A 72,089-nucleotide genomic window follows, 5' to 3' on the forward strand; every position below is an offset into this window, starting at 1 on the left:
TCTCTATAAAAAATGCATAAACAGCTCATATGTAAAACCCTGCTTCGTGTAAATAAACCATTTACATAATAATATACTTTTTTAGTAGTATGTGCCATTGGGTAATCCTTAATAGAAAACCACCATTTTAAAAAATAAGGGCCGCCCCCTGGGATCGTAGAATTCACGGTGCACACAAACAAACCAAACATGTTAGGTCACATCAGCCAATTAAAAGACAGAGTTCTGTCTTTTGCTCCCACACTTCTTCCTGTTACAGTTAGAGTTGTAGTATTTCCTGATCTCTGAAGCAGTACAGGGACCATCACAAAATGGTGGTTCAAGGCAAAAGATGTAAAAGGGCAAGATTTACTTAAATATACAGTATATGCCATCTGTTGCTAAGGTATTTATTTTGGGGGTAAAGTTTTCCAAAGATGGTCATATATGATATTTTTAATTTTTTTTTCAATTTGACCAAATTCCCTTAATTTTCCCATGATGCCTATAAAGTTGGAAAATTGTGTAGTAATACCAGGCTCTCAGTGTCGTGAAAGAACGCTTCGGTAACCTCCAATACAGGTAATTATAATAGATACAACCGGCACATGGGTCAAAATCAAGCATGGAATCAAGCATTTGCAAATAAACGCAGCAAGGGCTTGTCCCTGCTTGATTTGGACCCGTGTGCCGGTTGTATCTATTATACTTGCCTATAAGGTTGACACAGGTCTGCAGATGGCATTCAGTCAGCATCCGAAATGTACTATAAACCCTTCTAGTTTGGTCCTAGCTCAGTTTCTATGGAAAAAATGGCTTCAAGTAGAGGCCAATTTATCAAAGGCCAAATTTTGAATTCATGTGAATTTTTTAAATTCCAATATACTCACAATTCGAATGGGAGGTTATTTAAGAAAAATTTGAATGTCTAATGTTCGATGGTTCCGACCCAAAGTTCTAATCTTATTCGATTCGTACAAATCGAGTTTTTCTCCCCCCCCAAAAAAAGTTGAATGTCAGGAAGGCTATTAACATCTCCAAATGGCTCAACGGACCTCTGCCACTGACTTGTGAATGAAATTGGTGGCGAATATTCAATTTAGTAAGGTTTCCATGATCGAAGTGTGATAAATCTCACATTAGAATTTACATTCGAATAGGGGAATCTGCCCGTGTGGCCAGACCATTGTTCTGTTTTTAGGCTGCAGGGAGGGGTTGATATCACTCCAACCTGCAGTACAGCATTAAAGAGTGGTTGAAGTTCATCCGAGCACAAGTCACATGACTGGGGGCAGCTGGGAAACGGACAATATGTCTAGCCCCGTGTTAGATTTCAAAATTAAATATAAAACAATCTGTTTCTTCTTTTGAGAAACAGATTTCAGTGCAGAAGCCTGCTGGAGCAGGACTATTAACTGATGCATTTTGGGGAAAAAAATTCCCATGACAGTCCCTATAAGTATTAATGTGAATACTCAATTTAGCGAATATTCAATTTAGTACGGTTTCCATGGTCGAAGTGTGATAAATCTCACATTAGAATTTACATTCGAATACGGGGATTAAATTCAAATGTGTAAATTTTGAAACACGAAAATTCAAATTACTATTCGACCCTTGATAAAATCGGCCCCGTAATGTGAAACTTTAAACTACTGAATAACTGTGCCACTATGATACTATTAGTGCCGCTGAGGCATTAAGCAATTGTATAAAAGCTTCGCTAAGCAAAGTACCAGACTGAGGGGTGAATCTCCTCAAAGACACTTTACACCATGTACTCTATTTCAGCACTTGGGAAAAAAAAGATCAATAGAACGTGTCAGCGGAGCTCAGAATTTCTTTAGTGGTGGCTTTATCTGGATCAAAAGCCTTTCAATAAAATAAATTGGCTAAAAAATAATTAACAGGCTGCTTGTTTGCCTCTTTATTATTAGCCTTGTAATAGATTGTTGAGAAGATGAGAGGAGCGCATCATTTTGAAGGGAGCAGACTAATTACCGTCACCATGGAGATTAACAGCAGAGTGAAGATGCCCATTTTGTTTTATCATCACAAAAGATTTCATTATCCTCACTTCCCATGCCATGTGATGGCATATGTGTCATTGTGCCAATATCTTATGCAGGCAGTGAGAAATATCTCATATTTTCCTCTAGGCGTATTCTTTTATTGGCAAAACCAGTGGCGTAACTATAAAGCAGTGATCCCCAACCAGTAGCTTGTGAGCAACGTGTTGCTCCCTAACCCCTTGGATGTTGTTCGCAATGGCCTCAGAGCAGGTGCTTTTTTTTTTTTGAATTCCAGGCTTGGAGGCAAGTTTTGGTTGAATAAAAACCAGGTGTCCTACCAAATAGAGGCTCCTGTAGGCTACCAGTCCACATAGGGACTACCAATAGTCAATCACTTAATATCAATAGTCAAACCATTATTTGGCACTACCCAGGAAAATTTTTCATGCTTGTGTTGTTACCCAACTCTTATTACTAGGGATGCACCAAATCCAGGATTCGGTTTGGGATTCGGCCTTTTTCAGGAGGATTTGGATTCACCCGAATCCTTCTGCCCAGCTGAACAGAATCCAAACCCTAATTTGCATATGCAAATTCAGGGTGGGGAGGGAAATTGAGTGACTTTTGTGTCACAAAACAAGGAAGTAAAATGTTTTCCCCCCTTTTCGTCTCCCTTTGCATATGCAAATTAGGATCCGTATTCGGTTCGGTATTCGGCCGAATCTTTCACAAATGATTCAGGGGTTCAGACAAATCCTAAATAGTGGATTTGGTGCATCCCTACTTATTACATCTGAATGTTGCTCACTGGTGGACAAAGTTTGGGGACCCCTGCTATAGAGGAAGACGGACGTGCCGGCCGGCACTCTTGACAGGGGCTAAACTAAACCAAATTCCTGATGTCGTACACAATGGTCCATACACAGGTAGAGGGACAATAAATATAACTTGAAGGACCTTCAGATATCCAGTTGGAAACCCCTATTCCAAAGCTTCCATCATTATAAAATTAGACCAGATATGAAAGCATTAGAAAGCCATAACACCTACACAACTGAAAATCCTGGGATAGCCAACAATCAATTCTGAGCAAGGACCATGAAAACATGGATGTACAGTATAGTTATTTTCAGTTAAAACAGGCGATTGCTGCTACAAATTCATTTGTAGTTACTTGCCCTGTATTATTTAAATGTTATACGATCACAACATGAATTAAAAACTATTAGCATATAGAGGTATGGGACTTGTTATCCAGAATGCTGGGGACCTGGGGTATTCTGGAAAACATGTTTTCCATAATTTGGATAGTCATACCTTAAGTCTACTAGAAATTCATGTAAACATTAAATAATGTAATAAGGTTTTATATAATATATTATATATATATATATATATAAATAAAGAATTAATTAATTATACTTAGTTATATCTTATACACACACACACAGAGATATGGGACCTGTTGTCCAGAATGCTTAGGATCCGGGGTTTTCTGAATAAAGGATCTTTCTGTAATTTGGATCTTCATACCTAAAGTCTACTAGAAAATCATGCAAAAATTAAATAAACCCAATAGGCTGGTTTTTCTTCCACTAAGGATTAATTGTATCTTAGTTGGGATCAAGTACAAGCTACTGTTTTATTATTAAAAAGAAAAATAATTTTTTTTAAAAATTTGGATTATTCGGATAAAATGGAGTCTATGAGTTTCTTAATTAGGCACTTTCTGCATAATGGCTTTCCGGATAACAGATCCTATACATATTTATATATATTAGTTAGAAGCAGATTTCTCTGTTCATGTAAAAAAACACAAGGCTGCACAACGTCAGGTGCTTCTATACAGGTCAAGGCACTCGGAAATATCTTCAGAGCTTTCCCTTTGTGCAAATATACATTAGTATTTATTGCTTACCTTTCCTAGGACTTTCTCCATATGCAACAACGCAAGAACAACTCTGCTGGTGAACCGTTCTTCATGGTCTACAATAATTCTCAATAGGGTGCAAGTCAAACAACTGTCTTCAGACACAGCACCCAAACAGAAGCATTATAGTAGCATGAGCACATCAGACTAAAAATAATATGAAAAAAAAATAAAACCGCAGAGCTACCAGAAAGGAACAATGTCTCGTCTGGGGTGTCATCACATATCAAAATACAGAAGGGAAGAAAGTGAAGCAATTACTAAAAAGAACATACCCCGCTGCTCCAGGTAATCCATTTTCTAGTTCCACCTGTATCTGCTGTCTGTGACTCACGTGAGAAGCAGTCACTAAGAAACAACCTAAAAAAATTACTCTCTTAGGCGCTTGCTTAATAAAAGGAGAAGCAAAGTGCATCATTGAGTTACTTCAACAGGAAACACGTCTTATTACGAGGTCTTGTATTGTATTTATAACAATATTTGTAGAATTCAATCATTTTAGCACAGGTGTTCGTACTTTACAGATATTTAAGTGCAACTCTTCTGGTGTCTGGCTGTTAAAGAGACTGTCATACTGGCGGAGATGGGATCTGAATGTTTTCAGTAAATTATTTACTAAATACAATGAGGAGGCTTGAGGTTTTTGTGCATGACTTAGCAAGCATGTCAACCGTTGCACGGAGACACAATTAGCAAATGTATTCGCACACTGTATAACTGTTGTAACAAAAAGTTGGAGAATGCTGCTAAGATCCCTCTACTGTGGCTCGAAACATCACACTCGTCCATCTGTCTATGAAAGGGGCTGCTACAATACTGGGCTCGACCATTTCAGAATGCACACAATTCAGTTAAGAGCGCTGTTCCACTAACTCTGAATGGGCTGCTTTTTTCTATTTTTTTTTACCCCGATAATCGACTGCCCAGGTGAGTTTCACTACGTCAAATGTCAAACAACATTTACACAAGTCTATGTGAGCACTAAATCGGTAAGGTCCTTTTGTGAGGCGGGGTCCGTCATTATATTACAACTGCCTGAACTGCTAAACAGATCTTGGCATCGGAAGACTATAATTCAGTATAATTTAGACCAGCTCTCAGGGCTAGTTTTATTTTGCACAGTTTTTGAACAGTTTGTTCTGTTGTAGACATTAACCTACACTATAATAAAGGTATAGATTGGTGGAAGGAGAGGGTCATTCCTCCCCATACAAAGCACTGGTAAGGTCTATCTAGAACAGTGATCCCCAACCAGTAGCTCATGAGCAACATGTTGCTCTCCAGCCCCTTGGATGTTGCTCCCAGTGGCCTCAAAGCAGGTACTAATTATTGAGTTCCTAGCTTGGAGGCAAGTTTTGGTTGTATAAAAACCAGATGTACTGCCAAACAGAGTCTCAATGTAGGGTGACAATCCACATAGGGGCTACTAAATGGCCAATCACACCACTTATTTGGCACCCCAAGAACATTTTTCATGCTAGTGTTGCTCCCCAACTCCTTTTACTTCTGAATGTTGCTCACGGGTTCAAAAGGTTGGGGATCCCTGATCTAGAAGATGCCGTAGAGTTTGGTCTCCAGGGCTCAAACTGGATATTATTGAATTAGAGTCAATAGAAGGGCAACTAAGCTGGCAAAGGGTATAGGAAATATGTAAGGAAGAAAGGTTGGCCAAGTTGGGGTTGTTTATGCTAGAGCAAAAGCACATAAGGAAAGATATGATAAACTTTGTATAAATATATAAATGAACCATACAATAAACTCTCCGATGCTTTATTCACCAGTGGGTTCTTCTAGCAGGCACAATGTCATCCATGGAGATGAAAGAAGGTTCCATCATCATATTCAAAAAAGGTTATTATTTACAGCGAGAGGTGTGAAATTGTGAAACCTTCTTACTGAATTGGTTGTACTGGCAGATACATTAGATCGTTTTTAAGGGGTTGGATGGCTTTTTAGCAAGTGAGGGAATACAAGGATATGGAAGATAGCTCATAGTACAAGTTGATCCAGGGACTAGTTTGATGTCCATCCTCAGGTAGGACGGAATTTTTCCCCCGCTTAAGCAAATTGGAGAGGCTTCAAATGGTTTTTTTTTGTCTTCCTCCGGATCAGCTGGCAGTTAGGCAGGTTAAATGGACTTAAAAAGGTTGAACTTGATGGCCGTGTGTCTTTTTTTTAAGCTAATTTACTATGTATGTTATATTAGAGAGCTTTAAGAAAAAGCTCGATGTCCTTTCAACAAGTGAGAAAATACAGGGTTAAAGAAATTAGCTTTTAGAGCAAAATTGACCCTGGACTGTACCAACTTCCATCTGGGGGTCAGGAAGGACACCCTCCTCCTCAGGCAAATTGGAGAGGCTTCAGATGGGATCTTTAACCTTCCTCTGAAACAGTGATTCCCAACCAGTGGCTCACGAGCAACATGTTGCTCAACAAACCCTTGGAGGTTTTTCGCAGAGGCCTCAAGGTAGGTACTTCTTTTTGAATTCCTGGTTTGGAGGCAAGCTTTGGTTTCATAAAACATAGTGTTATGCAAAACAGAGCTTGCTGTAGGCTGCCAGTCCACATAGGTGCTACCAAATAGCCAATTACAACGCCCCAAAATTTTATGCATGCTTATGATGCTCTCCAACTTATTTTTACATTTGAATGTGGCTCATTGGTAAACAATGTCGGGGGCCCCTGCTCTGGATCAACTAGCAGTTTGGCAGGTTTTATTGAAAACCAAAGGTTGACCATGATGTTGACCAAGAGTCTATTTTTCAACCAAAATTACAGTGTTACTACAATGTACACTACCCCTACATGGGCCTAGGTGTTCTTACATCAAGGCTGCAGCTACAAATGCCAGCCTATCTTGTACAATTTGCCAGTGCACGACATGTCTAACATCCTTCTCAACTCATTGGTATTTCAACGCAGTTCTGATGATGGGACTCCCATCGCAGAGCTACCTGCCATCTTCAGACAGCAGAATAAATGGGACACAAAGTTTTTATCCAGCTGGTTGCATCGAACTGAAACGGCTGTCCAATTTTGATGCAACTTCATAGATTTGGATGCTATTCATAATGCAACTTGCCCAATGTAAAATTTCAAAACCTGCAGTAGGATTATCTGTGGAGCATGAGTCAAAGAAACAGCCATAGCGTTGTAAGACACATATGTCAGACACATATGCTGCAAAATGAGTAGGGATGCACCAAATCCAGGATTTGGTTCGGGATTCGGCCTTTTTCAGCAGGATTCAGCCGAATCCTTCTTGCCCGGCCGAACCGAATTTGCATATGCAAATTAGGGGTGGGGAGGGAAATCGCGTGACTTTATGTCAAAACAAGGAAGTAAAAAAAAATTCCACTTCCCACCCCTAATTTACATATGCAAATTAGGATCCGTTATGGTATTCGCCGAATCTTTCGCAAAGGATTCCGTGCATTCCTAAAAATTAGGTCAGTTTGGGCTAGTAACAATCAAAGAGGCTCTGCCCATACCTGATTAGTATCGCAGAGCCAAATGGGTCACATGATTTGTGCTACATGAACATCAGTGAAACGGACGCCCATTTGGAAGGGTAGGTGCGTGTACCTTCAAAATGTACCCTAGATAGCCGCCTATTCTAGCCCTCACCCATTTACTGCCTACAAATGATATAATTTATTCATACAGTGCCTGCAAGGTACAACAATTCATAACAGAAGGTCTTACAATAATTAACAAACAAGGGCTAACAAATAAAGATACCATGAGGGGGCTGCACACAAGAGCTTACAATCTAAATTAATGTGCAAGGGCAAGTGTATGCAAGGTAATAACGCCAGCATCGGTTTTTACCCTCTCATCATTTTTATCTTTATTTAAACAGCATTTTTGTAGGCTGGAATTATTACTGTAATTATCCGACAGTGATAAAAAACATTTAACTATATATATATAGTGAATAAAGTACCCCCTCTTGTAAATTATAAGGATATTATAAGTTATCGAGGAGTTTCATGACCATATAAAAACACAAGGCCATGGAACTCCTAAATAACTTCTAATATCCTCATATTTTGCAACTAGGGGTACTTTATTTATTATAATACACACGTTTTAGTGAGTCATGTGACAGAAATGACATCAGAACTCACCGTTTATAAGGATATAATTTATAAGATATTCATGGCTTTTGTATATATATATATATATATATATATATATATATATATATATATATATATATATATATATATATATATATATATATATATATATATATTCCTGTCCTTAAAAGGGGTAACAGCAGCTGGTGAGGATAGTTTCTCCTGCTGTCCCAAGGCCAGGTCCCATGGAGTCTGCTAGTTTCTTGCGGTTATTTAATACAGAATCAATGGCTATAGCAATTAAAGATTATTTGGTGAGGGGAATCATTTCTTAATTGTAATCTGCACAGAACATGCTGGTAAAGTGGAGCAGCCTACGTACAACAGCTGCTCCCAGGCAAACACGTCATCCATTTGTGCCTAATAATACAGTGCAACGTGATTGTGAGCAGGGTTGATATACACAAGATAATCTTAGCGACAACTTGAACTGTACCTGCATCTCTGTAGTCGCTCAGCTGCGGCTGTAGAAAGTGCTGCAGGTCTGTCAGAAGATGAAAGGAATCGCTGTCGCACAGCAAACACACAATCCAACCGCTCTCATTTCCCCCTCAGGCAACGACTACTCTCTCGCTATAGGTAAGCGGAATGCCTTGGGCACTGTATCCAATCACAGGCCGGGGGCGGGGTTATCAGCCTGAGAGAACCTGAAACTCTGACGTAACACGGGAAACCTGAGCCAAACATCCTAAGGAAGCAGCAGCCATGTGCTCTCTGGGCTTTGTTTTATCATTTCCTTTTTGCAAGAAAAAAGAAATGGAGGAATTTCACACAGAAAACATATTTGATTGTTTTTTTTTGCTGAGAAGTTTGTTTTTGTAAGAAAGTTCCTAAACCTGACTGTTTTGCCAACATGACTGTCCTATCTCATACCTCCCAACATTTTGGAAGTAAAAAGAGGGACAAAATTTTTTTTTCCGCATGTAGCGCAGCAATTTTTTGACCACACCCCTTTCTGTGGCCACACCCCCTAATTACCATGTTTGTTTTACAAAATTTGGCAGGTTATGAAAATTTGAAAATATTTCTCCTTATCTAAACTGTGTTTTTGTGTCTCAAAATTGTTACAAAGTTTTCTGGCTGTTCAGTGCAGAGAAAAGAGGGACTTTCTAGTACAAATGAGGGACAGCGGGTTGAGCTGTCAAAAGAGGGACTGTCCCTCTGAAAAAGGGACAGTTGGGAGCTATGCTATCTCAGCCTCCACACAATAATGGAGTGCTCTAACCTTGCGTGATTAGTCCCTTAGGACCAGGTGCTCGAACAGTGTTAAATCCACCCTGCCACGGGTCACAAATTCAATGTAATAGTCCAATACACTGCAGCACACTGTAGAATAAATGATTGTTTAAATAAGTGGCTCATAGTTTTTGAGCAGACAACTAAATGGCAACGTTTCGGGCCTTGCAGGACCCTTTATCAAGCCTGTGAAACAAACTGCTGTTCTGTGTTAAATAGTGTAAAGCTGGCCATTTTCGCTTGAAAATTGGACAAATCCTATGTCCCAATATTACTCCAATCCTTTTTGTTTTGAAATTGAATAGTTCTTGTCATCGATTTGTCATACTTTTCTTTGAGTACATTTTGATTTGTGTTTTTGATTTGTTCACATTGACACTTTTTTTTTTTGGACACTATCAGGAATCCAAAAGGCACTATGTGAATGGACAAATCGATGACAAGAACTATTCAATTTCAAAACAAAAAAGGATTGGAGTAATATTGGGACATAGGATTTGTCCAATTTTCAAGCAAAATGGTTTGAAGTGGAATCGGGACATTTATAACATGAATATAACTTATTAATGGACACAGCTGTTTGTTCAACACTCCCTAATTTTCCCCACCCACAAATTTTCCCCATCCACATCTTACACTATTTAACACAGAATAGCAGTTTGTTTCACAGGCTTGATAAAGGGTCCTGCGAGGCCCAAAACGTTGCCATTTAGTTGTCTGCTCAAAAGCTATGAGCCAATAAATTCACTTATTTAAAAAATCATTTACTCTACAGTGTGCTGCAGTGTATTGGACTATTACATCTCAGCCTGTCAGTTAAAAGGCACCTTGTTGGGGATAACAGTAGTTTTTTTAAAACAAAAAAATGGCCTCCCGGTGCAAGCAGCCATGTTGTGTTACAAACATGCACATAACGCATATGTGACGACATGCGCAGGCGCATAATGAGCAATTCGGAGCAGCTTTTGATTAGTCTCAGACGACTTTGGAATACGAAGCGCCGCGTGTGCCATACCGCGGGCGATTTTTCATTTTAGCCGGCGCAAGACAGGCATTCTGGGAGATTGGTTGCTGCAAAGACAAGGCGATTAGTCAGCAGGCGATTAAATCTCCCCGAATCGCCCAGTGTGACCCTACCCTAACAGGCAGCTGTTATAATTGATACCATAGTTGCTAATACTCCAGAGATACTGCTGAGAAATGTATCAACTAAATGTTGCAAAAATGTAACAGTTTAGAGTCTGCCCCTGAATTGCTGAGCCGTCAGACTGAAACACCAGAGACAGGGACTTTATACTTTACACTTAAATTTTGGAAACAGTAAAAAAAAAAAAAAAGGAAAGTAATTGAAAAAAGTCTTTATTTGAACAATCTAAAAACAACTAAACTAAAAAAGTGTTTTGAAGGTGAACAGCCCCTTTAATATAGTTTATAGATATGATTCAAACAGCAGCATCTGAACTCTACTAGAGAGAGATTTTAGAGCCTCTAGAGAAAGCAAACCAATCCTGTGCCCCATATTAATGTGGGCTCACCTATAATCAGTAGCCTGGTTTGGTTCCCATAATGTGTAGACTGACACATAGAAGTACAACTTTATAAAAGGTCTGTTGTTAACAGTAAGGAAAGTTTTTATTATTTCAGTATTTAGGATCCCTTGGTACAGTGTGTGTTTGTGTAATAGGAATATATAGTCTGCACTATATTTAGCATTTTATATTTTTGTATCAAAGTTCTCTAAGTACTGGCAAGTATCCTTGGCAACTGTGATTAATATAAACTCGAAATATGGTAGAGGATTTAAAGTTTAGGAAACAGGTGGCTGAAACGCTGGAGACATTCTGATCTATTCTAATCATTTTTGTATTCATTTTTAATCGGAGGGGTTGCAGCAAAAATTTTCAGCAAGAACGAGAGCAATGTGCAAAAAGCACCCACTGATGCCAGTTAGAAGATTCTATCCAATAATGGTATGTACATATGTTTGTTTCCAAAGTGAATGGAATGAGGGATAGATGGTGACTACAAAGTTTCTTCATGACAAATGCTGCGTGGGCCCTACACAGGCCCAGATTTGTGGAAAGGCCATAAAAGTCTGGGCCTAGGGCAGCAGAATTTTTGGAGCAGCATGGCATCCAGCTGCATCACAAAAGATTCAGAAGAACTGTACTGGTAATTTTTTCTTTTTCCTTCAAAAGAACTGTGGACATGCAGCATATTTACTAGCTCATTAAATCTCCAGTGGGAAGGGGGGAGGTGGGGCGTTAAGTTGTCCCGGGCTAGTGACATGTATAAATCCGGGCCTGGCCCTACTGTATGTACCCCATTTACCACCAGGTGTTCTGTGGCCGAATAGTCCTATGGCTCAAGGGTCAGGCCCGGATTTGTGGAAAGGCCACCAAGGCCCGGGCCTAGAGCGTCAGGATTATAGGGGGGCGGCATGCTGCCCAACCACACCCATAATGGTTCAAAAACACTGGGGATGCGCTGGAGATACAATAATTTTTTTAAATTTCCCGTGTGTCAATCCCCATTGCTCCAGTCCAGATGATGAAAATTTGCAGGAATAAAGGGGAGGAGACAGGGGCGGCGAACGGCAGTGGGCCTAGGGGCACCCACTATGTAAATCCGGCCCTGTCAAGGGTGCAAATGCACTTGTGTACATAGCTTCAAAGAAAGCACTCCTAAATATATCATTTTATATATAGTTATTAGTTTTCATTTGTACTTAATTTACAAGTTACATACAAGGGGTCCTACAATAATGTAACAATGAAGGGTTTCTAAATACAATTTGGAGAGGAGGACCTTGTTCACAAGAGCTTATAACCATCTCATGATAATAACTTTATCCAGTTCTAGATTGATAATGGCCTTCGAAAATTTGTATATTGGCTGTGCACCTTCACAGAATTTGCTTTGTGGACTCTTTTTGAAAAGGCTTAGCAGAATGTCTGTGCAAGCTCAGTTTAGAATACAGAAGATAACATGTAATTAGGAATGATTAACTATAGAGCAAGGCCTGAAAGTTTCTTGCTGGAATTCAACTTGTGCAATATTTTCTTAACAGTTTTCCAGCTAAAAGCCCAGGAGAATGACTCAATTACTTCCGTGATATTTGGGCTTTAGAAGTTCCATGTAGAAAGCTAAATATCAGCAATTAGATGGCCCTTCATTTGTCTTATTATCTGATCTAACAACAAATGTAGAGAGAATGAATACACTGATCATGTTGTCATTCAGGAACAACTGAAAAGGTTAGACTAGGATGTGTACATTCCCAGCTTAAAAGTAAGCAATACCCTTATATGTAACTGCCTAAGCCTAATAAATGTAAAACATTTCCAACTTAAATATATGGAATATTTGCCTTCTTAAGTAAAACTCCTTTTTTTTTATTCCATTCTATGATCTGTCAACACATACCCTTTTAGTACTTGGAGAATTATTTATAAAAGAGTGAAATTATAGAGACTTGAAACTGCCCAGCTCGCTTTTCGCTTGTGTATCATTTTTATGGGCATGTTAATCAAAGGGTAATCTATTTTCATACTTTGATAAATGTACCCCTAGAAATAAATTTCTACCTGAATTAATATAACTATAGAAAATCCTGTATATCTTCCAAATAGTTTACAGTGTGCCTAGTGCATACTCCTTCTAAGGGGCAGATTTACTAAAGGGTGAAGTGGCCGTCGCTAGCAAAAACTCGCTAGAAATCCCATCTGTAGGGACATCACCAATTTACTAACAGGTGTAGAGTACAATTCGCTAGCAAAAAGTGTTTGTCGCTCATGAAGTTTCGCTCCCTATTGCCAGGCAAATTTTCGCTCAGGCAAATGATTGTTACTCCGCAAATTGACTAAAGTGTGAATTTTACAGAACGTTACCTCTTTCACCAGAGTTTCCTTCATCAGCTAGACCTGACAAACTGATAAGATGAAGCTACATCCTTCTCAATCTTATGTCAGTGACATCATATCCTGTATGACGAAAAGTCACGAACATTTCAAAGAATGCAAAAAAGTAGATGTGATCAGAAAAAAGGAGTAAAAATTGCTATTGAGAAGACCCGCGGCCCAACCGGCGTCCCGCAAACCCGGAGAACTTCTGACCCGTGTCTATACCCGCACCTGGAACGTCTACCCGCAACCCACAGGGTGCCGCAGGTTTTTGCTGGTAACCCGCAGGTACCCGTGGGTACCTGACCTGCTGCAGGACTCTACCCTGTGCACATTGCTTTCTGTCCATTGCAAATCTCTGCAGGCCTTTGCACTCCATTTCGGGGCTCAGAGACCTACAACTTCCCCATGAACACAGCATTGACTATTTTCGGCAGTTCTATAATGACACTGGCTCCAAGTGCCAGACTTTTAACCTGCAGCTCAGCATTTTAACTAGATTGCAGCATTCCCAGGGGTGCAAGTACTAGCTTAAGGGACAGTACACACCTAAAAGCAACTTTGCTAAAAATGAAAACAATACATAAGATTTATGCTGAAATTAGATTCGGTCTATTGTTTTATTTTTTTGTTTTTAATCCATATTTTCCTATTTTTTCCCATTAAACACAAATATTTTGAAAGTTGGGCTATTTTTACTGACCTTACCTCCCCTTTCCTTTATAAGGCAATTTGTTTAGAGCTCCTTATCTAACTTTGAACAAACAAACCCATCCCTACTCTAAAGCTCCCCAAAGACGCGACGATTCTTCTTGCCGAAAAAATGATTTTCTTCTCTCCTACGAAATTATTGTGTGGTTAATGGGATTCGAACGATCGTACATCTTACGATTTTTCGGCCAACATCTGTCAGGAAATTGATCGGCCAGGTCAAAAAATCTTTGTTGGTCCCAGTGAAATCTATCTATGTTTGCAGGGCCAAGCAGGCAGCTCCCCTTTGTTTTCCTGGCAAATTGGTCTTTTTAGTTGATGGTCAATTCGTACGATCGTTCTGAGAAAATCGTGGTCTCACGATGAGGATCGGATCTCTTAAAAATCTCAACATCTATGGCCAGCTTAAACAACAGCCTCTAATATCACAGGTAAGTAAGTACACTATAAAAAGATACATTAATTGTAATACAGCTTTTATAGTCTATCTATTGGAATGCAATACATGTCATATTCAGCTTATTATCAGGAGCTTCTCAATGGGAATTAGTTTTATCAGCTCCTTTGAAGTTCTTCATGATCAGGAAGTGATGGGCAATGCTAAAGGGATACCGGCTTATTGTCATGTAGTGCCGGAAATAACAGAAACCATGAATATTTATTAATTAAAACAATAGGCAAAAAATGTTTAGCCCAATCCCTATTCATTGAGCTCATGTTTAAAAGTGTGTATACTGTCCCTTTCATTGAGCACTAAGGGCACAAGGCACATTGTTAAACAGTAGAAGCCAGATTTTATCTTTCCCAGGGGACCTCGTCAAAACAGCATGAACTCTGGGAAAAAAAAATAATAATTCAGCTTGCCTTAAGAATTTATGTTGATCACAAATCATCATAAATTCAGGAAAAATGTGTGATTGGGGTTCTACAGTACCTAGCTTTCTAGAGATACATGTATTAATACAGTGTGATTTTGTAAGTTATGGACAGGCATCAGGATATTATCACCACTACTCATATTAACACCACAGTTAAAACTTGTCACTTTTTCTTACACAATATTGCCAAAATCCGCCACTATCTTTCACCTGCTATGGCTGAGATGCTCATGCTCTCATCCTATCCCAACTAGATTACTGTAACCTTCTACTAACTGGCCTCCCTAACTCCCATCTCTCCCCACTATAGTCTGTATTAAACACTGTCGATGGAACATGATTAGGCATTCAGTGAAGTTTACTGGAACTTTTTTAGTATCAAGCTTCTTTCTAGGTTGCATTTGTACATAGTGAAGGAATTAATATTTAACAGAGCAAATGCTGTTATGATATAAAAAGCAAGTAAATTATATGTTTCTTGTGTTATTTTAGCCCTACAGAAAGACTAGTTAAGCAGTGTTAAGCCTTCAGTGTAAATGGGGAAAAAAGAGAAAGTACTGTCTGTGTTAATAATGAGATTTGTATCAGGCATTGAAAATTATATCAGGTATATCCAGTCGATATGGTACAACCAATTAACTGTAAAGTGGAACCAATGCCCTGTCTGAGGGGAACCAGATTGGGGCCAATTCAAGTCCCCTCCAATAAAGAACCAAGTTGGTTTAACACCAATGGTATGTACAAATGTGGGGCTAAGAAATGTCTTACCTGTACACATGTTGAGAAAGCAAAAACTTTTGCTTCTAATATAACAGGAAGGTAAGTACACTATAAAAAGATACATTAATTGCAATACAGCTTTTATAGTCTATCTATTGGAATGCAATACAAGCCATATTCAGTATGTTGGTCAAACTTCCCGTCCTTTCAAAAATCGGTTGGGAGAACATGTTTTAGACATTAAAAAAGGAAATTTGGACTTGAATGTAGCAAAACATTTCAAGGAATGTAATGGTGGGGATGCAACTAAATTGATTGCTATAGGCATAGATAGGATTACAAATGATAGAGGTGATGGAGATATTATTCCAAAATTACTTCGCTCTGAGACCAAATGGATTTTCCACTTACAAACCAGAAAACCCTTTGGTCTCAATAGTGACTTTGACATCACATGTTTCTTTAAATGATTCGGTCTAAATAATAATTTTGATGCTAGGTATGTGTACACCGTGTATGAACTACAAAATAGTCTATTTCGGGCTGACACAATCTTTAAGGATTTATATAGTTACATACTATCCAATATTTGTGAATCAAAAAACCGTATTGAAGGTTTTCCTGTTCCCTGAGTACTTTCCTCTAATATATAACAAAGAAAGAAATATATACAAAAAGAAAAAAGAAACAAAAGAGACTAGAAAAAATCCATTTAAACATAAACATCCACAACCAGTGGCTCGTAAACAACATGTTGCTCACCAACTACTTGGATGTTGCTCCCAGTGGCCTCAAAACAGGTGCTTATTTTTTTAATTCCTGGCTTGAAGTCAAGCTTTAGTTGCATAAAAACTGTAACGGTTGGCACCCTAAATATAGAACCGAGAGGTACAAGGGGAGGGGTTCTAGACAGGCAGAGGGGCACAACAGTAAGCAAAGTCTTTTGGGCAGAAGGTCGTGGTACAAGGCGTTAGGCAATAGAGTAGTCAGATCAGGCTGGGTCGGGGCAGGCAGAGAATAAACATAGTCAGGCAGGCATGGGTCAAAGTAGGAAGTCAATCAGAAGAGTTAAGCAGAATCGAAGTCGGTAATCAGGCAAGGGTCAGGATTCAGAAGTCAGGATAGTCAAATAGCCAGGGGTCAAATAGGCAGGGGTCACAACAGGAATCAAAATACAGATTAATCAGAAGCTCTTAAAGCACAGAAGCACCAGGAACAAGATCCTATAACGGGCAATGCAAACTTGAATGAAGTCCCTTTAAATACTCTTTGAATTTCGCGCCTTTGTGCGCCTTTGCGCGCTGACGTCGTCACGCCAGCACATCCGCGTCCATAAAGTGGACGAGGCGCATACGCGCCCTATGGAGTAGTAATAGCGCAGGAAGAAGAGCACCGGGCGTCCCCGCTGCACCACTACACCACCAGGGTAAGTCGCTTTTATCACAAAACCCAGGTGTGCTGCCAAACAGAGACTTTTGTCGACTGCCAGTCCACATAGGGGCTACCAATAGCTAATCATAGCCTTTATTTGGCACCCCAGGAACTTTTTTCATGTTTTTGTTGCTCCCCGTCTCTTTTTACATCTGAATAGGGCTCAATGGTTAAAAAAAGGTTGGGGACCAATGAGTTACCATACAGTGAGTTTAGGAGTTCTGCTGGATGAAAACTCTGACATCCAATATCAGTTGGGCAGGCCCTCCCGAGGGTCCAATACATTGCCTGATATGCTGCCAATTAGGTTTGGAGGGGCAAAATTGGCAGCTGTTATCGGCTCGTGCATACCAGCTTAACCTGCAGCAGTCTTTAATTTATTTATTGGTCACTGGTACGACTTTGCCCAGCATGCAAATGAGCATTTTGGCAAAAGGATCACTAGAACAACTATTCAACTATTCTCTGCAGAAACCATAATCCTATGAGCTGAGAATACAGGTATTCAATATAAAATGTCGGTTTAGTTAAACTGATGTTTACTTGCCTGCATGATTTGCATTGTGCCCCAGCTGGACAATATGTCTATGACTTAGTAATACTTGTCACTTTGATAGAGTATCAAGGAGCGTGACGGCTGTACACACAGAGGGCCTCGCCTGCTACAGTACTGTTGCCAGTGTAGAAAAATGTAGTTTTGCGAGTGGTGTGTCCTTGCAACAATGTTGTTTTCTTGTAAAAAGGCAGCCATATTCAGCAGAAGCCAATAAAAATCTATTTTGAGCCAACAGACATACATAATAAACAGACATTAATGACCTTACCTTCTACTTTTCTATTTTCACACTTTATTCTTTCCTCTTCTCTAATATCAGGCAATGTTTTCATGTTGATTGTCTGAAATTCCTGTAATCTGTAAAACTAAAGAAAATTTTAAGTTGAAAAAAAATAAAAATAAACAGACATTAATGAAGGCATTTGGGAAAGCACGGTTGTAATGTATGTGCACATTTAAATGTTTTCCCAAAAGTCACTGATCAGCCATATTCAACCTGGTTCTGCTAGAATTAAGGATCTTGCATGCAGCTGTTTCATGTTTGGGTTTTGATTACATCCAGTGCAGTATGTTGTACAGAAATCTCAGAATTTTTGGAAGGCCACAGGCTTCATTTTGATCAAATAACTGAGATTAATAATTAATAAAAAGATGTATTTTTTCTCTGTAATAATAAAACAGAACCTTGTATATGATCCCAACTAAATTATAATGGGGGTTATAATAAAAGTTACTAAGTTTAACAAGGAGCAGTAACCCATATCAACCAATCAGCAAGTAGCATTTACTGGTCACCTGTTCAAAAGCAAACATCATATTGGTTTCTATGAGTTACAGTTCCTGTGCATTATATTACATACAGTATGGGGGATCAATCCTTAGGATTTGACGTCCAAAACCCACAATATCTGCGGATTATTGAATGAAACCCAGCGGAGATCAGGAAATCAACGGGACATCTGCCATTTGATTCTACATGAACTTGGCAGGTCTGAGTTGGAGTACTTTTTTATTCAGACTTTTAACAGCATCGGGATTAATAAATCACAAAAATAAAAATTGTGTTTTTCCCCTCTAAAAGTCCTTCCATAAAAAATCGGACTTTAATAAATATGACAGAAACGTAAGAGGAGAACTCCTGCTCAGGGTATAGGTAGGTAGCAGTGATTTATAAGACAGGCACAAATGATAATGAAATGAGTCTTTATTCTATACAAGTATTTGCCTTGCACGTACACAGGTAGCATGAATACTGCCTTTATCAGAAAGCAAAATACCAGGGGCAGGTTGGGTCATATATTAGTCAAAGCCTAAGCACAACAAAGAAGTGACAGATGATGATAAGCAGAATCCAAAATTCCAGGAACAAGGGTTCAGGAACACGGTCAAGGAACACAGGCTACCAGGTCACAAGAACTGAGACTGAACCACTCACTCAAGCCAGCTCAAGGAGCTAAACAATTAATAGAAGAATAACTAGAAACATGCTGTAAATCGGACAATGACAATCTGGGTTCCCAACAATCAGCAACCAACAGTCTCAGAAAATGAGTGGTACAAAAGTGGGCAAAATGAGTCCAGGGGTCTTTCTCAACTAGTCTTACCTAGTATAACGTTTTACTTTCTTTGTACTGTAAATTAGTTGAAAATTAGAACTTTTTTGCCACGTACTATTATTGATGTTCGATTTTTCTCGTGCCAAAATGGCAGAAAAAAAATTGTTCTCGGCAAGCACACGTTTCCATTGTAAAAATGTATCACGCTATTTCAGATTTGTTTGCATTTGCCTGGGTTCACCGATTTTGCCTATAGCTTAGAATGGTTTTATTTCAGAACTGACAAAAAAAAAATCTTGGTGGAAAAAAAAAACAGTGGTGAAATATCTGTAACTAGTATAAACATTTTTCAACTCAAATACTTTTTAAGTGGATAAAAACCATGACATAAATTTGAGTGAACAAGAAGCAGCTGCTTTAATGGAATTACATTCGGACATCTGTCAGGAAATTGATCGAGCAGGTTAAAAAAATCTTTGTGGTCCCAGTGCAATCTATCTATGTTTGCAGGGCCAAGCAGGCAGCTCCCCTTTGTTTTCCTGGCAAATTGGTCTTTTTAGTTGATCGTACGATCGTTCCGAGATAATCGTGGTCTCACGATGATGATCGGATCTTTTAAAAATCTCAACATCTATGGCCAGCTTTAATCATAGTAGGGATGCACCGAATCCACTATTTTGGATTCGGCCGAACCCCTGAATCCTTCGCAAAAGATTTGGCCGAATACCGAACCGAATCTGAATCCTAATTTGCATTTGGTTCGGCCGGGCAGAAGGATTCGGCCGAATCCTGCTGAAAAAGGCCGAATCCTGAACCGAATCCTCGATTCGGTGCATCCCTAAATCATAGCCATACAGAGAGATATTCATCACTTAGTTGATCTCACAGTGACCTCTGCTGGGCTAAACATAGATCAACCGCCCAGATACAGATACAATTTTTAATAACGTTTATATTATGTATCCAAATTTTAAAACCACCTTTTATTCGTGTTTTTAAAAAAACAAAGAAACCAAAAAAAAATTCATAAAAACGAGAAAGAGCTTGTAATTAACAGTTTCTCAACTATGGTGAAAATAATGTTATCCATTTGGAAAGTTATAATTTTTTCTAGAAATGATGAGAAGGAAATATATAGCAGAACCACATGGGTTCCATTAATAGTAATAAATAAGTTATAAAAAAAACCCTTTGGCTAAAGTTAATGATGTGTGGAAACCCCAAAGCCCTAACAAATGATGCCTGAAAACTATCAGACAATATTTTATTAACACGCATATAGTGAAAATGCAAAAGGATCGAAAATTGACTCAAAAGGCTGAGGTGCAAATGCTCATGCAGAGAACCATGGCTCATGTTAATATCGATATGTAAGATCATGCCTATTGTTAAAGCCCCTGGGAACCCTGGTTTCTAACTTAAAAATCAAGAGGGCTTCTCTTAAATCAAGGGGACGTAAAATCTTAACTTGCTCAATAACCTTTACTCCCAGATCATAGATGCCCCTATAGAACTGTAGAACTTATAGCATGCTGCAGAGCTGTGCTTCTTTTGAAAACAATAGCACCACCTAATGTCTTGCGCTGGGATAACCATCTTTAGTCACTTTAAAATCATATTGTAGGTATGGATCTATTATACAGAATTCCTGGGACCAGGGGTTCTCCGTGTATAGGGTTTTTCTGTAATCTGGATCACCATACCATAAATCTGCTAATTAACTGCCACTAATATGATTGCATGTACTGTTTTACTATTGCAGAGGAAAAGGAAATTATTTTTTAATAATTAAATGCAATCAAAGGGAGATGGCCCTTGGAAAATTCAGAGCTTCGTGGATATCATGTTTCCAGAAAAGAGATCTCATATCTGGGATATCACAACAATATTTATTTTTTTTTTTAATTACTTGTTGGCCCTGCCTACTCATGGACATGGCCCCAATCCATACCTCCCAACATTTTGAAAATAAAAAGAGGGACAAAAAGTTTTCCACTGCGTGAAAAATGTGGACCACGCTGATTTTATGGCCACATCCCCTAATTACCATGTCCATTTTACAAAATTTGAAAGTTTAAACACATTTTTGGGAGGTTTAGGGTCAGGTTTTATGTGTTATTACAGTTTTGCTAATGAAGGTAAATTTTTCCTTTAAGCTGCAAGTCACAGTTTCCCCCAAGAGACCTGCTTATCTTAAATTGTTACATTTGGTTATTTGCTTATCCTAATTTGTAACAAATATATCTAAGTGTCCCTGCCATCCTGGGCTCTTTGCCAAAACTTTGTATTTTTTTCTGTCTGTTCAGTGCAAGGAGATCAAAGAGAAAGTTGGGACATTTCAGTAACAATCCAGGACTGCAGGTTGAGCTGTCAAAATTGGGACATTTGGGAGGTATGTCAATCCACCACAGCCACACCACAATTATGTGAACCCTCCACCCAAGATCCACTCAAATCCAAGCCACATCTGTTTTGCAACCCGTGATGATCTCAGGGCCCCTGACTTCTATGGGCCCTTGGCTGTAGTACCTCCCATATGGTAGCCAGCCTCCTTTCTATTGTTCCTTTCATTGGGGCCAGCAGTCTATACAGTTGGCACTGCAGAAAGCTTTCTAGCCTTGCTTTGTTTTATAGTTTACCTTATCCCCAAGATAGATATTAAAGTCTGCAGCTTTCCAGCCTTGCCTCACTTTACAGTTTACCTTTTCCCCAAGATTTATATTAAAGTCTGCCTTGCAGCCCTGATACTTTTATCTACAACTCCTAGCATCCCCTGACCCTTTCTATTGTGTTTCATAGCCAGGTCCGGACTGAGAATTAAAATAGCCTGGCATTTCAGGTTAACGGAGGCCCAATCACCCACATAGAGGCCCAAAGTCCACACCAGCCTCCTAAATACTGACTTTCTATGGACTCTTATAGCAGCGCCTCTGCATTGCCAGAACCTACAGATTGCCAGTCCGGGCCTGGTTATATCTATGGAGCTATTCATTAATGCTTAATTGACAGGTAAGTATGTAAATAAGTGGACAGTAATGTACAGGGATAGCACGTGTTATCCAGAATGCTCAGGACCTGGTGAATTCTGGATCAGGAGTCTTTCTGTAATTTGGATCACTATACCTTAAGCCTACTAAATATAGCTTTATGAAACTCAACGGGGCACATTTACCAAGCTCGAGTGAAGGATTCAAATGAAAAAAACATCGAATTTCGAAGGTTCTTTTTGGGTACTTCGACCATCGAATAGGCTACTATACGACCTTCGACTTTGACTTCGATTCAAACGATTCTAACTAAAAATCGCTCGACTATTCGACCATTCGTTAGTCGAAGTACTATCTCTTTGAAAAAACTTCGACTACATAGTTTAAACCTACCGAGGTACAATGTTAGCCTATGGGGACCTTCCCCATCACTTTTCTAACCTTTTTTTGATAGAAGAAAAATCTTTCGATTCGAAGGATTTTATCGTTTGACCGAATGATTTTTACTTCGATCGATCAATTGATTGCAGGATTTGCGCTAAATCCTTCAAATTAATTCACCCTCGATATTCGACCCTTGATAAATGTGCCCCAAAGTGTTTGTTTGCCTCCATTTAGGGTTAATTATATCTTAGTTTGCATCAAGTACAAGGTACTGTCTTCTTATTACAGGGGAAAAAAGGAAATAATTTTTAAAAAATTTAATTATTTGAATAAAATGGAATCTATGGGAAATGGCCTTCCTGTAATTCGGAGCTCTCTGGATAATGGGTTTTACGAATTATGGATCCCATACCTGTATGATGAATATATAACTCAAGTGTGATAAGGACAAATATTTACTCCAATAATAGAAAATCAGATGGTAATTTTTTTTTTTATCACATTGTTTTCTAGCCCATAGATTGTGGGTGATTTTGGGTTTTAACTAAAGCTTTGCTTATAGCAAAACCTGATATCATAATGACTGTTTCTATTTATGTGTTACCTGACCCCAGACACTACTTGTGTTATCAGATAATGCTCTACAGATTTCACTACTGAAGGGTTAACATCAGGCATTGCAAATACAGCTGAAGGTGATTTAAGTGAGTGAGCCAGAGGGTTGGCCTTCTGGGAGTGCCTGTGAATTGTCATGGAGGAAAATGGATAGTTGGCTGGACTCCTCCAAGGAATGGCTGTGACTAAAGTGTTTGTTGCCTTGTACTGCTGGTCCATTTGGCTGCTGCCATTGCAAATAAGTGGATCTGGATTAGAGTACAGTGAGGATTACAGTTTACTCCCTCCTTTATTCAAGGAGCTGTCGGAGCGTCCCAAATGGAGGGATAATGCACCAGGGCCCAATATGGTGGCAATCAAATACATGAAAAGATTGTACAAGATGTCAGCCACCAAGGAGGGTGTTCCCAGGCTTCATAAGAACCCTGTATACAACACAGTCAGGCTGTTCACTCCAAGGACAGAGTGCAAACCAGGAAAGATGAGGGAGATAAATGGTATGAGTTCAAATTTTGCTTATAGTATGTGCATATTTTGCATATCTGGTTTATATGATACTTATTTTGCATTTAATAGATGTATTAAATTTTTGTATTTGCCTATGTGTGCGATTTAGAGGCTTTCCCTACATACAATGTAAAAAAAACAACAACTCAGGCCTCAAAGCAAGAGCACTTGAACCAGGTTTCATTCATTAGAATGTTCTTTAAAAACTTTTTTTTTTGCATTTCTGCCACGTGCAACATTTTTTTTTTTTTAGCTCTAATTGATCACTTGTGTCCCTGGTGTTTGAGAAACTAGCAATTGCATGCATTGTGCTTTCTTGTATTAAGCTTAAAAACGAGTGGGTCATGATTTTTATGGTGTAGTTTTTACATTGTTTATACTGCAAATAACCATATACCATATAAAATTTCATTCATTTTTTTTTGTTGTAATATTGGTGCAGAGGCAGCATTTCCGGTCATTTTGCAGGCTGGCTGTTGTTTCTCCTACTCAGTGTAACTGAAGGTTTCGCAGTGGGACCTGGATTTTTATTATGGAGTGCTGTTCTTAGAATTACCAGGGGTCTTACCTCCCAACATTTTGGAAATAGAAAAATTTGGTGCACATAGCGCTGCGGAACATTTATGACCATGCCCATTTTTGTGGCCACACCCCCTACTTACCATGTTCATTTTACAAAATTTGGCAGGTTATGAAAGTTTGAATTTATTTGTTATCTTTCAGTTTTTACAGTTTTGCTAATGAAGGTGAATTGCCCTTAAATCTGTGAGTCTAACTTTTGCCAAGGGACCTGTTATCTTATATTGTTACAATTACTTATTTGCTTATCTCAAAATTATTAAACAAAGTATCTTAGCTGCACCTGGTAGCTGATCTGGGCTCTCTGCCAAAAGCCAATTAAGTCAGAGACTTGGTTTCTTTTTCTGCCTATTCAGTACAGAGAAAGTCGGGACTGTGGGTTGAGCTGTCAAAAGCGGGACTGTCCCACTGAAAATGGGACAGTTGGGAGGTATGGTGTGTTATCTTGTGTTAGAGAGCTGCCATCTGGTTACCTTCCCATTGTTTTGTTGTTAGGCTGCAGGGGGAAAGTGAGGGGGTGATATCACTTCAACTTGCAGTAACAGCAGTAAAGAGTGACAAGTGTCACAGGACTAGGGGCACCTGGGACAGTAAAAATATGACTAGCCCCATGTCAGATTTCAAAATTAAATATAAAAAAAATCAATTTCGAAAATGGGATTTCCGTGGCAGAATTCTGCTGTAGCAGCACTATACTGATGTGTTTTGAAAACAAAAAACATGTTTTCCCATGACCAGTATCCCTTTTAAAGTCGGGACTGGCCCCCGGATACCAGGAAACTCCTGTGGGCCCAGGTGTCAGTGGGCCCTCCTGCTGCTAAACATTTATCCTATTTCATGGCCATTCCGTATTTCTATGAGAACAAAAAGTCTAAATAGATGGAATAATATATTCTAGTCTAGAATAGAGGCTGAGTGAGGAGAGGAAGCATTATAACACTGAGTAGGCCCCTGGTTTAAGATTTTTTGTTGGGTTCCTGGTCTATAATTTTTGGGTGGGCCCCTAGTGTCCCAGTTTGACACTGCTTAAAGTATAATACATTAATGCACACCCCCATGAAAGTTTTACTTTCCTTTTTGGAGGAAGATTTAGAAAGCAAACTTATAAATAAGGAAAGTGACTGAACTGCAACCGTATTTATTTACTTTGGATGCTCTTTACAGGATCTCCAGGGGGCTGCCATTCAAGCTAGAAAAGGCCAAAAGGCACAGGTTACACAGCAGTTATTCTCTGTAATAGAATACAACCCTATTCTGTTTAATGCAATGGTTATCCATATGGCTACAAAGCAGTTTGTTTATATAAACAATAGTTTCTGTATCAAACACACAGCTTTTACCAGTGCAGGGCAACCCTACAGTATATTTTAATTACTGTGAAACATATGTTGCAGTTACTGTTCCTTTAAATAAAGGGCATGTGAATTGCTTGAAAATGCTTGTCAGGGTATAGCTGCCTGGAAATATGACATTAACAATATTAACTATAGCTTAGAAATGCTTCCATGCAATTCACATGGAAGACAAAAGGGCAATTTTGGAGTGTTTGGTAACAATGCAACAATATTATTTTTATATCAGTCACTTTTTTCAACACATTACTAATTTGTTAATACCTGGCCTTTGCTGTAATTCAATTAATTCAAAGGGCAACACAAGTCTCATGGCATAATGATGCTGTAATGTATTTTATGAAAAGGCCAATGCCGTATATGATGGAGACTATTATTGAGAAAGCACATATCCTACTCCATGTGTGTAATAGTGAGTGATAGGCATGAATGGCATCCAAGTGTCAATGCAAACGCAAAGCTGATTTAGACCAGAAAATGGAACCATTAGCTTCTTTTTTGGTCCAAATCCAACTTGTATGCAAATGGACCAGTGGCGTAACTAGATGTTACTGGGCCCCACAGCAATTTAATGTTAGGGCCCCAAACATATCCAGAGGTTGTCCTGTTTTACCAAAATGTATTGAAATTGTATATGAGTTTGAGCCTCATGGGGCCCCCTATACCTCCTGGGCCCCCTACAGCCGCAGGGTCTGCTTCCTCTATAGTTACGCCCTGAAATGGACAGACAGATCATATTCATGCCTGTTTTGGGGCTCAATTGTCAACAATGGGCAAAATTGCTTGTGGCCAATAACCCATATCAGCCAATCAGTAATTAGATAAGTTGAGCCAGCTGCAGGTAGAACAGTGAATGCAACCATTTGGTTGTTATGGGTTGCTGCTGTAAATTTGCTTTTACACCAAAAAATATAACTTTTTCTATTTTACCCAAAAACAACTTTTTATAAAACTATTGGCTGCTTACGTGCCACAGATTACAGAATTTAATAGTTGCTAGCTACCTGAATTCTCTTTGTTGCTCTTTAACCTATGCCATGCAGCAGGTTGCTTGGGAACATGCAATGTCGCAATTTCAAAGATGCAAGGCTTCCTCTTTAGTATCAATTTTTAATAGAAAGACGGACTTTTCTCATTACTGTCCCATTTGAATATGAATCTGTTAATTTGTTTGCCAATCTGTGTGCATCATCTAGGCTTTGAATGCAGAAGATGTAAATTGCTCAGTTTTCAGAAACACAAAATAAACTAGCATCACGTTTTCTCCCCTACAGATGGCATGCAATCATTGGACTTGACTTTCAGTGTGGATCGTGTTTCTGCTGTGGAGCAGCTACTGCAGTCACTCTTGCTTTACTCTGTGAGTAAGAGATTTTCCACTTCCAACGCCACTTGCACATGCAGCTTGGAGATCCTAGATCATGAGCTCGTAAACGTCATGTGTCCTCGTGCCCTGCAATCCTTCAGTTTCCAGCTTCGCAAAAGGCAAAGATGGGTTGAAATTGATGTGACCTCTATTCTGCAACCATTCATTTCCAACAAGAGGCAAAATATTCACTTAGCCTTGAATTTCACATGTATTAAAAACAACAAACAGTATGATTTTGCAATGACAGGTCCATTTAAAATGGCCAGGACCCCACCATCTCTACTCTTGTACCTGAATGATACAAGTAATAAAGCTTACCATAGGAAATCAGTGTATGATATGACAGAGTCACCATTCTATTATCCAGTGGGAAGAACATCCTCTATCTTGGACGATGATGGAGGAAACCTTGAGTTCCAACAAATGTCCAGACAGCGAAGAGATCATGATTATGAAGCTATATTGGAGGAGAACACAACAGTTGTGCCCCACACCTTTAATTTTAGTGAATACCTTAAGCAGTTCATATACCCTCAAAACGAATGTGAGCTTCATCGGTTTCGACTTAGCTTCAGCCAGCTCAATTGGGACAAATGGATACTGGTCCCCCACCGGTACAGTCCAGATTACTGCAAAGGTGTGTGTCCTAGAATTGTTGGCGATAGATATGGATCACCAGTTCACACCATGGTTCAGAATATCATCTATGAAAAAGTGGACTCTTCCATTCCACGCCCATCTTGTGTCCCCTCTGAATACCGACCAATGAGTGTCTTAACCATTGAACCTGATAACTCTATTGCTTACAAAGAATATCAGGATATGATTGCTACAAAGTGTACTTGCCGCTAGCTCTTTTCTCATTGACCCACATTTTAGTGTAGGTTTCATCAACACAACAAAATTTCAGTAATATCTTGACTCTTCCAAAATTAAATGACGTTACTCCAAAAAGCCGCTTTCCAAAGTAACTCTGATATTAAATCTTCAGGGTAAAGTCCTAAATCAGTTGATGAGGAAATTAAAATGATCCATGTGTCACAGGGTATCAGACAACCTATTATAGCTATTATAATAACTGGTGGGGGCTGAACAAATTGGTACCACCAGTCATTAAACCAAATATAACAGATAATATTTTTTGTTTTTTTAGTTATATGAAACTGGTTATGGCTAACAATATGTGTGCCATCTGTGTGCACCCTCCATTTACTTTGCTTAAATTGCTTGTATCCCCTAGACTGTACACTTAGAATCGCCCTGTCTGCCATTGCCCATACGCTTATAATTAAGTGCTTATCAGACATGGAATTAGCAGCAGTGACGATTCAAATGTATTCATTAATGGGAAAATATACCCCTGTTTTTGGCATGAGAGCACAGGTTGAAAGCATACCATGATGGGTTTGCTGGGTTTGGTTCCCCACCCCCCTTGGGGTAAGGGCACACCTGGCGATTTCAGGGAGATTTAGTCGCCTGGCGACTAATCGCCTCTTCTTTGGGGCAGCTAATCTCCCCGAACACCTTCCCTCTGTCTTGCGCCAGCTATAATAAAAAGTCGCCTGCGGCATGGCACACGCGGTGCTTCTTATTACGAATTTGCTCAAAGTTTCCTCGTGAGGCAACTTCGGCGACTTCGGAAAACGAAGAGCCGTGTGTGCCATGCCACAGGTGACTTCATTATAGCCCGCACAAAACTGGAGGAAGACGTTCGGGGAGATTAGTCGCCCCAAAGAAGAGTCGATTAGTCGCCAGGCGACTAATCTCCCTGAATCGCCAGGTGTGCCCTTACCCTAAAAAGAAACAAATTAGATCACCAACTCTTCAAAGTCACTAAATTTTGAATTGAATTCGTTGTATAGATATATGTGTGAGTATATATAAACAAGAAAAGTTAATCTGCACTATAAAGCACATGACACAGGCAATATTTAATATTTTTATTAAATATTGAACATAATATACAGGGCTGCACATTTACTATGACTCCGGAAATAAGCCCCATAAGTTTTTTGTTTAGGTTTAAGGGTCTGTCACTGTATACAATATGGATTTTCTGTTGCTACGTGGGCCATGCACTCTGTGCCGCTCCTACAACTGCAGTTATAAGAAGCCAGTCATGGGCCTTTTCTATATAAAGATGTTTTAACTTTGCAGTGACATCAGCTAATGCCATGTCATCAGTGAAATAACAGCCTTTGCTTGTCCTTTGTGCTATAAAATGGATAGAAAATAGCGTATAGGGTTCAGTTCCACAATTAGATCTTTAGCTCACTGACATGGAACTGATGTCTCTGACGTTGCAGTGTTGCTGTTTTTAATAGCAAGAGGTCTCTTGATGCCAAGAAGGAGGTTTTAGGATTGCATAACATAACGCCAATCGCTTCTGCATTTTAACACATTTTTAAAGATTTGGGTGAATATGGTTGTCCGTTGGACAACCACCCTCCTTCTCGTATGGTATCGGAGAACAAAGTTGTCTAACGCCTTAGGACAACCTCCTTTATACAACACGGCAAGTAAGTTCTTAGTTGTAAAGTATGTGGGGGCTACAGATTCATATGTCTTGAATGCTGTTACCCACTAGATTGCTGCTAGGATTTCAATACTAACTGGCGATAAGAGAAATCTACACCTTTATTGGGACATCAATAGAAAACCAGCATAATCTAACCTTATTTCAGTCTTTATCTAAGAAATGTTGCATGTTATTAACATTAGTATTCAACCATCCTTCCAAGAGCTGAACTACATCTCCCATAGCCCCCTCCCAGGGCACTTATCATTCAAAAGCTGGGAAATCACTACTGCACATGCCATGCATTTTTATTGATGGGAGAATAGTTTTGTTGAAGTCTGGAATTTATTTACAAAAGATTATGCTAAAGTTACCTGCTATTCATATTTTTTTTGTGTGTTCTTATTTTCCTTAAGTGCATATGGAACTTCTGTTTTATCTTTTTGATAAGCTTTAAAACCCTTATATTCATAATTTGAACAGGGTTTAATCTAACATTATTTCTTACTATTGCGCTGCGATTTAAGTAATTTAGAAGTCATCTTCTTAAAATGTCTTTTGTTCTTTCAGAATGTAAAATGAGAGAGCCTGTGGCTACCAACTAACGTTCCACAACTTATTATTCTTATTTCTGCTCCTGTCTATGGGGGCAGCCAAATATTCTCGAATTAACACCTTGTATGACAGAAAAGTCTAAGAAAGGCATTAAATGTTGAGTTATAGTTGACCTGTTAAGTCTAAAAGAATTCTACACATGAGAATGTTTTGCTAGTTGAAAGCAAATGTTCACACTATGATTAAAAGATGAAATGCAGAATTGCCTTGTATAATTATTGGGTGACTGACATTAAAACACTGACTTGCTTATGTTTTGGGGAAGGGGATTGAAGTCACGTTATGTATGGTAGTTGGACTGGTATATTTTCAGTAATTTATAATGCTTGCCCGCTGCATCTAATGCAACTCCAAATGCACCATTATAGAGATTATTTTGTGCAGCTTCATGTAACTGGACATTACGATGGTACATCCTGTCATTTCAACTGATGCTGTTCTTTTATGGAGAACCACAATGGTAAAAATACACCTGTCTGACACCTATCCTGCTTCGGAATTTTCTTAGGTGTTCCCAAACAGTGCCCACCCATCATCACCAATGTTTGCTTCAGGCCAATCATTCCCCTTTCCTATTAAAGGAGAATTAAAGTTTAATTAAAGACTTGGGGTGGAAATATTGTGCTTTAAGTATTGGGCTTCTGTGCCAGCCCAAGGTAATCATGGCCCTTTAGCAAGGGAAATCAGTACCTACATTATCTCCTGATCTTCCTGTCTGCTGATTTACACAGAGTTGGACATGGCCCAGATCTTCTGCGTCAATTAGCCGCCCATCTCAAGGTTTTTGAAGAGAACCTGATATGAAGCTGCTGGGGGTGGGGGTTGTATTAGTGTGAACATCAATGGTGTCGGACTGGGATGCCAGGAGCCCACCAGAAAACCTTAGGCTGAGGGCCTACTTTCTAAATTATTATACCTCCTCTCCTCATTCAACCTCTTTATTCTCCTAGTCTTTTTTCTCTACATATTTTACTATATCCTTCCATTATTAAGCCTCTTTGTTCCCATAAAGAAATAGGGAATGACCATGAAAAAGGCCAAATTGTTAAAAGCAAGAGGCCCACTGACACCTGTTCCCACTGGGAGTTTTCCTGGTATCCCTGTGGGCCAGTCCAACACTATGAGGAGAGCCATCTGTGATGCAGCCCTGGTGGGCCCTCAGTACCCCAGTCTGATACTGGATACATGCTTTGTGCTGCTGTCAGTTACCTAAGCTTAGGCAGTGATGCACAATACACTGTATATATAAGATATATATGTTATGATACAACTGCTTCAAACCAACAAGATGTACAGCAGGCACTCAAAAAGGCAATCTTCCACCAGGCCGTAAAATATTTGTCAAATCAGCATAGCCTTACGTGTTTCGTGTTACACACACTTAGGGGCACATTTACCTAGGGTCGAATAACGAGGGTTAATTAACCCTCGATATTCGACCGTCAAAGTAAAATCCTTCAACTTCGAACGATTAAATCCTTCGACCTGAACGATTCGATTTTAATCTATCGATCAAAGGATATTCCTTCGATCAGAAAATTGTTAGGAAGCCTATGGGCACCTTCCCCATAGGCTAACATTGGCCTCTGTAGGTTTTAGGTGGCGAACTAGGGGGTTGAAGAATTTAGAATAGTCTAACGATTTTTAGTTCCAATCGTTCGATTCGAAGGTCAAAGTAGCCCATTCGATGGTCGAAGTAGCCAAAAAAACCATTTGAAATTCGAACTATTTTTCCTCTGTTCCTTCACTCGAGCTAAGTAAATGGGCCCCTTTGTCATAGGCTGTGTGTGTAACACAAAATGATTAAGGCTATGCTGATTTGACATAATAAATATTTTACGGCCTGGTGGAAGATTGCCTTTTTGAGTGCCTGCTCTACATCTTGTTGGTTTGAATCCGCTCCCCTTGCTGAAGGCTCAGGTCGGTGTAACTGGGCCTCTTCCAGAACTCGTGAGTTAATAAATGATATGGGACTTCTGTTTCTGGTTCATATGATACAACTGCATCAGAATTAAGAAACAACCCCTGTAGCATCCGCTTCTATGACAGGTGAACACCGTTTTCCGCTTGATGATTTGTGACAGCCCCTCCGCTTAATCTTTTTTCAGCTGACCAACCCACCACCAGAACATATGCAGTGTCTCTGACACTCCTAACACAATCCAAGATGGGGGAGCTCCTGTGATAATTTTGTTGGCTTGGATCATTGTTGTAATAGAGATGCTGACCTTTTAGCAGGGCAGGATTTATGACATGGGCGCACCTAGGCCAAGAGATCGCTCCTCGCTTCTTTACTGACTAATCACTGGGCTATTGGTGCCCAGTATGCGGCATGCCACTGTCCTTTGGAACATTAGGGGCAGCATGCCACCTCTATAATCTTACCTCCCTAGCCCAGGCCTAGGTGCGCCCATGTCATAAATCCGGACCTGTCTTTTAGGCTGGTGCAATAATTTCAGTATATAAAATGACATTCATTTTTAGGTTTATTTCCCTTTAAAGAAAGTGGTAACCGGTACGGTAGGGTATTTTTACTGCCTTAGCTCTCTCTGAGACCACCACAAAGGTCAAAATGAGATACAGGCTATAGCCCCTTGTGCCATAGTCCACCACCGCAGGACAAATATCAAAAAGTGCATAATATCATTGGGCTAAACATCATGGAGATTTTTATTAGATTTTGTGGGTCAGTTTTTACCTGATCTTGTCATGTAAATGCATGCAGCACCATGAGATTTGTTGGATCCTATGAAATCTGATCCTCCTATAGCTAGAATGTAAGTTGGATGGTGTAGTTTGATTATGCGTCTACATCCGACATTCGATGTATCTGAACACCAGGTTTTCAGACATCAGATTTTGGGCCCCTGTCATTCCACTTCCAGTGTCTACCCCAGGCACATGCAGAGTTGTCACTAGAGGGTGTAAAGAGAGAGGGAATGCCCTGAGACTCGAGCAGTTACAGTTCGGTACAAAGCAGTGGCATAACAATGCTTTATTAGGCCCCCTGCAAAAACAAAACAAAAACAATCTTTAGAGGAGCAGGTTGCCCTCCCTCAACTGGCTTGTGTCTTACTCCAGTAGTGCCGGGTAGGTAAGATGTGGCTGGCCACGTTTTTTTCTTACAAAGAAGAAGACCCTGCCGTCTGCCGCCCCCCTGCACATGGCCGTGGGGCTACTTCCTCTATAGCAGTGACCCCCAACCAGTAGCTTGTGAGTAACATGTTGCTCACCAACCCCTTAGATGTTGCTCCCAGTGGCCTCAAAGCAGGAGCTTATTTTTGAATTCTAGACTTGGAGGCAAGTTTTAGTTTCATGAAAACCAGGTGCACTGCCAAACAGAGCCTCAAAGTAGGTTGACAATCCACATAGGGGCTACCAAATGGCCAATCACAGCCCTTATTTGACACCCCAAGAACATTTTTCATGCTTGTGTTGCTCCCCAACTCCTTTTATTTCTGAATGTTGCTCAAAGGGTTGGGGATCCCTGCTCTATAGTTATGCCACTGGTAGAAAGCAAAAGGGTTTTCTATAGAAGGAGCTGTGATACCTTCAAGAAAGAGTTTGATTCTTTTTTTTTTAGAAGGTGAGAAAATACAAACTCAATGAAATTAAATCTATGAAGGTTTGGTCCTGTGGTGAACCTTTCGTGCATTCCTCCACAGGGAAATGTAAACAGAGCCCATTTTATTCTATTAGGGTGGCCATACACGGGCAGATATTTTTACTTCCGAACGTCCGATTCCAGAATGTTCTGATAATATCGGTAACTTATCGGATGGTGGATGGCGTATGAATGATCGAACTACATTCCCTCTGCCGGATATAATGAAAATCACCTGTGGCAATGCATACCCAGCGCTTTTCTTTCCGAAGTCGCCCGAAGTTTCCTCGTGAGACAACTTAGAAAAACGAAGCAATGCGTGTGCATTTGCCGCAGGCGATTTTCATTTTAGCCGGTGGTTTAGAGGGTAGAAAATATAAACATACATGCAGGTCCGGACTGAGGAATTAAAATAGGCCCTGGCATTTCAGGTATACAGAGGCCCAATCAGCCCACATACAGGCCCAAACAGCCCCCACCAGCCCACTAAATATTGACTTTCAATGGGACCTTACAGCAGCCCCTCTGGCATTTGCCAGAACCCACAGATTGCCAGTCCGGGCCTGCATACATGCACATTGGACTACCTAAAAACAAATGCCTCCATCCCAGGGACAACAGCCCCTAGAGACACTGCAGCCTCAGATTATCAAAAGGCTGTACATCACTGTCAGGAATTAGTATTCTGTGAAGGTTACAAAGTGTCCCTGTATCGGAAGCAGTTTACAGCTGAAAGGAAAATCCAGTTGTAGATGAAGTGACAGGATACAAGATTGTAAAAAAATAATTTTGGTGCCAGTTATGGTTAGGGTAGCTTCCTTTTCTGGAAAAAAAAATACCAGCCTTCCTATATATTTATCTTTTTCCCGTATTAATAACATTGGGATCAACCATCATTTTTACCAGCCAGGACGATTAAATACTGGCCAGGTGGCAACCCTAGTTATGGTCTAATCTGCCCCCTCATTTCCAACGTGAATGGCCCCTTCTAAATTAAACATGAAACATATCGGAGGAAAAACAATCCTATCGGATTTATTTAATGTTGAAATGATATTTAGCAGACATAAGGTATGGTCATCCAAATTATCCAGAAACCCTCAGATCCCAAACATTCCAGATAAAAGATCCGGTATCCGTATTATGGACAATTGAGCTTCCATTGCAGCACTGTGTCACACTGTGATGATTTCCATTGTATTTTGCCACTACAACTTTCCCAGCCCACTTCCCACAGCTTCTGCTCCAGCTCCGAGACATGAAGTCTACACGTACATTTTTACTTTTGATATGTAAACCACTATTGTTTCCCTTACTATTCTCAATCCCACCCAAAATGGGTTATCCCCTCCCCCCTAGTAATCCATTACATTGCCAACCCTCTCAGCATTGTTTCCTGCCTTCCTCTCTCCCCCTCCCACCAGCTCCGGATTTAACCCTTCCAAAACTCATACATTTTTAAAGGGTTACATCTTTGTTCTCGCAGAGCAGGGCTACTTGGCTGGGTGTATTACCATACGGCCTTCATACAGATGCAAATTCTGTTTTAGAGTTAGAGTTCAGAGTCTAAGGCTGGCATGTGTAAAGAGATGCGGCTCCGGCAGGCAGACATTGTATGCCATTTGTGTCCTCTATATTTCAGGAAAAAATACAAAAAATACCCCACTGCAAGCCCCATGGAACAATAACATGAGATAAACATGTCAGATAAACTGTCAGTTTCAGGAAATTTCCATGTGGCTCCATAGCTCAGGGGTTAGAGCACTGGTCTTGTAAACCAGGGGTCGCGAGTTCAAATCTCGCTGGGGCCTTCACTGTTTTTTTTTTTTTTTCCTTCTTTCTGTTTAATTGTGATTACATAATTTTCTTCAGAAGCAGAACGTTTAATATATTTTACTAGAATTTACACAAGAGATAACACGAATTTCTATACACATCGGGAGGACACAGGCAAAGGCAGCCAAGCTTGTTCCTTTATAGGAAATGTACTGCATACATGAAATTATTATTTTTTTCTTTAAAATTAGTTTCTTAATCCAATTTACATTGAGAAAAATCTTTTAAGAAAGATTCAGAATAAACCTTTAACCAAATATGGATTGTGTGCCTCTACTGCAGGGAAATGATACACTACATCTACCCAGTGTGTGTGTTCCTTTCTTAAAGGAAACAAAGCATTTAATCTTACAATGTAGTAAAGCTGTTTGATTTTAGAGCTAGTGTCCCTTTAAACTGTTTCCCTATAGCTTGCAGCATCAGCGCCAGTAGTGTAGGGGTATCATGCAAGATTCCCATTCTTGCGACCCGGGTTCGAGTCCCGGCTGGTGCATAAATTTTCTTTTAAACTATTATTTTTTTATGTTTCCCATAGACAATATATAACTTTAAACATACATTGGAAAAAACTAAAAACTGTGTTAAACGATCAATGCCATAATGAATAGAATAAATTGTAGAATGTATTATTATCACACAAGTGCAAAATATATTTATCCTTGTAAGAGCTGTATTATTGCCAGTGTAAATTATTCTGTATTTAGGTACATAAGAGACTCAGTCTTCATATATTTAAATACAACACACCCCTTGTGCCTTGCTCCATTAGTGTAGAGGTGTCATGCAGGATTTCCATTCTTGTGACCCATGTGTAAGTCCCAACTAAGTCCTGGACAAATGCAAGGGGACATGACAGATGATGGTGGGTAGCGCTCACTTGACTTTTAGAAATTCCAAGGATATCTATCCGAGCAAAATACATTTTCACTCCAATTGTTTATTTAATTATCCTTCTGGCTGGGCTTTTTGTGTATTTCCAGTGGTTTCTTTAGTTTCCAACCTTATGTATCCCTTACAATTGTTAGCTACATTTCTCCAAATGAGGGGGAAAAAAAAAAAAAAAAAAAAAATATATATATATATATATATATATATATATATATATTGCACTTATTCAATGGAAATAAGTACACACATTTACTTTCTTTCTAATGCAGTTCTAAGATGAACTTTCACCTGCGCTAGTGGTGTAGGGGTATCATGCAAGATTCCCATTCTTGCGACCCGGGTTCAAGTCCCGGCTGGCGCACTTCCTTTTAATAAAGTAACATTAAAATTATTCTTTTTAATGTATAATAAACATCTAAATTTAACATAATTCGGTGTTTTATTACTTGAAAATCTTCTGCTGGTGTACATTTTTTTTTTTGCAAACCATTATAAACAGGGACCCTGGTATAAAATGGATCATTGGACCAGACTTAGACTAGAGGACAAGATCTTTCATTTGAAGCAACTTAGGTTGTTCTTCACAGTGAGGACAGTGACGTGGGATCTGAGCCTGATAGGGTTTGTTAGCATTTGGATATGATTGTTAGGTGTTTAATACTGTGCTGGGTGGGTGCAGTTGTATCCACAGGGGAGGAGGAGGCATATGTATTTAAGGGTATGTTTTAAAATGACTTACATTTTTCACATATGAGTGATGGGTGATTTTTTTGCAGTGAGCACCAACCATTTGTTTTTTTGGTGTGCTACCATCATTAATATGGACATGGCCTTGTGATAACATGGGTGTGGTTTAAAGTGGATGTGGTTTAAAAACAGGGAGTATTCAACACTGGCTTCCATTATTGGCCCTCCACCATGTAGGCCAGAAAAAATTCCAGCACTCGGTACCATAGACTTTGGACAGAACTAGGACACCTAAAAAAAGGGATAGGCTAGAGAGGAGACCTTCTACTACATTGACATTTCAGATGTTCTAGGCAGGTTTTCCAGGAGGAATATCAGGAATTAAAGGAAACAATTCCCTCTATTTGGTTCTTCAAGTTGCGATACTATACCGACATTTTGCCAAGTGCTTTGAATGGAGACAAACAGATGGTCTAGTGGTGTAGGTTTATTGTGCAAGATTTCCATTCTTATGACTCCTCCTCCCCAGAAATCAACCAACCACCGTGCATAGTATATAATTACAATGTACCCTATTAGGAGTTGTCAATTGGTAGCAAACAAATGTTACTGTCATTCCCATGATCAGAAGTAAAATGGGGTGAGCAATCGTTTGTACTCTCCACTCTATAATGTACTGCATAAATGTTATGGCACTCACACAAATATCTATTTATCTATCTATCTATCTATCTATCTGTCTATCTGTCTATCTGTCTATCTGTCTATCTGTCTATCTGTCTGTCTGTCTGTCTGTCTGTCTGTCTGTCTGTCTGTCTGTCTGTCTGTCTGTTTGTCTGTCTGTCTGTCTGTCTGTCTGTCTGTCTGTCAACAAATACCTATTAACAAAAATACCTCTTCATTTATGGAAATGAGTGCACACAATTGTTTACTTTCGAATGCAGCACTTCAAGCAGTCAGCTGTATCTGCGCCAGTGGTGTAGGGGTATCATGCAAGATTCCCATTCTTGCGACCTGGGTTCAAGTCCCGGCTGGCGCATTAAAATTTAATTTCAATAAACTGTGAAACTTTATTGCGTAGGCAGAATCATCCAAATAAAATCTTATAGGTCTACCATAAATATTTAAACCAACATAACTGATATAAAAAAAACTCCCATTAGATCGAACACATTACTCATACACTTTCCATGTATATTATAGCTAGTAAAAAAAACAGGTGGGTTTAAAAAAATATATAAATTATAGCAAACCGAAAAAATTCCATTGTGAGATTTAGTTTTAAAAAAAAAACAATGCTGAAGGGACAGACTTTATATTGTTTATATAACTATATACAGAGTAATTTTACATTTCTGCTGTAAATGCTGTTGGGATATCTGGTGGGAAAAACTCCCATTAGAGCCAGCCTATTATTCACTATAATTATTCACTACAATTTGCATGTATTTTCAAAAACAGGTGAGTTTAAAAAGAGTAACCCATAGCAAACCTTATATTTCAATAAAAGAAACAACGTAAATAAAATAGGGTTGAAGGCACAGACTGGAGGGGAGACCTACTACACTTTATTACAGAGACATAACACTGAAAATTCATAAAATAAATGTTCTAGGCAGGTTTTGCAGTGGGAGTATCTGGAATTAAAGGAACCAATGCCCTCTACTTAGTTACCGGGTTTCCGGATAAGGGATCCTATACCTGTATGTAAAGAAACCAAACTAAGAGAGTAGAGGTTCACTGAGGAGATGAAGAATATTAGTACTTAGAGTGGGCCCCTGGTCTAAGGTTTTTGGGTGGGCCCCTGAAGTCCCAGTCCGACACTGGGGAATTAAAGGAACCAGTTCCCTCTACTTGGTTCTTCAACTTCTGTTACTATTTTGATATTTTGCCAGGTGCTTTGAACAAAGACACACAGATGTGCTAGTTGTGTCGGGGTATCATGCAAGATTCCCATTTGAGCGACCCGGTTTCAAGTCCTGGCTCATTAAGTTTAATTTAAAACTATGGTACTGCAATAGATTGACGTTGAATAATTTGCTGAAAATCTAAATGCTTATAGGTAGAGTCATCCACATACATGGTATACAAGGGATGAAGGAGGGAACTCACAGAAGATGGTGGCTGGTGCTCACAAGACTATAACCCCAGGCTGATTTTTCAGAGATTCCAAGAATATGTAACACAGTAAAAAAGGCCCCCTAAATCATCCCAAATTGTCAACCTAATTGTCCTTTGAAATCAGTGCCCACAGCCACCACTTTAGGAATCCCTGGAGGGCAACCCCAGGGTGTAACTGTCCCAGTGAGCCCTTGTTCCAGTTCTCTCTATGTCCCTTACAATTGTTGTCTGCATTGCTCTAAAACCACTCATATCATATATATATTTATATAGTTCGTTTGGACGCACACCCTCAGCCAAAAACTTAACCTGGGTGCTGGTCGAAAAAATCAATCAATAGTCATGCAATGTGACAGCACTCCAAGGAATTTCAAACAAAAAGAAGTTGATGCAAAGGAGGTTTTATTAGATCCGACATTTCAGCTCCATCTTGAAGCTTTCATCAGGGAAAACCTCCTTTGCATCAACTTTTTTTGTTTGAAATTCCTTGGAGTGCTGTCACATTGCATGTCTATATATATATATATATACACACATACTTATTACTTTCTCTTATTCAATGGTAATGAGTATACAGTTACTTTATACTCTACTGCAGTGCCTATCCTACTTCACTACATATATGCCAGTGATTTAGTGGTATCACGCAAAACTCCCATTCTAGCGACCTGGGTTTGAGTCCCGGCTGACGCAAAACTTTAACTTTATTAAAGTGTGCAACTTCATTGGGTAGTCATCCAAAAGTAATCTTATATTTCTACCAAAAATATTAAAACCATGCTACAATGTAACCGGTAGAGAAAACTCCCATTAGATCCAACCCATTACCCATTACACAATTTCTAGCTGGTAAAAAACAGGTGGGTATAAAATACTTTATATATAAATTATAGCAAACCTAAAATATGCTGACATTAACATACTAAAAAACACATAACATTATTTTCATACAATTGGTATGTGTATTGACATAAAAAAAACATTGGTGTCAGGGCCTGTGTCCTGGCAGGCAGATATTTTTCTCAGGCAGCATTTGCCCCGCAAGTTACTAGGGGCAGCAAAAAGCCTCTCCTGCCAAAGTTCTGTCTCGTATAAATTTGTCTCTTTTAGAGCATGAGAGTGCAATTGCACTTGCACTAGTGAAGCAGCCTGAAGCTACTTTGATGGAAGATAAGAGAAGTGGAGGGGGTGGGGGCATGACAGAATGGCTTAGGGTCTTGAAGCCCCTGGCATTCATTTAACTAATTAATTTTAACTGTGCAACTTCTTTGGGTTGTCACTGGAAAAGGTACTGAATAAACCTAAGTGCTTATTGTAGGCAGAGCCATCTAAATCCATGTTATACCTCTACCATAAATATGTATAACATGCTAAAACATGGTGGAAAAAAATCCATTAGATCCAACCAACTACTCACGCAAATTTCATACATATTCTAGTTGGTCAAAAACAGGTGGGTTAAACACATCTAAAAAATAGAGCTAAAAACCTAACTGCTGACTATAGATAGAGCCATCCAAATCCATGTTATACTTCTACTATAAACATAATATATTGTAACATAGCTGGTGAGAAAAAACTTCCATCAGATCTAACTTATTACTCACACAATTTCCTTGTATATTCTAGTTGGCCAAAAATAGATGACTTTTCAAAAAAAAATTATAATAATTTTAACCCATAGCATAACTAAAATGTAAATCAATTTAAAATAACAGTGCTGAAGAGGAAATGTTCTAGGTGCAATTTAAAATAACAGTGCTGAAGAGGAAATGTTCTAGGTGGGTTTTCTAGTGGGAGTATCAGTAATTAAAGGAACCAAAGTAAACATACAGAGGCACCAGTGGTGTAGGGGTATCATACAAGATTCCCAGAGACACAACAATGAAAAGTCAGAGAGGAAATGTTCTAGGCTGGTTATCCAGTGGGAGCACCAAGAATTAAAGGAACTAAGGCCCTCTTAAAGACTCCTTTAACTTCTGATACTATACTGCTTGTGTGTATAGTACTTTGGAAGAATAGAGCCCTGTTATAATGCACCAGTGGTGTAGGGTATCATGCAAGATTTTTGTGACCAGGGTTCAAGTCCTGGCTTGTGCATTAAGTTTGATCAAAAATGTACTACTTCTTTGGGTTGACGCTAAATAAGCGGCTGAAAAAAACTTCCAGTTGACTATTGGCAGAGCCATCCAAATCCATCTTATAATTCTGCAATAAACATAATAAATTGTAACATAGCTGGTGAGAAAAAACTCCCATCAGATCTAACTCACACATTTTCCATGTATATTCTAGTTGTCAAAAACAGGTGGCTTTTAAAAAATAATAATAACCCATAGCATAACTAAAATGTCATTGTGAAAATCAGTTTTAAAAAACATTGGTGCATTTAGTTTGATTCAATCTGTATTTCGTTGGTTTGAGCTATATTCTAGTTCAGGGGTCCCCAACCTTTTTTTACTCGTGAGACACATTCAAATGTAAAAAGAGTAGGGGAGCAACACAAGCATGAAAAAGTTTTTGTTGGTGCCAAATAAGGGCTGTGATTGGCTATTTGGTGGCCCCCAGTGAACTGGTAGTCTACAGGAGGGTCTGTTTGGCAGTACACCTGGTTTTAATGCAATTAAAACTTTGCCTCCAAGTTGGGAATTCAAAAATAAGCAGCTGCTTTTAGACCACTGGGAGCAACATCCATGGGGTTGGTGAGCAACTTGTTGCTCTAGTTGGTCAAAAACAGGTGACTATTAAAAAACAATAATAATAATTACAACCCATAGCATAACTAGAATTTCATTGTGAGAATCAACTTAAAAAACAGTGCTGAAGAGGAAATGTTCTAGGCAGGTTTTCAGAAAAACTGGGGATGTGCATGAGATAAAATAATTTTTAAAATCTCCTGTGCGCCAATCCCCATTGCTCCGGTCCTGATGATTAAAATTTGTGCAAATAAAAGGGAGTAGACAGGGGCTATGAACGTCAGGGCCTAGGGGTGCCCGCAATGAAAATCCTGCCCTGTCTATTGATGCCCTGTGTCAGGGAGATGTCATCTCTCTGTGCCCCTATTCCAATACATAATATGCCCTGTAACTATGATGTCCTGTGCCAGGGTGCTGCCATTTCTGTGTCCCTATTTCTACATAATATTCCCTGTATTTATCCCTCAGTTGTGCCAGGGTGTTGCCATTTCTCTGTGTCCCTATTGCTACATAATATTCCCTGTATCTATTGATGCTCTGTGCCAGGATGTAACTGTACAGGAAACTACTATGTTTTTTATTGAAATAAACGTGCAATACAAGATGGATCCGCTTGGCGGCGCTAAAGGCACGTCTACGTTACGTATTTTCTCCCCTTTTGTCCCGGATGCGGAAGTGTGCGTGTGACCTGAGCGTGGCATTGAGAGGAGGCGGTGTGAGGACAAGGTGAGGATGAGGGATATGGAGCAGTGAATTTGGTTACGTTACCGGCCACTGACTTCTACACTGAGACACAGGGAGGGGGACTTGCCCTTGGTTGTGGGCACGTATCATATATACTGAATGTAACTCCTACTTCTTGCTCTGCGGTTACCGGGGCTGGAATGGGGCGCAGTTATTGGTCCAAAGTCCTGCTGTTTAGATGATTGGCCCTTCTGTGTGACGGGGATTGAGATCACGTGAGGCATTTATATCATTTAAAGGGGATGTGCGCCCCAATTGCTTTGCATGATAATTAGCAAATTTAATGAGAAGCGCCTTCTACAATTCCAGTAATAATGAAGAATATTTGTATGTGACTGTGTGTCTGTGCATGTGACTGTGTATCTGATTGTGCATGTGACTGTGTGTCTGTTGCATGTGACTGTGTGTCTGTGCATGTGACTGTGTATCTGATTGTGCATGTGACTGTGTGTCTGGCATGAGACTGCATCTGATTGTGTATGTATCTGTGTATCTGATTGTGTATGTGACTGTATCTGATTGTGTATGTGACTGTATCTGATTGTGTATGTATCTGTGTATCTGATTGTGTATGTATCTGTGTATCTGATTGTGTATGTGACTGTATCTGATTGTGTATGTGACTGTGTATCTGATTGTGTATGTATCTGTGTATCTGATTGTGTATGTATCTGTGTATCTGATTGTGTATGTATCTGTGTATCTGATTGTGTATGTATCTGTGTATCTGATTGTGTATGTATCTGTGTATCTGATTGTGTATGTATCTGTGTATCTGATTGTGTATGTATCTGTGTATCTGATTGTGTATGTATCTGTGTATCTGATTGTGTATGTATCTGTGTATCTGATTGTGTATGTATCTGTGTATCTGATTGTGTATGTATCTGTGTATCTGATTGTGTATGTATCTGTGTATCTGATTGTGTATGTATCTGTGTATCTGATTGTGTATGTGACTGTGTATCTGATTGTGTATGTATCTGTGTATCTGATTGTGTATGTGACTGTGTATCTGATTGTGTATGTATCTGTGTATCTGATTGTGTATGTATCTGTGTATCTGATTGTGTATGTATCTGTGTATCTGATTGTGTATGTATCTGTGTATCTGATTGTGTATGTATCTGTGTATCTGATTGTGTATGTATCTGTGTATCTGATTGTGTATGTATCTGTGTATCTGATTGTGTATGTGACTGTGTATCTGATTGTGTATGTATCTGTGTATCTGATTGTGTATGTATCTGTGTATCTGATTGTGTATGTGACTGTATCTGATTGTGTATGTATCTGTGTATCTGATTGTGTATGTGACTGTGTATCTGATTGTGTATGTGACTGTGTATCTGATTGTGTATGTGACTGTGTATGTATCTGTGTATCTGATTGTGTATGTATCTGTGTATCTGATTGTGTATGTATCCGTGTATCTGTTTGTGTATGTATCTGTGTATCTGATTGTGTGTGTATCTGATTGTGTATGTATCTGTGTATCTGATTGTGTATGTATCTGTGTATCTGATTGTGTATGTGACTGTGTATCTGATTGTGTATGTATCTGATTGTGTATGTATCTGTGTATCTGATTGTGTATGTGACTGTGTATCTGATTGTGTATGTGACTGTGTATCTGATTGTGTATGTGACTGTGTATCTGATTGTGTATGTATCTGTGTATCTGATTGTGTATGTGACTGTGTATCTGATTGTGTATGTGACTGTGTATCTGATTGTGTATGTATCTGTGTATCTGATTGTGTATGTATCTGTGTATCTGATTGTGTATGTGACTGTGTATCTGATTGTGTATGTGACTGTATCTGATTGTGTATGTATCTGTGTATCTGATTGTGTATGTGACTGTGTATCTGATTGTGTATGTGACTGTGTATCTGATTGTGTATGTATCTGTGTATCTGATTGTGTATGTGACTGTGTATCTGATTGTGTATGTGACTGTGTATCTGATTGTGCATGTGACTGTGTATCTGGCGTGAATATTCACAGACAGATCAACTTTGAATAGCAGTTACATTTACCAATAATGTTGAAACCGTTGAAGTTGAATTAATTCTATTTATATCTGAAAGTTTGTAAGAATTATAGTTATTATGCAGAAAAATGTTTTTGGAGTGGGCCTCCATTTCTTGTTTTCCGGTGAGGTCAGAATGATGTATACGGCAGCTTTGCCTCTGTCCTTACACTGCAGCTATTCATTCTCTAGCCCTGGTTTCTTACTCGTGAGCTACAGTCAAATGTAAAAAGAGTTGGGGAGCAACACAACCATGATATCAATTCCTGGGGATGCCAAATAAGGGCTAGGATTGGCTATTTGGTAGCCTCTGTGTGGATCGTCAGCCTATAGGAGGCTCTGTTTGGCAGTACATCTTGTTTTTATACAACCAAATCATGCCACTAAACCAGAAATCTAAAAATAAGCAGCTGCTTTGAGGCCACTGGGAGCAACATCCATGGGGTTGGAGAGCAACATGTTACTCACGAGCCACTGGTCGGGGATCACTGCTCTAGCACATATGTATATATTAGTACATTGTTTGAATTGGATCCTCAAAGGGGTGATTTACCGTTCAGTTAACCTTTAGTATAGAATGGCTAATTTTAAGCACAATTTAAATTGCTCTTTGTTATTTATGTCTTATAGTTTTTGAATTATTATTGCCTTCTATTTTCAGCTTTTATATGGAGGTCAGTGACCCCATCTAAAAAAACAAATGCTAAGTAAAACTACAAATTTATAGTAATTGTTACTTTTTAACACTCCTCTTTCTATTCACGCCTCTTCATATTCCAGTCTCTTATTCAAATCAATACATGGTTGCTAGGGGAATTTGGATACATTTCAAACTGGAGAGCTGCTGAATAAAAGATAAATGATGCAAAAACCACAAATATTAAAAAATTAAACCCAACTGCAAATAGTCTCAGAATGTCACTCTTTACAGCAAACTACATTTAAAGATGAACAACCCCTTTAATGCTTTAATTTCCTCTGCACATTAGCGTTGCCCAGTAAACCTGATACTTGATGCCAATGTTATTTATAGGGCAGCTAAATAAAAATAATATATATATATATATATATATATATATTTTATTAGAGTCGGTAGCAAAAACAGTGGCGAGTGCAGTGAGGGGTTGTAGCCTGGTATTCTAAAGGCAGAAATGGGCTGTAACAACTAAAAATGGTTCTGATTCACTAACCTATGCAAAGATCCCTTAATTTAAAGCAGAAGGAAAGGTTTAATTACTTGGGGGGTGGCAAAATGTTAGGCAACCCCAGTGATTATCATCAGTTACCTACAGCCCTAGGCCAGTATAGTGAATAGTTGGCCTTTTCTTCTAAAATTTGTTCTGGGATTAGAAGGGAAAAATATGGCATCATATTGTCCTTACCTCCTCTGAGAGAGAGAGAGATTGAGCTTTAGAGAGATTGAGCTATAGAGAGATTGAATAACTCAGAACAGGCAGACGGCACTTCTGGAATAGGTTTATTGGGGTTGCTGCTGTAGAACCTAACGCGTTTCGGGAGTAAATCCCTTGATCATACGATTGACCTATGATTAAGGGATTTACTCCCGAAACGCGTTAGGTTCTACAGCAGCAACCCCAATAAACCTATTCCAGAAGTGCCGTCTGCCTGTTCTGAGTTATTGGATGTTAGCAGTGGGGACACTGTTCGACTGAGCACCTGGTCTGGAGTACGCGGAGCAGTAGTGGTCCCTTCTCTTGGTTTCGAGCTATAGAGAGATTGAGCTATAGAGAGATTGAGCTATAGAGGGATTGAGCTATGGAGAGATTGAGCTATAGAGGGATTGAGCTATGGAGAGATTGAGCTATGGAGAGATTGAGCTATGGAGAGATTGAGCTATAGAGGGATTGAGCTATGGAGAGATTGAGCTATAGAGAGATTGAGCTATAGAGAGAGATTTTATTTACATTTACATCTTTTCTGTGCAAGAGGTAAGGAAGATGGACGTGCCTTATTATACATGAAGTAACTTCTTATTTCCGTTGAATTGTAACCCACTTGCTTCACTGATATGGTGACATTGCTAAATATTTAACGTGTAAATAAAACCAGATCTAGCTGGTGTGTACTGTATTGAGTTAATTGAGGGCATTGTGCCATCTTTCATCTGTGTTTTTTTCTGATGAGCTGATTATGGGTCCTGCACTAGGTTCTTGGTCAATTTATGAGATATATTTTCAGAAGGGAGAGCATTGCTTTGGGTGGGATGGGGGGATCTGTAACAACTCTATTGTTAGATTGGGGCAGAGAGAATGTGGTTATGGACTGCAGTGTATTGACCTCCCTGAGTTTTGGTACTGTTGTCAATGGAATCCCAAAAAGTTAAGAGAATTTGGGGTGGGGGTTCTTTCATTCATGGTTGACCAATGATATCAGATATGTGGGGCATACTTTTAGGTACCATTGCTACTTTATGTTCGAAAGCAGCACAAAACGTCTCTGTTGTAATGCAGTAAGTTTATTTCCATCACCCCTATATATTTCATTTGTCAAGGAATAATATCACACGATTATCCGGGCTGTGCTTCTAATGCTTTTCTGTTTTTACAGTTAGAATTCATATAAATCATGGGCCGTCACTTCGGAGACCTCGCCAAGGTCCGACATGTCATCACCTACAGCCTGTCTCCCTTTGAACAGCGTGCTTTCCCCCACTTCTTCTCTAAAGGGATCCCCAATGTTTGGAGAAGATTCCGGGTTAAGGTCTTTCAAGTAGTGCCACGTAAGTCTTTAATATTCACCCAAGCTCAATCCCAGAATTGAATGGAGTGTTCTATGGGAATCCTGTGTATATTTATGTCATGAATCTATTTTGCGTTGAATAAAAATATCATAGATTTTAAGGCTCGGGGCAGAGCACCTGGGCCTCCTCCTATACGTGTCTTTGATTACTTGTAAGCTAAGCATGTAGTCTGCATGTTTTAATGTCATCTCCAACAGCAGCATTATATAATATTTCATAGTTTCAACCCTTTTTTGCACCATGTTTCTTTAGATAAGGGGATAAGAAATTCATTGTGCATGACTATTGTAATAATAATAATTTCTTGCCTAGTATTTGGCCCTGAATTTGCATAAAACACTTTTTTTCTTTGATGTTACAGACCTGTAACTGAATGCAATATCTTAAAGGCCGCCGTTCTAATTTATCCAATTGTTCTACAGCTTTTGTGCTCTCATATATCGTCTACTCATGGGGGACACAAGTGCACTCAGACCTAAAAAAGAAGGACCCATCCTTGTATGAAAATGACCAGTGACACAACAAGGAGTTTACATGATCCTCTCCGATCCTTGTTTCCTTTGTGACCAGACAGACCTCATTGGGCACAGAAAGGAATATTTATTTGTCTTCAGTGCTAGACAGTTGTTTAATAAATATATATATTGTTCAGACTGATGCATTGTTCATCTCTTCCTTTGTAAGTCAGTAATATTACATGATTGGGAAAGGTGGCATAACTGTGTGACATGTATTCCTAAATCAGCACAATCCCTGGTCTCTGACTGTTTGCCTGGCACCGATCCCCAGATATTGCAAGTGCAGTAAAAAGAAATGGCATCAATAAAACCCTGAGAGGTTTATACTCGGTGTGCCTGGCCTCGTCTGAACTAGTACAGTGTAAACACAGGTCATTGCATAACAAATGAACAGAAGAACACACACATTGGAGGAACACCACCAGTCAGCAGGAAACTGAACACAGGGGTCTATTACATAAAGATGTGTTCTGTGCTGTTTTTCAAGCAATATACAGTAAAGCAAAAACTTTATTGCAGCACTTCCCTTGCACCAAATGGAGGCCTGTGGACCGCATCTAGCCTGTGCCCCCCACATGAAAGTCTGCCTGCTGTGATTTCTTACCTTGTGTAAAATTTAAAATGAATCAGTACTGAAATTAACTGTCCCCTGCATTGTTTACAACTCCAATTCAGACTGTGAACACATTTTTCACACCTGTAATCCCTCTGCATTGTTCACACCTGTAACACCTCATTGTTTTGCCTGCCCTATGTTCCCTGTGTGTGTCATACTCTGTGTGCCATACTCTGCCTGCTCTATGCCTCCTGTGTGTGCCATACTCTGCCTGCCCTATGCCCCCTGTTTGTGCCATACTCTGCCTGCTCTATGCCTCCTGTGTGTGCCATACTCTGCCTGCCCTATGCCCCCTGTGTGTGCCATACTCTGCCTGTCCTGTGCTCCCTGTGTGTGCCATACTCTGCCTGCCCTATGCCCCCTGTTTGTGCCCTACTCTGCTTGCCCTATGCCCCCTGTGTGTGCCATACTCTGCCTGCCCTATGCCCCCTGTGTGTGCCATACTCTGCCTGCCCTATGCTCCCTGTGTGTGCCATACTCTGCCTGCCCTATGCTCCCTGTGTGTGTCATACTCTGTGTGCCATACTCTGCCTGCTCTATGCCTCCTGTGTGTGCCATACTCTGCCTGCCCTATGCCCCGTTTGTGCCATACTCTGCCTGTCCTATGCTCCCTGTGTGTGCCATACTCTGCCTGTCCTATGCTCCCTGTGTGTGCCATACTCTGCCTGCCCTATGCTCCTTGTGTGTGCCATACTCTGCCTGCCCTATGCCCCCCTGTTTGTGCCATACTCTACCTGCATTATGCCCCCTGTGTGTGTCATACTCTGCCTGCCCTATGCTCCCTGTGTGTGTCATACTCTGCCTGCCTTATGCCCCCTGTGTGTGCCATACTCTGCCCTATGCCCCCTGTGTGTGCCATACTCTGCCCTATGCCCCCTGTGTGTGTGCGCCATACTCTGCCTGCCCTATGCTCCCTGTGTGTGCCATACTCTGCCCTATATACATGCAACTTGCTCCTGATCAGAAATCTAAACAGACATATGTTAATTTGCTGCAGACAAAGAGAAAGGAGCCCAACTCATGAGTGTTCTGAGTTGCATTCTACGTTTTAGTCATTTGAACACCTCATGCTGCATTTTCTTGTGCTTGACGCTGGTTCAGCCATCCGTAGTATAGAGGGTTGCTTTTGGAATGAAAAGACCTGCTTAAAAAACATGTTTTTTGTTTTGTTTTTTCCCCCGCTCAGCATGCATTTGACAAACACCCGTGTGTAAGAGGCCATAAACAGAAGTCATGTGCAGGGGTTTATGTGCTAATCGAATTATTTATCTTGCATGGTCCAAACATAAAGTAGCTGCAGTCTATCTGTTTAGCTTTAGAAATAACTAGAAACCATAGATTTTGTTGTGATTGAAACAATATACAAATATTTTGAATGGCACATATTCATTGTACTCATTTTGAACAGGGCAGAAAGGATTAAAGGGAACCTGTCGCCCAAACATAAAAAGCTATATAATAAAAGTCCTATTCAAATTAAACATGAAACCCAAATTCTTTTTGGTAATGAAATATCCATACCTGTTATAAACTCCAATCTCAGTTGTCGATCATATATTGCTTGCCCCTCCTCTATGCCTTAGGGGCGGGGCAGGCAATTACTTTCCATTCTGCACTTCCTAAATTTCACTGCCCTCCTTAAATTCCCCTGTTCTCTTCACCATCTAATTGTGTAGCCAGTGCATGGGCAGAGGTATCAGGACCCCCTTCTGGAACATAAACAAGATTTTGGCATGATGCAAAGCTTGCCCTAATATCAGTGTCAACAAAATGGCACCTGCCCGCTTGCTGTGATCACGAATTCCAAGACTAAAAAAAACCAAGATTTAAAGAATTTCTATATTTAAGTGAAGTATATTTTGCTTGACTAACATTATAAAATAGGATTTGTAATTATTCATTAAGGTGACCGAGCCCCTTTAAAGAAACAGTAACACCAGAAAATTACAGTGCTACGCAATATGTTGGCGCTATATATGTTTATAATAATAAAATTAAAGTCTTTTAAAGGAGTGACTGTATAATATACTGTTGCACTCAACTGGTAAAACTGGTGTGTTTGCTATAAAAACACAACTATGTTTTATTTAAACACACTGATGTGTAGCCATGGGGGCAGCCATTCAAGCACAGGATACACAGTAGACCTGACACTGGACCCAAAGCACAGCAGCAATTGCCACTTTGCATGGGGCAGTTTATAGCATTTGGTACCCCTCCTATGTAAAGAGAAAACACCCAGTATGCTATTACTTTTATCTCACAAGTAGCACTTTGTCCCCTGCAGGAGATCACCTCTCCTAAGGGTGACAAAGTGTCTGAAAATACCATTTAATTCAGAACAATGAGGGGATAACTGTTTGCAAAACGCTTTACTTGTATCTATAAGCTTCAATTGTATTTAAGCCTTTAGAATAGAAATGGCAGGAGGAAAGTTTAAAGGGGAACTCCATAAAAACATAACTTAAGCTTTTTGAAAAATAAACATAATTTCAAGCAACTTTGCAATATACATCATTTAAGAAATATGCAGACTTTTCATAGTTTTTATTGGTTTATGAGAGTTCCCTAAGCCTAGCCCCCTGCTCTCCTGCTGAGCTGGCTGACTACTTTGCTGAGCTGGCTGACTACTGTTACTTTGTATCAACAGCCAACTGTCCTCCAAACCCCACAATTCCCTGCACATGTGATTTCAATAAGGAAAGGAACATCACAGTGCAATGCATGTGGGTTATGTAGTTCCTGCATGTTGTCTGTAAGCTGTGGAGTAGTTGTTACAATTTGTAACATCAGTGTTTAGTCCCTCCTTCCCTGCCAGGATTTCAAATGATGCAGAAAGAGAAGAATTGTTAAACAGCTGGATTTGAGCACAGAAAATGGCATTTATTCATACTTTTCGAAGAAACAGGTAACTGTGATGGGTATATTAGGGGTTTCTCTGTTTTTTGGGCCTCTTTATCAAATTTTTGTTCGGAAGCTGGAGTTCCCCTTTAAGAATGAGCAGTGTTCCCTCTGGGTGGCACTGGCTGTCTGTGAGTGAGCTATTGCTTTTTATGTATAGGGCAGTGACCCAGAATTAGGCAAGAGTAGTGCTGGTATAGGAGCATTCTCCATATATAATACTTTGGAAGAACACAAAACCTTAAAGATGCATCAGTGGTGCAGGGGTATCATGCTAGATTCCCATTCTTGCGACCTGGGTTCAAGTCCCGGCTGGTGCATTATTTGATTTAAACTGTACTACTTCATTGGGTTGACACTAAATAAGCTGCTGATAAAAAACTACCAGTTGACTATTGGCAGAGCCATCCAAATCCATGTTATTCTTCTGCCATAAAAATAATATATTGTAACAAAGCTGGTGGGAAAAAAAACTTATTACTCACACAATTTCCTTGTATATTCTAGTTGGTCAAAAACAGGTGGCTTTTAAAAAATAATAATAATAAACCATAGAGCACGACTAAAATGTCATTGTGAGAATCAATTCAAAAAACAGCGCTGAAGAGGAAATGTTCTAGGTGGGTTTTCCAGTGGGAGTATCAGGAATTAAAGGAACCAAAGTATGTGCTGCTAAATATCCAGAGGCACCAGTGGTGTAGGGGTATCATACAGGATTCCCTGAGACACAACACTGAAAAGTCAGAGAGGAAATGTTCTAGGCTGGTTATTCAATGGGAGCACCAAGAATTAAATGAACCAAGGCCCTCTACATGATTCCTTTAATTTCTGATACTATACTCAGGGTCGGACTGGGGGGCCTGGGGCCCACCGTGGCTGCTGCCCCAGGGCCCCCTGCAGTGCTGAACAGTGTGTCGCGGCGCTGCCGTGGTTCTGCGCATGCATACGTACGAATATTTTTCCTGTGACCTTCGATAAAGAGGGTTGCGGCATTGAGCCACATGTGGGTGTGGACCTGGGCCCGGCGGGGCCCACTAGAGCCGGGGTCCCACCAGTTTTTTTCCCGGTGCCCCGCCGGCCCAGTCCAACGCTGACTATGCTGTGTATAACAGGATGACATACGAATTGCTTTGGATTTGCCTTATAAGGCAACTTAAGAAATTCGAAGTGATTTGTTGCCAGCGGGAAGGCATTTTGAGGAGATTAGTCGCCGGAAGTAGAGAAGATTTGTCGCTGGATGACTAATCTCCCCGTCTGCCACCACCCTAACTGAACAAAGCTAATGACTAACTGGTTGCTGTGGGTTACTGGCCAGATTTAAATGGCCCAGCCTTTGGTTATGTACGGCCTGTGCAAAGTGACATGGGGCAGTTCTTCTGTGATGCACTCGCTCAAGTTTTAATGAAGGGAAACCAGGAGAATTGCTGCAAAAAAAAAGTGACAACGACAACTGTGCACATTTGCCCTTTGTTTGCTTGTTCCTTAATCTCAAATGAGCTGTTTACTCTCTAATAAGACAGTAAGTGACCTTTTATTTGACTATTCAGCACTTTAGCAGACATCGGTATCTAAAAAAAAGCACTAATTGATTTATGTAACGGAGATAACACCCTTGTAAACACCCTTCACCTTTGCATCTCTCCACATACAAGATACACAGTTTCCTACTGAATTTCCCGCACCCCTCCACAATCCTGAGTTCTGTTGCCAAAATGGATTCCATACCTCTCCATTGCTGGCGATGTATATATATGTATATAAATGACGATGATGGATTATGGTTGCCTTACTGATCAGATCAGCAGCAATGAACCTGTTAATTCTGTACATTTGCATATTAAAGGAGCAGTAACACCAAAAAATGAAAGTGTTTAAAGGGATACTGTCATAGGAAAAACATTTTTTTCAAAATGAATCAGTTAATAGTGCTGCTCCAGCAGAATTCTACCCTGAAATCCATTTCTTAAAAGAGCAAACAGATTTTTTTATATTCAATTTTGAAATCTGACATGGGGCTAGACATATTGTCAATTTCCCAGCTGCCCCAAGTCATGTGACTTGTGCTCTGATAAACTTCAATCACTCTTTACTGCTGTACTGCAAGTTGGAGTGATGTCACCCCCTCCCTTCCCCCCCCAGCAGCCAAACAAAAGAACAATGGGAAGGTAACCAGATAACAGCTCCCTAACACAAGATAACAGCTGCCTGGTAGATCTAAGAACAGCACTCAATAGTAAAAACCCATGTCCCACTGAGACACATTCAGTTACATTGAAAAGGAAAAACAGCAGCCTGCCAGAAAGCATTTCTCTCCTAAAGTGCAGGCACAAGTCACATGACCTGGGGCAGCTGGGAAATTGACAAAATGTCTAGCCCCATGTCAGATTTCAAAATTGAATATAAAAAAATCAGTTTGCTCTTTTGAGAAATGGATTTCAGTGCAGAATTCTGCTGGAGCAGCACTATTAACTGATTCATTTTGAAAAAATTTTTTTTCCCATGACAGTATCCCTTTAACGTTAAAAAAGAATGACAAAATAAAGTAGTGTTGCTCCACGCTGGTAAAACTGGTGTGTTTGCTTTAGAAAATATAGTTTATATAAAAGAAGCTGCTGTGTAGTCATGGGGGCAGCCATTCAAGCACAGGATATACAGTAGATAACAGATAAGCACTGAAAAATCCCATTGTATACTACAGAGCTTATCTATTGTCTATCCTGTGCCTTTTCTCCTTTTTTATGGTTAAATGGCTGCCCCCATGGCTACACAGCACCTTGTTTATATAAACTATAGTTGTGTTCCTGAAACAAAAACAGCAGTTTTACCCAGTGCAATGTAATACTACATTATATTTTCATTGCTTTAAAACACTTCCTTTTTTTTTCATACAATTTTCATACATTTATGATATTACATATTTATGTATTATGTATGTATTATTATTATTATAATATAATTATGTATTATGCATGCATTATTATTATTATTATTTATGTATATATATATATATATATATATATATATATATATATATATATATGTATGATATTATATAATTATTATAATTATTATGATATTATATAATACATTCATGATATTTTTTAATGATTCTGATGTTGTTTGCAACATAATTGCTGGTGAAAGCAGTGTCTGTCTGCCCCTTTCTACGAAAGGAAGATTCGCACAATTTTCAGATCAAGTGTGGAGTGTCCCGACATTTTTTGAACCATGGCAATCGGTCGTTCAGTCGATCTGACAGGCTAAAAGATTATATCAGCTACCAATAAGATCTCATGTACTGTCTATCTGACCTCATCAGTGGGCAACTGTCACTACTATTTGTCAGATATACAGTAACTTTTGCACTATTGCTGTCTGTCAATTAATGAGCAAAACTAGTGGCGTAACTACAGAGGAAGCAGATCCTGTAGTCGCAGGGGGGCCTGGGGAATAGGGGGGCCCGGACTGGGGAGTCTGCTTCTTTTATAGCTAATAAAAAAAAAAACCTCCTCCCCAGGGCCATATTTATATATAGGGCCTGTGCATAGGGCAGTGCCTATTTTGTCTTTGTTTTTTCTTTTAAAATCCTCCCCACCATCCGCCACGGATTTCTATAGGAAATCTGGTGATGGAGTTGAAGGTGTGAGGGGTAGACTGCGGAAGCAATGTCAAGTACACTTTGCGCTGACATCACTTCTGCTGTATGTGTCGCATGACGTTAGTGTGTACAGTGCGCACAGCGTGTGATGTCAGCGCGCATGATGTATGGTGTGTTTAAAGGTCATGTAAAGTCTAAAATAGAATAAGGCTAGAAATGCTGTATTTTGTATACTAAATATAAACATGAACTTACTGCACCACAAGCCTAATCAAACAAATAATTTATGCTTTCAAAGTTGGCTACAGGGGGGTCACCATCTTGTAACTTTGTTAAACATCTTTGCAAGACTAAGACTGTGCACATGCTCAGTGTGGTCTGGGCTGCTTAGGGATCGTCATAAACAAAGCTGCTTGAGTTCTGCATGGCTGGGAAGTAAGGCGGGGGCTCCCCCTGCTGTTCATAAGTATGATTGTTTCCCTGCTCAGCAGTTAGGGACCGTCTGACAATTCCTATCCACAGCAGTAAATGAAGGGAGAATTTCACTGCATACAGTCAGGGTTCTTATAAAAACGGTACACATTTCTTAATTAAAGTATATTGGAGATAGATTTCTTTTTCATTAAAGAAAATAAAAATGGGATTTTATTTTTTTGCCTTTACATGCCCTTTAAGTCCAATGCCTAGGACTGCATCGGACCTAAATACAGCCCTGCTCCTCCCCAGCTGCTCTCTTATCGGTGAGGAAGGGGGACGCAGGTCGGGATGGGTGTGGGTGGAGTCAGGGTGGGGCGTGGGCAGGAGGATTGCGGTCAGAGTGCACTGGCCCCTCTGAAGATTTTTTTTCAGGCAGGGGGCAGGCACACTCTAGTTATGCCACTGGCCACAACATCGTCTGATTTGTTATTTTTCCTACTTTAATCCCAATGGTAGAGTCTAAGACTGAAATGAACGAGCATTCGTCGCACAAAGAATAAAATGTGTACCTCTATGGCCAGCTTAAAGGAAAACTATACCCCGAACAATGTAGGTCTCTATAAAAAAGATATTGCATAAAACAGCTCATTTGTAAAACCCTGCTTCATTTTCATAATAATATACTTTTTTAGTAGTATGTGCCATTGGGTAATCATAAATAGAAAATTGGCATTTTAAAAAACAAAGACCGCCCCCTGGGATCCTAGGATTCACTGTGCACACAAAAAAACCGAGCAATTGATCCTTCCACTCCCGATTCTTGCTTCAGGGGTTGTACAGCAGTTGGGGATTATTTGCATATCTGGTGGACATGTCCTGTAGCACAACAATATTGGGCAGAGATTTATAACTTAATTGACCGAGTATTTCACACACATATAGTCCCTGAAGCCACTACGGCTCTTTTAGCCTGCCCGTCCAAGTCCCTTACGAAACTCCAGAATACTTTGATGAGACAAATCTTAGCTGCTGCACGAACTAATTTAGCGAAACACTGGCTACAATACACTATTGATACTCATGTTGTCATTGCAAAAAATACTCAAACACAGAATATGTTATATTTAACGGCTTTATTGGAAGACAGGGTAGAGAGACATATGCAAATTTGGGCCCCATGGGATTCGTTTCTGCAACCTTGAGCAAAACAATAAGTTTAATGTGTGTTATACTACATGGAATTGTACTGATGTGTTCTACTTTCAATATTCTATACTGGAAAAGATATTTACGTTATCCTCTGTCAATGTATCTATTTTTGAAAAATAAAAGAGATTATATAAAAAAAAAAAAAACGAGCAAACTATACTTGTTAGGTCACATGAGCCAATTAACAGACAGAGTTCTGTCTTTTGCTTCCACACTTCTTCCTGTTACAGTTAGTGTTGTAGTACTTCTGGTCAGGTGATCTCTGAGGCAGCACACAGACCATCACGGAATGGTGGCTCAAGGCAAGAGATGTAAAAGGACAAGATTTACTTAAATATATATTCCAGTTTGGTAAGATTCTTTAATATGCCACTTTATTTGATATAAACTATCTGTTGCTTAAGTGTTCATTTTGGGGTATAGTTTTCCTTTAAGACTGGACCTCCAAGGGCCCACCAGAGAACCTGACACAAGAGCCCTCTCACAACTATAAGATGTAAACAACAGCTAATCATAATAGGTGGAAATAAGAAAGGCCTTGACTGGAGCTTATGGAGAGATCCTGGGTATTCTTGTATAAACGTACAGTATGTATAGACATATTTCATGGCTACTGAATGGCACAGTATGAGCTTAGTTTGAGGAGAGGCCAAACCTCACTGCATTGTTATGGTGAAGGCTCACACTATATAAATAATTAAAAGGTGTAATAAGAAAACTGAACTAATCTGTATGTGTGCAATCATTTATTAATCACTTAATGACTTAAAAACTGGCAGGCCAGGGCTCCAAACTCATCCATACATGTTCATAAAAATGAATTAAAATAGACAATCACTTGTGACCAATCAAGGTATTCAATCGCTAATCATGAAATTTATAAATAGTAAGGTTCATTCATAAAACCCCCAAAATTCGAAATCCGGAATTCAGTTTTTTTTTTTAAGATACATGTGTGAGTTATAGTTCAATGAGACCATAAATGTCCCGAGCCAGTAGGTGAGGGGAGAAAAGGGTCTTATTTGCTGTTAGCCAAAGTAAATGTTTTGTTACTAAAGCACGGACAAAGGTATATTGGGGTGTCCCCCACCACCCGCTTTCACACAAACGTGCCCCGCAGTGTTGGACTCACCAGAGGCTCACACTATGTTCAAGCTTCTCATTTATCACTTCCTGTACCTTTCCCTTCTGGGCAGATACATTTTATTGCTAAACCCGATATCCTCTATTCCTTTACCAGGACATTTTCTATTATCTTCATGTAATTAGGTCAAGGAATCAGCTCTGCGCATGGGTCGTATGAAGCTGTTGGGAAGGTTCCTGTGAGCAGAACCGCCATCAGAAATCGCAGGGCCCCATATGACAAAATTTCCTGGGTGCCCTGGGCTGCGCCCACTGCAAACCCCACCTACAGGTCCGCCCTCCCCACCCCCACAGGTCCGCTCCCCACCACACAGTAAAAAAACAAAACAAATATTGGTGGCTAGGGTTCCCACATATTAATAAAAAATAAAAAGATATTGGTGTTCCGGGCCCCCCATAAAAAAACATTTGTGGCCAGGGCCTCCGCATTAAAAAATATTGGTGGCTAGGACCCCACATCAGAAAAAAAATTGGTGGCCATGCCCCCCCCCCCACATTATGAGAAAATTGGTGGCCAGGGCCCCTTAAACGTCCATGCCTTCCCAAAGTCAGCAGCTCTCAGAAAGATGGGGGGCCCGGCTAATCAAGTAAGTGTGGCGTGGCCGGCCCCCCCTTACCCTCGGGCCCCCTACAACTCTCCCCCCTGTCTCCCCTGATGGCTGCCCTGCCTGTGAGATGTGACATGTGCCCAAAAGTTCTTAGATCCAAACTGGAACTTGAAGGGCAGCACTTGAGAACTTTCCAGCTAAAAATTACACACTATGTTCTCCCGCCTTAGGGATGTGTTTGTGTCCTGATGCACCATGAATACAATTTGGGATCACCCCACTTGCAAATTGAAGGTAACAACTGCTTCTTATTTCATGAACTCCCTTCTTAGGAGGCACAGGATCCATGTAATATTATTCATTTGGAGTCCTTAATTTTGCCTAGTGTGGTGGTTATCAGATCAATGGCATGATGCATTTTGTCTGCATATAATTCAGCACAGTTGGGATTTCCAATTAAAGTGGGATCCCGTTGTATACTGTACCGGAGCCCTATAGATGTGTGCCTGCATGGCATTGAGCAATACTACCAGTATTATAAGGACTCCAGTGCCTTGGGATTGGTAGGCATTAACTTATTAAAATTATCTGTTGCACTTTGTCCCGGGCAGGTGTTGAAATATGACCAGACAGCAGGATATAAAGCTTCATGGAGGAAGGGAGACTTCCCCGCAACTCTGCCGTCTGTTCTTCAGCTCCAGCATCATGGTCCTGCAGCCTGGGAAATGGACTCTAATCCTGGTTCTGTGTTGTCTGTTTACTCACCAGGTGAGCCGCTTGCACTTCCTTTCACGATAGAGTCTCAGGCAGACCCCATAAACATGCAGAATTCAGAGTATGTGAGGATTGTAGCCACAATGGGACTCATTTATCAAAACTGGGCAAATTTGCCCATGGGCAGTTACCTATAGCAACCAATCAATGATTAGCTTTTTGAAGCCAGCTGCAAGTAGAACAATGAATGCAGCAATTTGATTGGTTGCCATGGCTGTACTCACACAGGTGAGTGTAGGCGCCGAATGAAGGAAAAATGCAGCATGTTGCGTCTCAACCTGTGTTCGGTGCCTACACGCGCCTGTGTGAGTACAGCCCTATCGGAAAAAATGTAATGCGTCTATTCCTGCGCTCCACTGCGGCTGAACGCAGAAAAACGGAACGCAGGGGTGCGCAGGTAAAAATGCTCATCAGTAAGACCCCTAAAGATTACAAAGAAGTAGGATAGAAATACTGCACATTATGTTTTTGGCTTCTGCAACAGCCCAAGGTCTTTAGCAGTGAAGATCTGTGCCTCCAAATATACCCCCAGTAGCTGCCAACCTTCTTTTCTTTACTCTGGTCTGCTGGCAGTTCAATCAGTATAGGGACATGATACCAATCTAATTAATACCTAATTAAGATTTATGTTGTATGGCAGCTAAGAAACCAGTGCAATTAGCTTCACTGTTTATTAATCAGCCCTGTAACAATAGCTTCTCAAAAACAGGTGAACCTCATTTTCTGCTAAATCGTTAGCGGCAACCCCTAAAAGTAGCTTCTCAGCAGCTGCACAGAGCCCACTGAGCATGTGCAGTGCAGTAACAGTCATACATAAATCCAAGATGGTAAGCTCCTGTGCACAAATTTAAAGGCATGGGATATTGTTACTGGGCTGTTGAATTTCTAGGCTAGCTTGGTATATAAAATACAGCATTTCTAGCCATATTGTCTTTTTAGGGTCCATTTCTCCTTTAAAAATATATGCATCTTTCTCTCTTTTTTTAAACAAGTAGGGCATCTCTTGCAGTCTAAATGGAAACACTTAGCAGTTTGAGAATTGCTTTGGGGATAGTTTGAGAAATCATGAGAATTGCTGCTTTCTCAGTGATGGCATGGAATGGGGAAACATAGCTTGAATGGATCTTGTATACAGAGCTATCTACTCCAGAGCACTCTACTTGTGGGTGCACTACAATCCCCAGCATGTAAATGTTTGCCAGCTCAAGGAGCAACACAGGTTGGACTCTTTTTACTGACACCATCTTGTCTTCTTAATATTATACATAGAAAGAGAAAACCGTTGTGAGTTTATTTCCTTCTGCCCTATTTTGCTACAGTGCAGGACCCCAGAAATATTGGGGTCTGGGGCTAGGCCTTTGCCTTTACTTTCACCCCCCAAAAGACAGCACTAAACCTGTACATCTCCCATGATGTTATTACATCACCTGTGTATTCCCTGGTTACAAACATTGAGCTCCATGATCTACAGAAATCCCCCCATTCATGGCCCAACCACTTTGCAGCCTTTTTATTCCACATGTACAATATAATGCACAATATTCAGTATAATGAACTGCGTGGCATGGTACTAGGGTCTTTGAAGATAACCGTTGCATTACATTGATTCTCAAGTGCCTGGAAGTGGTCTGTAAGGGACAGTTTGGGCACATTACAAGGTACTATCTTTATTCGTTTTTTTTATGATGTAGAGAAAGGTCCAACTGAAATTACTTTCTGCTGATCTTTGCATATTGTTGTTGTTTAATCTGTAGGTATTCTTTACCAACCTACAGTTGTGAGTCCCATTATTTGGGGGCTGATGTACAACCCATCCAATGGCGGCCTTTTCTCTATCCATCTCACAAACTTAATGAAGCTGCCAGATATGAAGGTGCCAAAGGGCCCGCGGTCTATGTTACAATGTGCATTCTTCTGCCTGGGCTGTTGGATCTAATAAATAACATTTACTTGTGGGTTCAAAACTGTGGAAGTGGACAAAATGCAATATAAATAGAATAGAACGTGCTGGTGACTTGGCACAGTCTCGGGGTCAGAGAACATGCCTAGCAGGTTCATTTAGTTCTTATAATAATAACAATAATAGCTTCATGTGCCCTTGACCTTGATGTGCTTACTGCTTTCCTAATCAATTCATTCTTGTAGAGCTGCTTAGCTAAGCTTGGTCATTATTAAAGGAACAGTTCAGTGTAAAAATAAAAACTGGGTAAATAGATATGCTGTGCAAAGTAAAAAAATGCTTCTAATATAGTTAGTTAGCCAAAAATGTAATGTATAAAGGCTGGAGTGACTGGATGTCTAACATATAGCCAGAACACTACTTCCTGCTTTTCAGCTCTCTAACTCGGAGTTAGTCAGTGATTATAAGGGGGACCACAAGGGACATAACTGTTCAATGAGTTTGTAACTGATCCTCAGCATTCAGCTCAGATTCAAAAACAAACAGATATGACCCATGTGGCCCCCATTCCTCAAGTCACTGATTGGTTACTGCCTGGTAACCAATCAGTGAAAACCAAGAGAGCTGCAAAGCAGGAAGTAGTGTTCTGGCTATTATGTTAGACATCCAGTCACTCCAGCCTTTATACATTACATTTTTGCCTAACTAACTATATTAGAAACATGTTTTATTTTGCAAATCCGATCTATTTACCCAGTTTTATACTAAACAATTCCTTTAAGGAGAATGGAATAGAAATGATATCTCACTCACTCCTCTGACCCAAGACACAATAAAATAAAATGTAGATCAATGTTGCATGATTGTACTGACACCAGGTATGGGATGGGACCTGTTATCCAAAACCCTCTGAGTTTTTTTAAAATATATCACTTATATACATATATATATATCACTTAAACTTTAAATAAGCCCAACAGGATTGTTTTGCCTCCAGTAAGGATTAATTATATCTTAGTTGGGATCAAGTACAAGCTGCTGTTTTATTATTACAGAGAAAAAGGAAATCATTTTTTAAAATGTGAATTATTTATTTAACATGGAGAGATGGTCTTCCCGTTATTCTGAGCTTTTTGGGTAATGGGTTTCTGGATAAGGGATCCTATATCTGTAATTAACTTTAGGTGCATTTGCAACCCCAAGGCCTGTATACTCAATAGTTATCTCATCCAGTTGCCATGTAGTGGCTCCGTGCTTGTGTATATAGGCTCAGTCATTCCTGGGGTCAGTACTCATGGCGATGGAGACCATTCGATTACATGGAGAAAAATACGGTATTACAGTAGAATGTGTTGTAGCTCCCAGTATGGAAGTAACTCCCATGGGCACAGTCCAGTTATCAACTAACCATGTGGCTGAATTTCTTATATTAAAATTCCTCTTTACGTTTGTATTAACATGAAAAAAGATCTCACAAATGCCCAGAATGGATTATTTATCCCCAAATGACATCTCGGCATTCGTTATATATGACATATGCTTCATATTGAACACACATAGACTCATCTTCCTGTTCTATTGAACAACAAATTCCAGCAAGGTTAGGGAATCTCAGGATTCTGGCAGTGGAAGTGAAGCAGCCATAGTCGAATGCTTCAAATAACAATTCCCAGAATTATTCACGAGTAAGATTGGCCTTATCTCCCCTGATGCCAAGCCAAATTATTATTATTAATATTGTTCAATAAAAGCCACTGACTTAGCAGAATTCCCTCTTTAGCTGGAAGGCGCTTGTCTCATCAACCCATCCGTCAGGGCAGCCGTCAGACTCCCAAGGATGACGCCATTTTGGAGGGGCCTGTCTTTGCGCCCATTTGGCTTCTCGTGCAGAGATGCTTCAGAGTGCCTAACCAGGTTGTGCAGGTAACTATTACTAATTAGTGCTAATATATAATAAATATATAATATAATATAATAATTAGTACTAATATTTATATATCCTCTTGAAGAGCACTCTCAGGTCTTCTGAGAAGCTTGCAACTGCCCTAAACTTACCCCCCAACCAAGGATTTGTATTAGTAAGAAGCCAGGATCCTTTGATAATACCAACTCGTGCATTTTGTTTCTTCTTTTTCAGTAACAGTCGCTGCTCACTGAAGACCTTTAGAGATTAATGGCTCATTGGCTTTTAATGATGTAAGAATACACATTCTTTGAGACCGGCGATCGTAGACAATGGTATTTATTCTTAGGAGAATTTGCTGCAATGTTTTGTATTTATTCATTTGTAATATACGATTTTCAATGTCGTCATATCTGAATTTTTTTTGGACCAATCGATGGACAGTAAATGAGATAAATAACCTGTTTTAGATTCTCTGCCCTGGGTAAAACACAATTAAACTCACATTAGGCCAATAAAAACAGAATTGACAGAGGAAAGCCATGATGTAAGAAATTGGAAGAGAGGATTGTGATGGAAGACTCATTTCTGAACCTCTGACTAATGTATTGGCCTGCTCAGCCAAGAGACGCCTCCTCATGTTAGAGGATATTGCTAGAAGTCCTACACCAGAGCATTCTCATAGAATTGTTATTAGGGATCCTATAGCACATGATTTACATGCCTTCAATAATTGTCTGCTCTTCTGCTGTTGTACAATGTGACATCTAAAGCCTACTCGCAACATTTCTTTGTTGACCATGGTAAATGTTCCCACCTGCAAGAATATGAATCGCTTCCGATTTCCGAAGTTGCCTCACAAGGAAACTTAGGGTGATTTTGGAAAACGAAGCAACGCACACGTCATCCCACCATTCTTGCTGGCATGAAGGCATTTTGGAGTGATTAGTCCCCAGTAGCAAATATTTATTGCTTGCCGACTAATCTCCCCATGTGCCACCATCCTTACAGTATTGTGCATGTGCAAATAAAGGTAACCAGTCGTTTGGTGGATCTTTCACCGATATGCCCACCTTCAGGTAGAGTACTGCACGGGTCCAATCGGAAGGACTTTGGGCTGACCCACACCCGCCACCCAACACATCCCCCTACCCAGAGCCTCTACCTGACCCGCACCCTATACAGTGAAACTTACCTCCCAACCTGGGACCCACGAAACCGGAAGTGACATCATGTCAGGCTGGTAGCAGTGTCCATATGGCACCTCTTCAGCAGAAAAGGTACATAAAATTGTCTACAACCCTAGGTGGGAAGGACCAGTCCACACCTTAGCCAGGCACCCAGGTGGGATACCCTTGGACTTAAGGGATTTTCTGCCCAAAACGTTACCCCTTTGCGGGTATCGGACCTGGTGCAGGACCAATGATTGGATCATGTTTGCTGCTATGCCAACTGGCATATTGACAACTATATCAGTGTGCTGATACAGTATTTCATCCAACAGATCATACCTGCCCCATCGACTTAGGTGTAGGCCAGTTAGAAGGTCTGCAGAGTTAGCAGCTCAAATCTTCCTGTATATGGCCAACTTTAGTTTGAATAGGGATGCCTGTGATAGATAAGAGGGTCTTGTCAGGACAGGTTTGGTTCTGTGCCTAGTGCTTTGGCTCTGGGAAACCCTGGGGATACAGTCACCTTCAATATGGTACAATTCCAAATGTTCGGATTTGACAGATTAATTGCTGGTTGCATTAGTAGCAGAGTGTCAACGCCAAGTATATACCCTTAACTGGAGGGGTTAGAGTGGAATATTCTGCAGCGCTGGATTCATATACTCAGGGAGCCCCGGCACAGATACAAAGAGACTGCCTATACTTTGCTCAATATACTAGGACAGGGTTGTCCAACTGGTGGGCCACAACCCCCCCCCTTGTGTGGCCCCCACATGAAAGTCTCCTTGCTGTGTCTGCTTACCTTGTGTAAGATTTAAAAGTCATCACTATAAAAATTAACTGGCCTGGTATTTGTTATGAGGGTTTGTTAGCATTTGTTAGGGGCCCCTAAGGTGTTTAATCATGTGCTAGGGGTGCTGTGTTATCCACAGGAGAGGAGGCATATGGATCCCTGCACTGAGCACCAACTATTTGGTTTTTTTGGTGAGCTACCACCATTAATGTGGACATGGTCTTGTGGTAACATGGGTGTGGTTTAAAGTGGGTGTGGTTTAAAAACAGGGAGTGGTCAACACTGGCTTCCGTTATCAGCCCTCCACCATGTAGGCCAGAAAAATTCCGGTCTTCTGTACCACAGAAGTTGGACAGCACTGAACTAAGAAAACCAGCCATAATCTTTAATAATGTTCAGTATTCCTTTAATGTGCGGAGCTGCATTGTAATCCATCTACCAACATATCCGGAATTAATAAGTCCAATGACACTGGACTCCCCGAGTCTTAATGTGGCCATACATACGGGCAGATTTAAGCTGCCGTTTCGGCTCCTTTAGATCAATTTGGCAACGGATCTCTTGCTGTTTACGGGGCCGTCCCGACCGCTATTTGGCCATGAGGATATATAATGGGAATTATTATGTTGGGGATGGGGGTGGGTGGTTTATGGGGTTGGATTATTAATTAATTTATACAAATACTTAAACCCCAATAATAAAGCACCTGGTCCTTTTACAGTTTTCAAATGTATATGTGTATAGTAGGACACCTACCTATTGCTGTAGTGACGGGTTTTCTTCCACAATCACACGGGATTATTCCATAAGGTATGGGACTCCGCTGTGGCATGTGCTTGAGCCACAAACTGTAGTAGCAGGATTGGTAGATAAACATGCTGTGTACATACTGCTGCCCTTGTCAGTACTGTATATATATATATCTATACATAGATTACACTTTAACCCTCAGGAAAGGTCAGGCCTGAGAGATAATCGTAACTGAGAGCTGATTATGGTTCTAAGAGTTTGCAGGAGTGGACCCTGTGCATTATGGGGCCCAATACAACTCTGCTTTATATCAGACACAGTCTTACATCATCTCTGCAGCAGAACAGGTTAAAGGGCAACAGAGTCAACACACGGGAGGGACACGGGTTTAATACTAGTGACTCTGCTGCACTTGCCTAGATAAGGAAAACCCGGGGGAGTTAATAGATTATTTCTCAGCAGAGCAACTGCAACAGTTACCTTCCAAATAGCACGTACCATTGTGCTGAGCTTTGGCCAAGGCTTTTCATTTAATTTAATATACTCAAAGTACCAACTGGGAGATATGATAGATAGAAAGACAGACATATAGATACATAGATGATAGATAGATAGATAGATAGATAGATAGATAGATAGATAGATAGATAGATAGATAGATAGAAAGAAATAGCATGTATAGAAACCAACATTCACAGGTCTTATATAAACAAAAGACATTTATTGTGGATAACATTTCGGCTAGATCCTTAGCCTTTTGCAAAGTGAATATACAAACAAAGAAGTGCATACCTCCCAACATTTTGGAAGTAAAAAGAGGGACAACATTTTTTTCCCGCATGTAGAACAGTGAAAATGTATGACCACGCCCCTTTCTGTGGCCACACCCCCTAATTACCATGTTCATTTTACAAAATTTGGCAGGTTATGAACATTTAAAAATATTTCTCCTTATCTTAACTGTTTTTTTGTATCTCAAAATTGTTACAAAGTATCTTATTTGCACCTGTTACCTGTTCTGGGCTCTCTGCTAAAAGCCAATTAAGTGAGAAACTGTTTCTTTTTCTGGCTGTTCAGTGCAGAGAAAAGAGGGACTTTCCAGTATAAATGAGGGACTGCAGGTTGAGCTGTGAAAAGAGGGACTGTCCCTCCGAAAAAGGGACAGTTGGGAGGTATGGAAGTGTCTAAGACAGTGAAAGTAAGACAAATACTACAAATAACAAAAAAAGCAAAAGTTGCAGTTGCCTCAGCTCTATTCTATGTTCCAAATGGACACAATGAGGACTGATAATGTGTGTGTATGTATATTTATATGATTGTAAGATTGTTACCAACCTTTTGCTTGTTTGTCAGTATTTGCTTGAGGTTTCCTTGATTTTCGACATGTTTTTCATACTTTTTTTCTGTCTCCCTTGCTGATTCCGTTTCACTTCTCTGATGTACTGTGATGTCATCACCTTCACTTTCCCAGCAGCTTGTGTTTATCAGACACTTCTAGGTTTGTATATTCACTTTGATAAAGGCTAGGGACCTGGCTGAAACGTTAGACTCCACAATAAATACGTAGTAAGGTTGAAAAAAGACACGCGTCCATCAAGTTCAACCTTTTAAAGGGCACCTGTTGAGTAAAAATGTTATCCCCAACCTGAGCAGCCATGTTGTGTCACGCGCATGCACATAATGAGCAATTCGGGACAGCTTTTCATTATGCGCATGCAAGGGACCGGGACATGGCTGCTCCCTCCTGGTGCGGGTAGCCTAGCGCTGGCGGGCGGGCGGAGGGGGCATTTAAAAAATAAATAAACAAATAAAACTACTGTTCTCACCAGCCAGAATGCAGACTCTATTAGCCCTCACCTTTGGTTGGGGATAACATTTTTACCCAACAGGTGCCCTTTAACTCTATTTTAACCTGCCTAATTGCCAGATGATCCAGAGGAAGGCAAGAAAAAAAAACATTTGAAGCCTCTCCAATTTGCCTCAGAGGGGAAAAAATTCCTTCCTGACTCCAAAATGGCAATGGGACTAGTCCCTGGATCAACTTGGACTATGAGCTATTTCCCATAACCCTGTATTCCCTCACTTGCTAAAAAGCTATCCAACCCCTTCTTAAAGCTATCTAATGTATCAGCCTGTACCACTGATTCAGGGAGAGAATTCCACATCTTCACAGCTCTCACTGTAACAAAACCCCTTCCGAATATTTAGGCAGAACCTCTTTTCTTCTAATCGGAATGGGTGACCTTGTGTCAGCTGGAAAGACCTACTGGTAAATAAATCATTAGAGAGATTATTATATGATCCCCTTATATATTTATACATAGTTATCATATCACCCCTTAAGCGCCTCTTCTCCAGCGTGAACATCCCCAATTTGGCCAGTCTTTCCTCATAGCTAAGATTTTCAATACCTTTTACCAGCTTAGTTGCCCTTCTCTGTACCCTCTCTAATACAATAATGTCCTGTTTGAGTGATGGGGACAAAAACTCAGGGCCGGAAATAGGGGTAGGCAGAGTAGGCACGTGCCTAGGGCGCAAAACTGGGGGGGGGCGCCAGGCATGTACCTGCTCTGTCGCCTACCCCATGTCTGGTCCCATATCTCCCCGGCCGCTGCTGGAATTTCAGTGCGTAAATGTGCTTCTGCGCAGTTTCTGTCTCTCCCCAGCTGCTGCTGAAATTTCTGTGCGGAAATGCTCATGCGCGCACGATTGCATTTTTGGGCATGTGTGCTTCGAGTGTAGTTTCGCGCATGCGCAATTGAGCGCTGTGGCCGGCCAGGTTGCCTAGGGTGCCTAGCCAGGTTGGCCCGGGTCTAGCAAAACTGTACGGCATATTCTAGATGGGGCCTTACAAGTGCTCTATACAGTGGAAGAATGACCCCTCCTCCTGTGACTATATGCCCCTTTTAATACAGCTCAAGACCTTATTTGCCCTTGATGCTGCTGACTGGCATTGCTTGCTACAGACAAGTTTATCATCTACAAGGACTCCAAGGTCCTTTTCCATAATGGATTTGCCTAGTGCAGTCCCATTAAAGGGATACTGTCATGGGAAAAATTTTTTTTTTTCAAAACGCATCAGTTAATAGTGCTGCTCCAGCAGAATTCTTCACTGAAATCCATTTCTCAAAAGAGCAAACAGATTTTTTTATATTCAATTTTCCCAGCTGCCCCTGGTCATGTGACTTGTGCCTGCACTTTAGGAGAGAAATGCTTTCTGGCAGGCTGCTGTTTTTCCTTCTCAATATAACTGAATGTGTCTCAGTGAGACATGGGTTTTTACTATTGAGTGTTGTTCTTAGATCTACCAGGCAGCTGTTATCTTGTGTTAGGGAGCTGTTATCTGGTTAACTTCTCATTGTTCTTTTGTTTGGCTGCTGGGGGGAAAAGGGAGGGGGTTGATCAGGGCCGGGCCAAGGTAGTTTGGCACCCTAGGCAAGAGCTTCAATTAGCGCCCCCCCCGATAGAGCATTACCATTTTCCACCTTACCATGAATATTTAAATAAAGAAAGCAAGAAAGTGGACAACACATTAATGAATGAAAGTTTTCATTAGGATAATTTGATCCTGTTAAACAAAGTGCAACTAAAGGGTTCACTTAACACCAATAATGAAATGTCCACAACATTTTACTTTTAACACAAATCCTATGAGAATAGTGCAATAAGCTAAAACCTTCTCAGTGATGAGGTAGCCCTAACACTGCCAGCCCTCCCATTTTTGAGGTGGCTTAGTATGTAGCTGCAGAGTATTCAACCAATCCTTCAGCCACATCCATCATACTGCCCCCCCTGTACCTGTGCCTGCAGCCATCCATCATACTGGCCCCCTGTAACTGTGCCAACAGTCAGCCATAATACTGCCCCCCCTCCAGCAGCCATCATACTGCCCCCAGTACCATCAGCCATAATACTGCCCCCGTACCAGCAGCCACCCATCATACTGCCCCCCTGTAACTGTGCCAACAGTCAGCCATCATACTGCCTCCCCTGTACCAGCAGCCATCTACTGCCCCTGGCCCCAATCTTTACCTGTGCCAGCAGCAGCCAAAAATAAATTAGATCATGTGGCCACCAAACATATCTATGTACCTGTGCCAGCCTAGCAGCATTATTAAAAAATATGGCCCCAAATCTGTACCTGGCTGTGCCAGCAGCAGGAACCTTCACAGAACAGAATCCAATCTTCAGTGCCTGCAAACAGACTGCAAAGCAAAAAATCCTTTTTAATGTGCGCCCTAGGCAGCCGCCTACCCTGCCTACCCCTAGTTCCGGCCCTGGGGGTGATATCACTCCAACTTGCAGTACAGCAGTAAAGAATGACTGAGGTTTATCAGAGCACAAGTCACATGACTGGTGGCAGCTGGGAAACTGACTATATGTCTAGCCCCATGTCAGATTTGAAAATTGAATATAAAAAAATCTGTTTGCTCTTTTGAGAATTGGATTTCAGTGCAGAATTCTGCTGCAGTAGCACTATTAATTGATCAATATGAAAAAAAGCATATTTTCCCATGACAGTATCCCTTTAAGGTATGAAGATCCAAATTATGGAAATAACTGTTATCCGGTTCGCTCCAGGTCCCGAGCATTCCTGTACTTCCTGGGTGCCACAATAAATCGCTTTTCCGTGGGTGACTAATCTCCTGTCATTGCAGTAATGTAAATTGCCAGTGGGAAAACACAGGAGTCGCTTTAGCTTTTATGAAGTTGCCTCGTGAGGAGACTTCAGATGAAAGCTCCGATGCTTATCTAGTATAGACAAATCTAAATCAACTGGACATGCTGAGTAATCAATGAAGACGTTTCACTACTCATCCGAGCAGCTTCTTCAGTTCAACTGACTGGTGTGGGAAATTCTCGGCATATAAACTCTTCCACTAATCCAATCACAATGGCACATTGTAACTCTTCAGAGAGGTGATCAGGGGCGCTCCACCAATGAGGCGAGTTGAGGGATTTGCCTCAGGCAGCAGTGGCCCTCTTTTTGCTAGTGGCGGCAAAAATGTCGCTCCTGGTAACTAAGAACAGAATTTCTGCTTTTCAACCTGGAAATTCGGCTCTTCTAGTACAGAGATTGCAATTGCACCCTCCCTCTACCTAGTTATTTAAGGGAGTTCATGTTACACTGTGGTTAAGCTTGATAAAGGGCTGGTTATGCCCGAAACGTTGCTTCACTTGTCGCACAAATAAATAATCTTTTCACTGAACCGGAGTGCTGCTGGAATATATTTTGGAGATTGGATTTGACCTGGGCGACGTGGACCACCCCGACCCCTCGAGCGCGCCATGGACTGCCCCCGACCCCCTCTAGCGCTGAAGAGGTGAGTGCCGTGAGGAGCGGTGGGGGCGGCAAATGGAAGGTCGCCTCAGGCGGCAAAATGACCAGGATCGCCCCTGGAGGTGACATCTGAAAATTCCCAGAGGTGTAGATTCTGTGTAGTTAATGTGATAGGATTATCCAATGTGTCATTCAACACCTAGATACAGGTGTTACTTGTGAGAGTTACATGAATGGATGTGTGAAGTGTTCTGAATCCGCCGGGGTACAGATGTTAGAACAGCATTGTATGTAGCAGACAGGTGGTGTCGAAGGCCCCCCCCCCTCTGTTCAGGGATGGTCTCTCCACCTTGACATGAATCGCCTCTTTGATGCCTCGCTCCGACGCTTATTTTCCCATCCCCCAATTTACATTATTGCCGGTTGGAAAGCATTTGTAGACTAGTTGCCTGAGGAATAGGAGATTTATCGCTAGACACGAATATCCTAGTGTGCTTTAGTAGAAAGATGAAATATGTTTATACGAAACACGTCAGACCATACGCTGATGTAATTCTTTTTAACAATGTAAAAATAAAAGTGATTTTTTAAGAAACTGAAGCGACCTATCTGTGGCCTTGGAAGTGCGCTCCCACACCTTTGGATTGTATGCTTTAGTAGAAAAGAATGAAAGAAAATTACCGAAACAGTCTGCTTTAGGTCTCTGAACAAACAAATAAATCCAGCGCATAACACAAGGTTTAATAATACAGAAAATCTATGATATTTATTAAACGTAGTTTCTTCAGTTACAGTTTTGCATTTTACAAAGCATTGTAATGACAGTTAAAAAGATTTTCTTTTTTGATTTTTTTTGTTTTATACAAATTGAAATGATACCCTTTTCTCCAAGTATTTGAATAGCCGTACATTTCTTTAAAAATACACAGGAAAACGTATGCGTCAGACACTAAACGTCCTATAGTCTCAAAAACCACAAAATACATTTAATATCCTATACAGGCGGGTGTGTGTGTGTGTGTATACAGGGGCGGAACTACCGGGGGAGCAGGGGGTGCGAGCGGGCCAGGGCCCGCACCCGCTCAGGGCCCCCCGGCAGTCCAGTTCCGGGTGTACGGAGGGGCGGGGGCCCGGCTGCGCGTCCTGCGCCAGGGCCCGCCCCCCTCTAGTTCCGTTTCTGTGTGTATGTATATGTGTATATATATATATATTATA

General features: G+C 40.3%; 4 protein-coding genes and 4 non-coding genes across 14 annotated transcripts in view; 7 read left to right on the forward strand and 1 right to left on the reverse strand.

Moving 5' to 3' along the window:
- The window catches only part of LOC108713268 (protein Shroom1-like), a 55,457-nt gene extending 46,787 nt beyond the window's left edge, over window positions 1-8,670 (reverse strand). For 2 of the 5 annotated variants that reach the window (XM_041588732.1, XM_041588734.1), the window contains exon 1: window positions 8,500-8,670. The gene's annotated coding sequence lies outside the window, so the exon portion shown is untranslated. Of the gene's footprint in view, window positions 1-3,909; window positions 4,121-4,196; window positions 4,282-8,499 lie in introns of those variants that run through there. The other 3 variants (XM_041588733.1, XM_041588736.1, XM_041588735.1) reach the window with 3 other exon arrangements.
- A 14,462-nt stretch (window positions 8,671-23,132) lies between these two features.
- gdf9.S (growth differentiation factor 9 S homeolog) lies at window positions 23,133-28,203 on the forward strand. Its single transcript, XM_018256187.2, has 2 exons — window positions 23,133-23,536; window positions 26,752-28,203. The coding sequence occupies exons 1-2, from the start codon at window positions 23,215-23,217 to the stop codon at window positions 27,696-27,698; spliced, it is 1,269 nt and encodes a 422-aa protein (XP_018111676.1). The 5' UTR covers window positions 23,133-23,214; the 3' UTR covers window positions 27,699-28,203.
- Window positions 28,204-35,321: 7,118 nt separating this feature from the next.
- Window positions 35,322-35,394, forward strand: trnat-ugu. The gene has a single exon. It is a non-coding gene; the product is annotated as a tRNA-Thr (tRNA).
- A 447-nt stretch (window positions 35,395-35,841) lies between these two features.
- trnag-ccc lies at window positions 35,842-35,912 on the forward strand. Its single transcript has one exon. It is a non-coding gene; the product is annotated as a tRNA-Gly (tRNA).
- Window positions 35,913-36,597: 685 nt separating this feature from the next.
- Window positions 36,598-36,668, forward strand: trnag-ccc. Its single transcript has one exon. It is a non-coding gene; the product is annotated as a tRNA-Gly (tRNA).
- Window positions 36,669-37,962: 1,294 nt separating this feature from the next.
- trnag-ccc lies at window positions 37,963-38,033 on the forward strand. The gene has a single exon. It is a non-coding gene; the product is annotated as a tRNA-Gly (tRNA).
- Window positions 38,034-42,428: 4,395 nt separating this feature from the next.
- On the forward strand, window positions 42,429-48,008 carry LOC108713270 (cytochrome b-c1 complex subunit 8). Of its 3 annotated transcripts, none has more exons than XM_018256188.2 (3): window positions 42,429-42,537; window positions 47,159-47,330; window positions 47,774-48,008. In XM_018256188.2, exons 2-3 carry the CDS (start codon window positions 47,177-47,179, stop codon window positions 47,866-47,868), a joined length of 249 nt encoding a protein of 82 aa, XP_018111677.1. In that variant the 5' UTR covers window positions 42,429-42,537; window positions 47,159-47,176; the 3' UTR covers window positions 47,869-48,008. The 3 variants fall into 3 exon arrangements, with proteins under 3 accessions (XP_018111677.1, XP_041444671.1, XP_018111678.1); XM_041588737.1 differs by having other exon boundaries at window positions 42,474-42,541; window positions 47,157-47,330; XM_018256189.2 differs by lacking the exon at window positions 42,429-42,537 and adding an exon at window positions 42,631-42,770.
- Window positions 48,009-58,907: 10,899 nt separating this feature from the next.
- leap2.S (liver expressed antimicrobial peptide 2 S homeolog) lies at window positions 58,908-63,284 on the forward strand. Its single transcript, XM_018256190.2, has 3 exons — window positions 58,908-59,069; window positions 62,756-62,898; window positions 63,113-63,284. Exons 1-3 carry the CDS (start codon window positions 58,923-58,925, stop codon window positions 63,147-63,149), a joined length of 327 nt encoding a protein of 108 aa, XP_018111679.1. The 5' UTR covers window positions 58,908-58,922; the 3' UTR covers window positions 63,150-63,284.
- Window positions 63,285-72,089: the final 8,805 nt, after the last annotated feature.

The sequence above is a fragment of the Xenopus laevis genome, chromosome 3S (assembly GCF_017654675.1).
Source record: "Xenopus laevis strain J_2021 chromosome 3S, Xenopus_laevis_v10.1, whole genome shotgun sequence".
Lineage (NCBI taxonomy): Eukaryota > Metazoa > Chordata > Amphibia > Anura > Pipidae > Xenopus > Xenopus laevis.

Excerpts from the sequence above, each read along its gene's own strand:
- leap2.S (XM_018256190.2), top strand. The coding sequence starts at position 58,923 with ATGACCAGACAGCAGGATATAAAGCTTCATGGAGGAAGGGAGACTTCC. Across the intron at positions 59,070-62,755 it reads GTTGTCTGTTTACTCACCAG|CTGGAAGGCGCTTGTCTCAT; the intron begins GTGAGCCGCTTG and ends TTCCCTCTTTAG. Across the intron at positions 62,899-63,112 it reads TGCCTAACCAGGTTGTGCAG|TAACAGTCGCTGCTCACTGA; the intron begins GTAACTATTACT and ends CTTCTTTTTCAG.
- gdf9.S (XM_018256187.2), top strand. The coding sequence starts at position 23,215 with ATGGCTGTGACTAAAGTGTTTGTTGCCTTGTACTGCTGGTCCATTTGG. Across the intron at positions 23,537-26,751 it reads AAAGATGAGGGAGATAAATG|ATGGCATGCAATCATTGGAC; the intron begins GTATGAGTTCAA and ends TCTCCCCTACAG.
- LOC108713270 (XM_018256188.2), top strand. The coding sequence starts at position 47,177 with ATGGGCCGTCACTTCGGAGACCTCGCCAAGGTCCGACATGTCATCACC. Across the intron at positions 47,331-47,773 it reads GGTCTTTCAAGTAGTGCCAC|CTTTTGTGCTCTCATATATC; the intron begins GTAAGTCTTTAA and ends ATTGTTCTACAG.